This window comes from Caretta caretta, chromosome 8 (genome assembly GCF_965140235.1).
Source record: "Caretta caretta isolate rCarCar2 chromosome 8, rCarCar1.hap1, whole genome shotgun sequence".
Taxonomy (NCBI): domain Eukaryota; kingdom Metazoa; phylum Chordata; order Testudines; family Cheloniidae; genus Caretta; species Caretta caretta.
In genome coordinates this window covers 61,517,122-61,589,210 of record NC_134213.1, presented here as the reverse complement: position 1 = coordinate 61,589,210, position 72,089 = coordinate 61,517,122, and the positions used below count along the sequence as shown (strand labels likewise).

The 72,089-nt window shown below is 44.6% G+C and overlaps 1 protein-coding gene and 2 long non-coding RNA genes across 3 annotated transcripts in view; 1 reads left to right on the top strand and 2 right to left on the bottom strand.

Annotated features, from left to right (window-relative positions):
- Window positions 1–21,421: 21,421 nt before the first annotated feature.
- Window positions 21,422–55,900, top strand: LOC142073011 (uncharacterized). The gene is made up of 4 exons (XR_012669667.1): window positions 21,422–21,541; window positions 33,187–33,240; window positions 53,598–53,702; window positions 54,918–55,900. It is a non-coding gene; the product is annotated as an uncharacterized LOC142073011 (long non-coding RNA).
- On the bottom strand, window positions 34,834–42,203 carry LOC125641068 (uncharacterized). Its single transcript, XR_007357982.2, has 2 exons — window positions 42,024–42,203; window positions 34,834–35,129 (listed from the first exon to the last, which is right to left on the bottom strand). It is a non-coding gene; the product is annotated as an uncharacterized LOC125641068 (long non-coding RNA).
- A 14,156-nt stretch (window positions 55,901–70,056) lies between the features above and the next one.
- RGS13 (regulator of G protein signaling 13) overlaps window positions 70,057–72,089 on the bottom strand; it is a 20,378-nt gene continuing 18,345 nt past the window's right edge. Inside the window, exon 6 of the mRNA XM_048860416.2 lies at window positions 70,057–72,033. Coding sequence (XP_048716373.1) covers window positions 71,860–72,033 — 174 coding nt within the window. The 3' untranslated portion in view covers window positions 70,057–71,859. The remainder of the gene's footprint in view (window positions 72,034–72,089) is intronic.

The window sequence follows — 72,089 nt, the reverse complement described above, 5'->3', positions numbered from 1 at the left end:
CAAAACAGAGTGGCAGGGCCTTGGGGTGTGTCTGGGGCAGGCCTTGTCCTTGCACTGTGTCAGGGTTGGGTACAGCCTCACAGCTGAGTCTGTGTCCCAGGGGGAGCTGCACAGTAATCTCCTACCTCTGTGCAGCCAGTGGCCTGTGCTTCCCAATACTACGCTGGAGCCTCCACATTTGACAAATAAAATTTGCAGAATTTTTAATTTTTTTGGTGCAGAATACCCTCAGGAGTAATTTCTGTTGCAAGAACTGAATGGAGTTACATTGTGATAAGTAACTTATTTTTAAAAAAAAAAAAAGGCCACAGAGAACCTACAACATGAGATTAGTGTGTTAAGACTTTTAAAAAGAGAAATAGTGTCGTTACTTACCATTACACTGTGTTTGTTTCAGACACTGATTTATAATCTAGCTTTCCCAGAGAATTAAGACATTAGGGGCTAGAGTCTCTCCGGCCTGATCAGCTTTGTTGGCTACTCCGGTAATGCAAAGGAAGTGGAAACCACCTGCAGTTCTTCAGCTGGGTTTATCGCAATGTGTTAGAATTGGAAGCAGGCATACAGTTGGCTTCTCTTCTGCCACCCTGGAAAGGGAGCATGTCAGGGCTGGGCAGGGGAGTGGCTGAAGCATGAAAATTTCTGGCAATCCTTAGTGGTTCCAAACTGTACCAAGCCTGGGCTGTAACTGACTCCCTGAGAACTCTCAACCACTGCGCTCAGCATAAGCCAAATGTAGCAGACAATCTGCTTCAATTTATTTAGATTTTTGCAATTAAAAACAAATGAAGAAACACAAACAGCTTCAGGAAAGTCCTTAAGTTTTGCTGTGAGCATTTAGCCAAGTGAAAATTTAGAATTTCACATACATAGGTCTTAGAACAGAGTGCAGATTGGCAGAGTATTATAGGGAAGCTAGCACAGTGCTTTGCTTATATTATGATTGGCTGTTAGGCACTAAGTTTATAGTGAAAAGAGAATAGTCTGACCATCCTCTACTTCAATTTACTTAACATTTCTTTGTGAAGCTGGAGGCAGTATTTTGGTTATGAAACTTCATTAGATCTCTCCATCCAAAAACCAAACAAACAAATTACAAGAGCTCCTGCTGGAAAAATACTTGGAGGGGAAAATAAGTGGAGGCAATCAAAATGCTTACAGAAATGTATACAAGTGCAGTAGTTTTTATTTGTGAGATTATTAAAGTCAGGCCTGCTTTGGATGTGCAGAATCTTGAATCGTATGTAGAAAACACTGAGTGTTCAAATTATACCCCTGCTGTCTCTAGATGAATAGCATATGCCCTCTGTGCCCTGTCATGTTAATGTAGCATCAATGGGAGAAGTTCACACACTCAGGGACTCCTTTGGGTTTAGGCTCCTTCTAGTGCTGAATATTTTCTGGCATTATTGTAGAGCATTGTAGGGATTTGGTTTTATGTAGTTTTGTGCTCCCAACTCCCATAGGGTGTGACTTTCAATGTATCCATTATATGGAGGAACTTTATCTGTGCATAGTCCATCAAGAATCCATGTGCAGATTTTCTGGAATACACACATCTTTTGGGAAATCTAGCTTACAAATGAGTTGAGATGTATGTGTCCTATGGTTGTCTTTTTCTATATACTGTTTCTTGCTAGAAGATGTTCAAGTGGGAGAAGAAATTGATTACTAAGGCCTGGTTTGCAGGATCAAGCATTTAGACTCTTCATCTCTTTGGGGAGAGATTTAGGCCTCAGTCCTGCAAAGACCCAGAACCTAATGAAATCAGTAGCAAAGGGACTACTCACATGCTTAAAATTAAGCACGTGCACAAGCCTTTGCAGGATTGCAAGCCGTCAAGAACACTATCCCTGATAATGTCACAGCTAACCTGGTGGCTGAACTTTGTGACTTTGTCCTTACCCATAACTATTTTACATTTGGGGACAATGCTATGTCACTGCTATGGGTACCCGCATGGCCCCACAGTATGCCAACATTTTTATGGCTGGCTTAGAACAATGCTTCCTCAGCTCTCGTCCCCTAACGCCCCTACTCTACTTGCGCTATATTGATGACATCTTCATCATCTGGACCCATGGAAAAGAAGCCCTTGAGGAATTTCACCATGATTTCAACAATTTCCATCCCACCATCAACCTCAGCCTGGTCCAGTCCACACAAGAGATCCACTTCCTGGACACTACAGTGCTAATAAACGATGGTCACATAAACACCACCCTATACCAGAAACCTACTGACCGCTATTCCTACCTACATGCCTCCAGCTTTCAGTCTGACCACACCACACGATCCATTGTCTACAGCCAAGCTCTGCGATACAACCGCATTTGCTCCAACCCCTCAGACAGGGACAAACACCTACAAGATCTCTATCAAGCATTCTTACAACTACAGTACCCACCTGCGGAAGTGAAGAAACAGATTGATAGAGCCAGAAGAGTTCCCAGAAGTCACCTACTACAGGACAGGCCTAACAAAGAAAATAACAGAACGCCACTAGCCGTCACCTTCAGCCCCCAACTAAAACCCCTCCAACGCATTATTAAGGATCTACAACCTATCCTGAAGGATGACCCAACACTCTCACAAATCTTGGGAGACAGGCCAGTCCTTGCCTACAGACAGCCCCCCAACCTGAAGCAAATACTCACCAGCAACCACATACCACACAACAGAACCACTAACCAGGAACCTATCCTTGCAACAAAGCCCGTTGCCAACTGTGCCCACATATCTATTCAGGGGACACCATCACAGGGCCTAATAACATCAGCCACGCTATCAGAGGCTCGTTCACCTGCACATCCACCAATGTGATATATGCCATCATGTGCCAGCAATGCCCCTCTGCCATGTACATTGGTCAAACTGGACAGTCTCTACTTAAAAGAATAAATGGACACAAATCAGATGTCAAGAAATATAACATTCATAAACCAGTTGGAGAACACTTCAATCTCTCTGGTCACGCGATTACAGACATGAAAGTTGCGATATTACAACAGAAAAACTTCAAATCCAGAGTCCAGCGAGAGACTGTTGAATTGGAATTAATTTGCAAATTGGATACAATTAACTTAGGTTACCTTGCATAATGATTTAGCCACTCCCAGTCTCTATTCAAGCCTATTTCCCCTTGTTTTTTCCTACCCCCTTCCCCCCCCAGACGTTCTTGTTAAACCCTGGATTTGTGCTGGAAATGGCCCAACTTGATTATCATACACATTGTAAGGAGAGTGATCACTTTAGATAAGCTATTACCAGCAGGAGAGTCGGGGTGGGGGGAGAGAAAACCTTTTGTAGTGGTAAACACCCATTTTTTCATGGTTTGTGTGTATAAAAAGATCTTTTGTACTTTCCACAGTATGCATCTGATGAAGTGAGCTGTAGCTCACGAAAGCTTATGCTCAAATAAATTGGTTAGTCTCTAAGGTGCCACAAGTACTCCTTTTCTTTTTGTGAATACAGACTAACACGGCTGTTACTCTGAAACCTGTCCTAGTTAATGGAAGCCATCAAGATCCTAAGCCACCATTAATGGCCCACACTTTGCATAATTACAATAGGACCTCAGAGTAATGCTTCATATTTCTAGTTTTAGATACAAGAATGACACATACATACAAATAGGATGAACACTCAGTAGATTATAAGCTTTACCTTACAAGAGACGTTTTGCCTAAAGCATATTCCAGTTACATCATATTTACACTCATAAGCATATTTCCATAAAACATATGGAGTGCAATGTCACAGGGCCCCTGCTCACCCCTTCCACTTGCAGTTGCCCCTCATCCCCTCCCCCTGCGCTCCTGCCAGGGAATGGGGTTGGAGTGCAGGGGCTTGTCCCACTCTGCCCAGCACTCCTGCTCGGGAGCAGGGTCGGGGCACGGGGGTGCCCATTTTTCTGGGGCCCCCAAATTGGCTGAGCTCCCAGGACATGGGCCCCGTTGGCCCAGTGGCTAATCCGCCACTGTTTGTGCGAATGCAGATACCTTTTTTCATTCAGGGTTTTTCAATGTAAGAAGAATAAACTTGTCGATTTATGCAACTTGTGCAAATTATTTGTAATTCTTGTGATTGTGGTTCACTTGGCAACAAAATTTCCTCAGAATGCAGTAATCTATTTCAGAGTGCTTTACATAACTGATTTTCTACATAGTTTAGTTTAAACAATACTTTGTCTAGGATGTAAAATAACACTTTAATGATATATCACACATGATAATTTGTATAACTGTGTGTATATCTATCTAGAATTACAGAAAAGGCATATTTTATAAAAATATTTAATGTTAGTTCTTAAATTGTGATTAAGCTCTGTAGCTAGTTGCTAGGACTTATTTTACCTCAAATCTACCACTCAGCACCCTAATATCTGGAGGCCATATTGCATCAGAATAATTTGGATTCAAAAGAACCTCTAATGATGAGTCTGCACTATCTCCCTGTATATTAGTATAATTGCTTTTATTATGCTGTTACTAAAAACTGTAAATTTAGAATCTCAAATTACACTGGCGTTTATCTTTTCTAGTTGATTCACATTTTAATTTCTGCTCATGTTCTTAGAGGGTGGAACATCTCCCCATTTGCTGTCGTCTATGCATTTATTAACATGATAGGCTAAAATCATAGGCATAGAAGTAAATTGTGTGTGCACACACCCATAGAGTAATGCCATTTTCTTAGTCACTGCATTTCCAGAAGAAAGTAGAATGTTTTGGAAGATGCCTCTTTGAAAAGAGAGAGGACTGGGACCTGAGTAGCCATTTATACATTTCTTACCTATTTTTGCATGGGTGTGTGTTGTATGCACACAGTCAGACCCAGAAGGGTGTACTCAGAAAATTCAGTGGCAATTGCGACTGATAGATATAGGGTGGTTCTTCCTGGTTGCGGAGACCTTCCCTTCTGGTGGAACCCACAGTCCAGGTCAACTCCTCCGGTATCAAGTAGGCAGTTGGGGGAATGGAGAGATGGGGAGAACCCGGGACCACCCTGTACTCTGGGTTCCAGCCCAGGGCCCTGTGGATTGCAGCTGTCTACAGTGGCTCCTGTAACAGCTGCATGACAGGTACAACTCCCTGGGCTACTTCCAATGGCCTCCTCCCAACACCTTCTTTATTCTCATCACAGGACCTTCCTTCTGATGTCTGATAATGCTTGTATTTCTCAGTCTTCTAGTAATATGCCTTCTCACTCTCAGCTTCTTGCTCCTCGCACACACCACAAACTGAAGTGAGCTCCTTTTTAAACCCAGGTGCCCTGATTAGCCTGCCTTAATTAGCTGCCTTAATAGCAGCTTCTTGATTGGCTGTAGGTGTTCTAATTGCCTGTCTGTCTTAATTGTTTCCAGAAAGTTCCTGATTGTTCTGGAACCTTCTGTGTTCCCTTACCCAGGGAAAAGGGATTTGCTTTACCTGGGATCAAGAGCTCTCCCTTTGATCGCTCTCCTGTAGCCCTCTGGCCTGGAGGGAGAAGGCTGCTGCTCATGCTGCTAGGGCCTGGGCTCTTCCTGCTACTGTTGCTCCCCTGGCTGGGCCAGATACCACCACCTTCTCTGCTACCTGGTTGCTAGCCAGCTGCTGGACCCCCCACCCTCGGGTGCTGCTACTGCTCCAACTGCAGCCCCTGGGGGGGGGGGCTGCTGGCCCTCTCCCTAGAGGGGGGGAGTGAGGGACCCCAGCCCCAGCCGCTGCTGCTGTGGACACCACCACCACCACCACCTGCAAAGGAGTCATTTCTGCCTTCCTAGACCACCACCTGGAGTTCCTGGAGCTGCTGCTGCAGAGTCTGCTGCCTGGAGCTGCTGAAGCCCCGAGCAGGAGAAGAAGAGGACCATCTACCAGTGGGGGAGCACTGAGAAACTTTGCAGACCACCGTGGAGGGGGTCTTAACACTGAGTAACTTTTGAACTGTGCTCTTGTGGTGGGGGTCTTGACTGTGCTTGTAGGGACACAGGGGGTGTGGCGTGGAGCTGTTCCCCCAATCTATCTGTGTGTCCCCCAACCCCCACCACTACCACCACCGCTGCCCCCTCCACTCCCTCCACTGGCTGTTTACCATCTGCCTCAGCTCCTGCCTCTGGACTCAGCTGCTTGCTTGGCTTGCTATGCCCTGATTCCACCATTTGGGCCAGAAGCAGCAGCCAGCCTAAACAGACTTTGTGCAAGCGCACGTGGGCACATGTCCCCCAGCTCCCCGCCCCCGGACTGCCCACCTCACAGCTTTGCCCCTTGTTATCTGCCCCCTTTGCAGCTTTTGCCCCCCCTTTTGCCCCTGCCCCCTCTTACTAACTTCAGTTTGTTTACCTGCCCCTTTCCCCCTGCAACCTTTGTTTGTTTGCCCTGCCACAGCCTCTGAAGCTAGCCCCTTGGTTTCCCTGCCCTAACTCCAGCCCACTCAGCCCCTTGCTCCGTGCGCCTATGCCCCCGCCCATGCGCTTGTGCCACTCCCCTTTTTAGTTTCAAACCTCTTCACTGCACCCCCAATGCTGTTATATCTCCCCCTCCCCTAGTGCAGCTAGAGGAGCCAGAATTCCACCCCGTGTCGGCGACTGACCCCTAACCCCTGTTTTGTCCCCCCGTCCAGCCCACCCTTCTTGGCGCCCTCCTCCCCTGCCTGCAGCCTAGCGGGGAGGAGTGGTTGACCTGCTTCCCCTTTCCCCTCCTCCTTCTGGTGTCTCCCTTTCCCTCCCTGCTCACGATGGCGGGGGACGAGATGGGTGGGGCCCCTCCATCAGCCCCAGCTACCCCTCCCCCCCAAGCCTTTACTTCCGCTGCTGCCGCCGAACCACCCACCACCGCCCCCACTGAGGCACCAGCAACAGCGGGCACCGGGGTGACCTCCACTGCTGCCACGTCCCTCCCCCCCTCAGATTTGGGGGGAGCCCCCCCAGCCGGTGGGAAAGGCCAAGGTAAGAAGAAGGGGAAGGGCCCCGCTAAAAAGACCAGGCCCTCCATGGCAGGGGCTGCCCCCACTGCCGCAGCCCCACCACCAGCGGTGGCATCCCTCCCCGCTGTTCCCTCCATCAGCCCAGGTGGCAGCAGCCCCCCCGCCTGCTGCTACCTCATCTCTCCCGCCCACCGCTTCCGCTACCAGCTATAGCGGCCGGGGCCCCTTTCCCACCATGACCAGGAAGCACGGCATCCGTTGCCTCCTGGTGCCCGCCTCGCCCCACGTGGAGACCTACATGCGGGCGTTGGTGAGGGCGGTGGGGCCCACGGCCATTGTGGCGGCCTCCAAAATGTATGGAAGGTTGTCGTCTTCTTAGCATCAGAGGCCGCCGCCCAGGAGGTGGTGGAGAAGGGCCTGGCAGTTGGGGGGGTGTTCGTCTCCCTGGAGCCACTAGAGGACCTGGGCGTCTGCCTCGTCCTGACCTCCGTCCCTCTCTTTCTTCCTGCCCTGTTACTGCCCTCTCCACCCTGGGGAAACCCATCTCCATTGTCAACCCTCTCCTGTTGGGCTGCAAAGACCCCGCCCTCGGTCACGTCCTCTCGTTCCACCAGCAAGTGCAGCTTCAACTGCCACTGGCGGCACGTGATGGAGAGGCACTCGAGGGGTCCTTCCTGGTTCCCTACCAGGGGGCCCATTACCGTGTGCATTACTCCCCGGGGGAGGCCCGGTGCTACCTCTGCTGGGCGATGATTCCCGTCAGGGCACCGGCCCCATCATCGCCTGTGCCCCTAGCTGCCCGGCCCCTGAAGCCACCCCTCCTCCTTCCCAGTCTACCACTGCTCCCGCTCGGGCACAAGGGGCACCTCTTCCACTGTGCCCAGACGAGCGGGAGAGCCCCGCCCCCGCTACTTGCAATCTGGCAGGGCCTGTGGAGGAGGGTGCGGCAGGGACACCGCCGGGCATGGGAGAGGGCCTGCCCGAGCGGGAATCCTCCCTCCCTCATGCTGCCCCACCGTTACCCCCCCGAGTCCCTGAGCCATCGCCTCCGCCCCCCTGACACGACCCCTGCTAGCCGGCCCCCGGATGATGCCATGGAGGGCTGGACCCTAATACAGGGGAAGTGGGGCAAGCTCTGCTCCTCCCATCTGATGCGGAGGCCCCCCGGAAGACCAGGAAGGGGGGCACCGATGCCAAGCCTTCCGCTTTGCTACGGGTGTATTCCATCCACCAGTGCCGGCTGGGGAAGATGTGGCAGCACTGGAAGGCAGTATCTTCCCTCCACCGCAGTCCCTCCCCTCCGAGACCCCCAAGGGAGCCCCTTCTGCCCTGGTACCATCTGAAGCCTCTGTAAGCCCCAAGGCAACCGTCGCGTCGGGTGCCAGCAGGGAGAACCCCGGGGTGGCAGAAAGTGATCTCCCATCTATATACGAGGAGATCGAGGCCCTGGGTCTGACTCCAGTCACCCAGGGGGAGGACGACCCTACGCCAGCGGGCCTCCATCTGGGCAATCTCACTCCAGCCCCCCTTTTCCCACGCTCCCTTCCCCTAACCATTGCTTCCGCTCCCACCGCCAAGGAGCCCCTGGACTCCTCCATTAACCAGGCTGCAGATAGCACCCCGCTGACGGCCACCGAGCCGGTTCAGGCGACAGCCAGTGCCACGCAGCCGGGACTCGAGCCACCAGGGGCACCCCTCGTTGGTGTGGAGCAATTGACTTCCTTCCCGGGCGGGGGCCCTACAGAAGATAGTCCACCTCCTGATGCTGTGGCTGCCAAACCCACCATAGAGCCTGCGCCCGGCATTGCTGAGAGCCCCCTCCCCACCCCCTCAACCCTTGAGCCTGATCAGGAAGCGCCACCATCCAGCTGCTTGGCTCCCAAAGCCCAGAATCTCGCTGCCCCTGCCCCTGATTCCGGCCCTCCCCTTGATGCTGACCCTGTCCCTATGCCATCCACCTCCCGCGCGGTTATTGCTGCCCCTGGGGCTGTCTCCTTCCCTTTTCCAGGATATGACCCCCAGGGAGCGGCCTTTGTGTTTACCTGTCCTGACCCACTAGGGGCTGCTATCCTCCCTCTGCCGCCCCTTATTGCCCTAAGGTTCAAGGCGGGCCAAATGGCGCCAGTCCATCAGGCGCCCTGTCGGGGGTGGGGGGGTCCACACCATGTCTGCCCATCTCAGTGGGCCACGGGGCTATACTAAGGGCCCCACTGGGAAATAACCAGGAGACCGTAACCCCCTCCCCCCATGCGCTGCGAGAGGAGTTGCGGGAGTTTTTAGAAGATATCCGTGGCTCCTGCAACAAGGTACAGCTTGCTCTCCAGCGATGGGGGGACTTTCATCAAATCCTCCAGGCCATGAGGGTCCTCATGGGGGAGGGTAAAAGGACCGGGAAGCAGGGCGCCGCGGCCTACCAGTGAGTCCGCCTTTTCCGTGACTGCTTACTCACCTATGGGGTAGGTCATGGACTGTTGTGCAGCCCGTTGGGAGCCGCGAACATCCCTGCCGGCGAGAATCCCCCCCAGCCCTCCTCATGGCACCTCTTACCATCGCAACGTTGAACACCCGGGGCTTAGGATGGGTCTCTGCAGGTCCCAGGTGCTCTCCTTCCTTCGAGAGGGGGTACTCTGTGGTTTTCCTGCAGAAAACCCATACGGATCCGACCGCCAAAGACAGCTGGCGGCTGGACTAGGGGGACAGGGTCTACTTTAGCCATCTCACAGTTCGTACAGCTGGAGTGGCGAACCTGTTCTCCCCCGACCTACGGCCCAAGGTGCTGGGGGTCGCCGAAGCTGTGCCGGGCCGCCTGCTGCACCTCCGGGTCCAAATGGAGAGGCTCGTGGTCAACCTCATTAATGTCTATGCCCTGGCATCGAGCCCGGAGCGGCTGCAATTCTATCAGCAGGCGTTCGCCTTCCTTGGCACCTTGGATCCTCATGAGTGCCTGGTCCTGGGAGGGGACTTTAACACCACCCTTGAGGAGCGGGAACACTCGGGGATCGAGCAGATCCCAGCCGCCGCGGATGTCCTCCGGGAGATAGTCGAACACCACTCCCTGGTGGATGTCTGGTATGACCACCACCCGGATGACATTTCCACATTCACCTTTTGTCCGGGTGGAGGCCCAACAGTCGCGCCACTCCTGGTTGGACCACATTTATTTATCACGCTTCCATCTTTCACGAGCCCACTCCTCCAGCATCCGGCCGGCCCTTTTTCTGACCATCATTTAGCCACTGCGATGGCCTCCCTCTGTGTGGAGAGGCCAGGGCCGGCCTATTGGCATTTCAACAACAGCTTGTTGGAGGATGCGGGCTTGTGACGTCCTTCCGGGAGTTCTGGCTGGCCTGGCGAGGGCAGCGGCATGCCTTTCCCTCGGCACGGCAGTGGTGGGACCTGGGGAAGATGCATGCCCGGCTCTTCTGCCATGACTACACCCGGGGCGCCAGCCGACGGAGGGATGTGGCAATAGAGCAGTTGGAACGGGAGGTCTTAGAACTGGAGAGGCATCTGGCCACCAGCCCCGAGGATCCACCCCTCTGCGGAGCGTGCCGGGAGGAGCTCCAAGCCCTTGAGGACCATCGGGCCCGAGGTGCCTTCGTTCGGTCCCACATCCGTCTCCTTCGGGAGATGGATTGCGGCTCCTGCTTCTTCTACACCCTGGAGAAAAGGAGGGGGGCCAAGAAACATGTCATCTGCCTTCTGGCAGAAGACAATACCCCCCTCACGGATCCGGTGGAGATGTGCGGGGGGGCGAGAACCTTCTATGCAAGCCTTTTCTCCCCGGATCCGACTGATCCTAATGCTTGCAGAGTGCTCTGGGAGGAGCTCCCTACTGTCAGCGCGGGCGACCAAGACCGGTTAGAGCTGCCTCTCGCTCTGGCCGAGTTCTCAGAAGCCCTCCGTCGCATGCCCACCAATAAATCTCTGGGCATGGATGGGCTGACCGTGGAGTTCTATCGTGTGTTCTGGGACGTCTTCGGGCCAGACCTAGTCACCGTCTGTGCCAAGTCTTTGCAGAGCGGGGTCCTCCCTCTTTTGTGCAGGCGAGCCGTGCTCGCCTTATTGCCGAAGAAGGGGGACCTCCACGATTTACGAAATTGACGTCCCGTCTTGCTCCTCAGCACGGACTACAAGGTCGTAGCGAAAGCCATCTTGCTGCAGCTAGGGTCCATGCTGGTGGACGTGATCCACCCAGACTAGACCTACACCGTTCCGGGCCGCAGCATCTTTGACAACCTATGTCTGGTCCGGGACCTTTTGGAACTCAGGTGTAGGGATGGTCTGTCGTTCACCCTCGTATCCTTGGATCAGGAGAAGGCGTTCGACAGGGTGGATCACGGGTATCTCCTGAACACTCTGCAAGCACTTGGCTTTGGACTCCAGTTTGTGGGTTTTCTCCGGGTGCTGTATGCCTCCGCAGAGTGTCTGGTCAGGCTCAACTGGACTCTGACTGAACTGGTCAGCTTTGGGCGAGGAGTACGGTGGGGTGCCCCCTCTTGGGCCAGCTGTACGCTCTGGCAATCGAGCCCTTCCTCTGTCTCCTCCAAAGGAGGTTGACCGGGTTGGCGCTGCGGGAGCCAGAGCTGCGGCTGGTCCTGTTGGCGTACGCTGATGACGTGCTCCTCGTGGTCCAGGACCCGGGCGACTTGGCGCGGGTGGAGGCTTGCCAGGCCATCTATTCGGCAGCCTCCTCCGCCCGGGTCAACTGGGTCAAGAGCTCTGGCCTGGTGGTCAGGGACGGCTGGCAGGCAAGCTCCCTCCCACCCGCACTTCAGGCCATCCGGTGGAGCGCGGGTCCACTGCTCTATCTCGGCATTTACCTTTCTGCCATGCATCCCTCTCCACTGGAGAACTGGCAAAATTTAGAGGGCGGGGTGATAGAGTGGCTCCGGAAATGGACAGGACTACTCTGGTGCCTCTCCCTTCGAGGGAGAGCTCTGGTGCTTAATCAACTAATTCTGTCCATGCTCTGGTACCGGCTCAACACCCTGGTCCCGGCCCCGGGTTTCCTGACCAACCTCTGGACATCGATTCTGGAGTTCTTTTGGTCAGGACTGCACTGGGTCCCTGCAGGGGTTCTCCATCTACCCCTGGAGGAGGGAGGGCAGGGCCTGAAATGTCTGGACACTCAGGTCCATGTCTTCTGCCTCCAGGCCCTGCAGAGGCTCCTTTATGGTGCAGGTGCCTTCCTGCGCCGTTTCCGAGGGCTCCGATATGACCAGCAGCTCCTTTATCTCCATCCGAGAAGTCTTCCGCGAGACCTCTCCGGGCTGCCAGTCTTCTACCAGGACCTCCTCCGGACCTGGAAACTGTTTTCAATGACCAGGTCCGTGGCGGCCACCAAGGGGGCAGATCTCCTCGCGGAGTCCTTGCTACACAATCCCCAGCTCCGTGTGCAGGTGGCAGAGTCCCCCTCAGTGTGCCAGAGGTTGGTCCTGGCAGAAATCACAAGAGTCGGAGACCTCCTGGACTACGACCGGGGAGACTGGCTGGATCCCCTGACGCTCACTCAGCGCATGGGGCTCTCCAGACCTCATGCTCCTCGGCGCGTACTTCAGGAGGTGAAGGCCGCTTTGCCGCCCGCTGCTTGGGTTTACCTCGACCGGGTCCTGCACAAGGGCACGCCCCGCTCACCCTCTACCCCAGGCCCACTGGACCTTTTAATTGGGCCCCTGCCTGGTGGACCCAACCGACCCCCTCAGCCCTTCACTGTGAGCCGGCTGCACAAGCAGCAGCCGGTCTGTTTCCAAACTGCACCAAGGAAACATCTATACACGCTCATGCTCCACACCCTACACGCCCTCACCCTGGTGTCCCGGCCCGATACAAAATGGCGGGACCTCCTGCTATCTTTGGAGGGTGAGGAGCCCCGGTGGGCCAGCCTATATTCCACCTTGGTCCCGAGGCCCACCGGGGATATCAGTTGGCGGCTCCTTCACGGAGCCGTGAGCATGGGTGTGTACTTGGCGTGGTTCACACCTATCCTAGACACCTGCCCATTTTGCAGCATGAGGGAAACTCTGGCACATGTATATCTGGAGTGTGCCAGGCTGCAGCCCCTATTCCAGCTCCTCACCAATCTTTTGTTACGGTTTTTGTTGCACTTTTCCCCTCACCTTCTTATTTATACACTCCCTATTCTCGGCCCCACAAAGTCACGGGATCTCCTGGTCAACCTCCTCCTGGCCCTAGTTGAAATGGCCATCTATAAAACCAGAGTGAGGAGGTTGGCCGATGGAGTCTCCTGTGACTGTGGGGCCTATTTCCAATCCTCGGTCCGTTCACGTATCCAGGCAGAGTTCCTCTGGGCAGCATCCACTGGCTCCCTTGACGCCTTTGAGGAGCAGTGGGCACTGTCCAGGGTTCTCTGCTCGGTGTCCCCGTCCAGTTCCCTTCGTTTGACCCTATGACCACACTCCTGTACCTGTTATTTCATTAGTTGTCTCCCAGATTTATTTGGTGTCCAGGTCCTGTGGATCCCCCCCTTAGGCTGCGGGGGGATCTTTTAGCAGTCTTTAGCAGGAGATCTTTTAGCTTCGCCCACCCACTTCCCCGATCCCAATAGGATCCATCTCCTGTAGCCATCTGGCCCGACCCTGTCACAATACCCTGTATGTTCCTGATCTGTGAATAAATAGAACTCCTGCATCTGCCACCTTTGATGAACAGTAGCTTCACCAAAGATAAATATAATTTTAAAAAGCATATTTCTGTCTATACTATTATAAAATACTCCACACTGTTCAGTGCAGACCAGGGATCAGCAACCTTTGGCACGCGGTCCGTCAGGGACATCCCCTGGTGGGCCGGGATGGTTTGTTTATCTGGGGTGTCCGCAGGTTCGGCCCATCACAGCTCCCACTGGCCGTGGTTTGCCGTTCCAGGCCAATGGGGCCTACGGGAAGCGGCGTGGGCCAAGGGATGTGCTGGCAGCCGCTTCCCGCAGCCCCCATTGGCCTGGAACGGCAAACTACGGCCAGTGGGAGCTGTGATCAGCCATACCTGTGGATGCTGCAGGTGAACAAACTGTCTCGACCCACCAGCGGATTTCCCTGATGGGCCGCGTTCCAAAGGTTGCCGATCCCTGGTGTAGACACACTATAAGATTTTAATTTTTTGATTAAGAATATTACATGATCATTTCCAGTTCACGTGCCATGCAGCCTGACCTTTGCAAGGTAACTCCAGGGAGTAACAACACCTAAGAGACATTATGGATGAAATCCCAAGATAACACAGGCCTTAGAATTATACAGTAAGAGAAGACAGCAGGTGCCAACAAAGGCTGATTGAGAGAGGTACTGGGTCAGATACTACCAATGCAAAGAGCGACTCCTACGCTAATTTATACTGAGGAAGGGGAGTCATGTTAGAGCCATTAAAATGTCCCCTCCACCCTAAAAAGAACTTTTGAACATAATTGCATAGCTCTTCTCAAAGGTGCCTGCAGAGTGAAAGCCAATACAGATTTTATTTCGGGAGACAATCCAGAAATGTGCAGGAGTTTTCTTAGTTTGGTTTGCCTTTAAAGGCATGCACTTTCAGTAAATTCAATCAAGAATTGCTAGCCAGCCATCTGGGAATTAGAGATTAAGGGCCAGATTACCAGATAGTTTAAATTGGTGGAAGACACTCCAATGAAGTAAGAGCTATGCAGATTTACACAAGCTGACAGGTCCATTACACTTAATTTGGGGCAGAAGGGAGGCAAGCTTTGCCTAATAAAATGACAGTGAAACTATCTTTCACTACTATTCTTGTTTCTGTTTTCTCTTTCACATGCCTAGCATTGGACAGATCCTGTTTTAACGAATCCCAGACATCATGCCCATCTCAAGACACTGTAAAACAAATAGATTCTACGGTGAGACAGTGTGGTCTTGCTGAGCAAGCACGACTTTGGAGTCAGGAGCTCTTGAATTCTAATTCAGCTCTGCCACTGATTTACTGTGCGATCTTGGGCAAGTCCTGCTACCTCTCTGCCTTCGTTTCCATGTCTGTAAATTGAGGTAATATTTACCTACCTTATGGGGTATTGGGAAAATGAAATACTTTTGAACAGGGAAAATGCAAAATATTAGATGTAGCTATAGCCGCAAAAAAGTTTCATTACAGGGGTTTTTAAATTTCGGCATGTCTTGGTGGTGATTCCAGTACTCCAGCAGAAAGGAGGTCTGCTAAGTAACACCTCCGCTGCTTTACCCTGCTGGAAAGGGGTGGGGTGTGGCTGAAACCAGACCAGTAACATAACATTTCATTCAGCTGCTCTCAGGCTTGTTGAAACAGGGGCCTGTGTGTGAACTCTCTCATGGAAGGTTAAGGAACAGCATGATGAGGTTTTTTTTGGGGGAAAACCAGCTGCACTGGTGTGACTGCAGTACCTATAGTTTCCATCATGGACCACATGGGGGTGGAGGGGGAAGAGGCAGTGGAAGAAATGGTTCCAATGTGGTTCATACACAGCTGTCGTGATTCATGGGTGGGGGAGGGGGATGCCAAGGGGTCTCTATTCTTTCACCTTACCATAAATCAGGAATATGGCCGTTTATTTCCATGAAGTTCTACTGGTAGGGAAACCTGAATAAGTGAAAGGGAATCAGGCCCCAGGTGCCAGGCACTATGTATTGCAAATGCTGGTGATAGCAACACTTTTTTTTCCCCTCTGGTGTCAATGAATATTAAATGAAGTCAACTAATCTATTGGCAAGAGCTCATGAGCTGAGGCGTTCCCATTGGAGGAATATTGTAGATCAGCTTTACTGGGTTAGGTAGGGTTACTATATTTGAACATTCAGAAAAAAGAGGACACTCCCCGGGGGACAGGGTATTTGCTCACACCCCTCTGCTCCAACTCCACCCCGTCCCCGCCCCCATTCCGACCCCTTCCACAAAGTCCCTGCCCCAACTCTGCCCCCTCTCTGCCCCATTAGACCCCTTCCCCAAATCCCCACTCCAGCCCCACCTCCTCCCCTGAGCGTGCCACATTCCCCCTCTTCCCCCCTCCCTCCCAGCTGTGTGAAACAGCTGTTTTGTGGCACAAGTGCTGGGAGCTAGGGGGAAAAAGCGGGCACTCTCTTGAGTGATCAGCATTCACTTTCTTTCTCGAATGATGAACATTCACTCTCTTTCTTAAATGTTCAACTCTTCTTTGGGGAAAAATAATAATGGCAAAATCCTGGACATTTTTAGATATTTAAAAATTCCTCTGGGACGGTGATTTAACAACCAAAAAGTTGGACATGTCCGGGAAAATACGGACATATGGTAACCCTAGGGTTAGATTTAGAAAGGACTCAGAGGAAATCAAAGTAAAAAACACAAATGAATGAATTTAAGGAACAGCATTTCCAAGTTAAACGTAGGCTATTTCAGGGGTCGGCAATCTATGGCACCCGTGCCAAAGAAGGCATGTAAGCTGATTTTTAATGGCATGCTGCTGCCTGCCGAGTCCTAGCCACCAGCCCTGCCCAGCCTGCTGCCGAACCCACGCCGGGACCCCTGCAGGCAGCAGCGTGCCATTAAAAATCTTGCCCGCCCTAGCCTGCTCTTCTCTGCCCCCCCTGCCCCACGTCGGCTGCTGCTGCAGAGCAGGCAAGCTCCCTCTCCCCCGCCTCTTCCCCCAGTGTGCTGGGTTCCTGCCCCTCCTTCTCTCCCTCCCTACTGCCGATCAGCTGATGGCCCCTGCGAGGGAGGGGGAGAAGCTGAGCCGCAGACCGCTCGCTGCTCCGGGGAGGAGGTGGAGAAGAGGTGGGGAAGGGGGGTGGAATCAGAGCATATCCCCTCCAGCCCCTAAACCCTATCCTCCAGCCTGCTCCTTCACCCCCAGCCTTGTGCTCAGTGCACTTCCACCCTCAGCTCAGGCGTAATAATGGCGTAAGATCAGCATTTTAATTTAATTTTAAATGAAGCTTCTTAAACATTTTGAAAACGTTGTTTACTTTACATATGACAATAGTTTAGTTATATAATATATAGACTTATAGAGAACTTCTAAAAACCGTTAAAATGTATTACTGGCACGCGAAACCTTAAATTAAAGTGAATAAATGAAGACTTGGCACACCACTTCTGAAAGGTTGCCGACTCCTGGGCTATGGTCTCCCCAAATTCAAAACACATTGTGGTAGACTACAGCTGAGTCCTGAGGTTTCTACCTGAGCTTTACCACCTCAGAATTCTTGCCTCATAATACAGTAGCCTTCTTCTCCAAGAATCTTCTATAGAAAAACAATAAAACCAATATGCTTCAGTTCCTGCTGACTGAAGATTGCTGTGCTTTTCATGGCCTTAAATCAGCCACAAGTGGGCTGGCTGAAGCCTAACAACCACCATCTTCTCTGAGAGAGAATCTGAAAGTAGTCAGAGTCTGTCTAAAGCAAAATTAGTAAGAAGGAGTAGCCACCCTGCCCTCCTTTAGGTAAGAACCTCTACTTTCATTTTCAGACATCAGTCTCTCCTAACTTTTGTTGAGCTATAGCCACATGGAACTATTCAGTTAATTATCTCCTCAAGTTTGAGTGGAGAAGAAACATTTTGTTTTGCTCTTGGGCAGGGTTGGACGGAGCATGCTGTAGTGATCTAGAGAAAGAGGACAAATAATAGCCAAATACCTTTCACTGTGGGTATTGCATTCTTTCACTTACTCACGCCCTAGAAGTTAAGAACTCTCAAAGGAGAGACTATGCTAAAAACCAGAGGAGGTCATCCTAACAGAGTGTTTTTGAAGAGGGGAAGAAAAGGGGCTGCCACCCTGGCTATTCAAGAGTTTTACTCTCAATGATCCTTAGATAGAAGTGTGTCAATAATCCCACTTTTCTGCGATGCAAAACCTTGAAAGCCTTTCTTCTCTGGATCATAGATGAATCTAAGTGGGGGAACAAAAATATAAAAACTTCAAAAAATTTGTCTACCACAGTTCATACCACCACCAAACCTTCTTAGCCCCTTCGCTAGGGAAGAGGGAGAATGGTAGGAGCTCTTAATGTACAGAGTAGGGGTAGCTCTACTTTCCTTTCCTCAACATACATCCTCAGAATGGCCTGAGATGTGCTTTTCTTTAACTGTGCCTGACTTGGATTAAAGGAAGTGAGAGAAACTTTGCAGCTGGGATCATTGCTACAGAGTCGGACATAGGCTGTTAGGAAACCAGCAAATCTCCTCCCCGCAACATCTATAACAGTAGAAGCTGTGGGAGAGTGCAAATTGTGAGAATACACTCGAACTGTAGGATTTTGTTTGTTGATTTTAAAGGAGAGGGAGCAGGTGCCTCAGAAGTCAAATCTCAGAACTGTTTGCAAACACTTACACTTACACAAAGAAAGTTTTCAATGCCTGAGAATGTAAACATATATATATAGATACACGATTATCCTGGCTATATATTTTGCCTTGAGTGTGGCAGTGTAAATATTAGACACCTTTGGGCTTACTGAAGATTCAAATCTTTGGAGATCTGACACATTTTACCACCTCTGTCACTCTTCCTTAGTTAGCAAGACTGCTAAAGATTCATTGCTTATTCCCCTGTTGTGTTAGTTAAAAAAGGACACAAATAGTAAGGCAACAGTAGCTGATGTGTTGTATACATTTGCCACTTAAAAGTACTTTTGTACTTGTAGCTGGATATCCGGGCTAATGTTTCTCATGGGACAAGCAGCATAGTCTTAAGATTTAGGACGTGAATACATGTCCATAAAGTGACCTGTTGAGAACTGAGCATTCAGAAGAAAGAGAAATAGTATCTTATCTTTTTTTCCAGGGAATTCTCCTCAGGCTCTCTCTTCTTATGTCAGCTTTATGCTTGTGGTTGAAAATTTTGTCTATAATTTTATTTTATTAACTAAAAAGCTATAGGAAGGCTGAGGGAGACTTTTAAGGGATTTATTCTGAATAACGGTACCATAACATTGGAATACTTTAAAGACTAGAAAGGCTACAGTTTGGAAGATCTTTATTACTCTACCACCTGTATTAATTATCCTTAAGTTTTTACTTGAGAAGGACTAGGGATTTCTGGAAGTAAATCAAATGACAGATTAAAGTACTGAGGTAGGAGGTAGAGTACTTTCTAAATTTCTGCGACTACTCTTATTGTGCAGTGTACAACCTCCACTCTAGCAAAGGGCGTATTTCAGTGGGGCTATGCTGCTTACGTACACCAGTTCCACAGTGTTTTCAAAATCTTCAGAATAAAAGGAGTTACATGTGAAATCATCTGTTTATCCAAAATGTAAAGTTAAAAGATCAATATCAGAAATATTTAAAATGATGAAATGGTAAAAACCTGGGTCTTAGCCAAAAACTTCACTGTCCTGCTGTTATCGTAGAGGCCCTGATTCTACAAGCTAACCCTCTCTGGCAAATTGCTATGGCTGCCCAGAGCTCTATTTGGAATCCGTTGGGTTCCATGTGGGAGCAAGGGTCTGTTCTCATTGGGTAACTGCTGGACTGGTACCAGCAGGATTGTTCCTTCACACATTATGGTGCACAGTAGGTCACTTGGATAATACTGTAAGGCTAGAAAGTTCTAGACCCTTCCTACTATTGGAGTTTTTGAACTTTAGAATATTTTTAGATAGTTCTAAAGTTACAAATATTTTCATAAATTAGACATTTAATATATTGAACAATAGATATGTTTAAGCTATCCTAGACTATTATCCTAGTGCTGTTTATCATTTGATGTATCAAGCATGAACAATTCAGATAATGACATTTTTATCATAACAGAGAGATTAATTTGGGGAGCAGTGTGACACAGTTGTTGGGGTAGTGGACCAGGACTCAGGAGAGCTGGGTTCTAGTCCTTGGCTTCTGTCCTGCTGGTGGCCTTGCACAAGTCCCTTTACTGTTATCCTGTGCCTCAGTTTCCCCAGCTGTAAAATGAGAATGTCACCTATCACCTTTGTAAAGTGCTTTGAGAGCTCCAGCTGAAGTATGGCATAAATCAGGGGTGGGCAAACTTTTTGGCCCAAGGGCCACATCTGGGTTTGGAAATTGTATGGTGGGCCATGAATACTCATGAAATTGGGGGTTGGAGTGTAGGAGGGGGTGAGGGCTCCGGCTGGGGGTGTGGGCTCTGGGGTGGGGCCAGAAATGAGGAGTTCAGGGTGTGGGAGGGGGATCAGGGCTGGGTCAGGGGCACTAGAGGGGGGCAGAGGTGAAGGCTCCGGGCAGCTCTTACCTCAAGCACCTCCCAGAAGCAGCGGCATGTCCCCTCTCCAGCTCCTACGCGGAGGCATGGCCAGGCGGCTCTGCACGATGCCCCATCCACAAACACAGCCCCTGCAGCTCCCATTGGCCATGGTTGCTGGCCAATGGGAGATGCAGGGGCAGCATTTGGGGCAGGGGCAGCATGCGGAGCCCCTTGGCTGCCCCTACGCATAGGAGCCAGAGTGGGGGACATGCTGCTGCTTCTGGGAGCCGCGCAGAGCCATGGCATGTGTGGAGCGGGGCAAGCCCTGGACCCTGCTCCCTGACAGGAGCTCGAGGGCCAGATTAAAACATCTGAAGGGCGGAATGCGGCCCCCGGGCCTTAGTTTGCTCACCCCTGGTATAAATTCTAAGTATTATTATTATTTATTGACTAAACAGCTGGCTGGTATTCTTTATTTAAAGTTGTCAGGGCTGATTCCCCACTCTGGCACTTTGAGTGCAGAAGGTGGGGGGGCCTGCAAGGATTTTAAAAATTAATACTGGCCACTCCAGACTTGTACTAAACTCCCAAGGTTACAGCTTCTCTCTGACCTTGGATGGGTAGATGCTGCCACCACCCAAATGCTAAAAAACCCTTTGAACCCAGAAAGGTGCACTTGGGAATTCCTTCCTGTGGGGTACCCTCAAGCCCTTTCACTCCTCCTCAGGGGAAGAGCTGAGAAAGAAAAATAAAGGAAATCAGCTGTTGCCACCAGCTAATTAAACAACATACGCGCAAACCTGTTAGGACACCAAAAATCCAATCCTGTTCTTAAAAAAGGTAAATTTTATTAAAAACAAAAAGAAAGAAAATACATCTGAAACTTAGGCTTTTGCTAGATTTAAAAAACACACTTACAAAAATTAAACAGCAAGAATAACCTTCTTGAGGTCCAGCTTAAAAGTTACAAGCAAAACAAAAAGCAATTGGGGTTAGCACAGAGGAGTCCACAAGTCAATCAGAAATAAACCTAATCGTGTCTTCCTAGACATTCCCTAATTTACTTACATATCTGGGGTTTCAAATCAGCAATCTCTAGGTATGATCTGATGGTTTTTCGTACCTGGCTTTCAGCTTCTCACAGCATAACTGCTTCCTGTTCCCCTCTTTCCCGGAGTACAACAACACACAGACAAAGGGAAGTTTTTTCCCAATTTTAAAAAGTTCTAGCCCTCCCATTGGCTCTTTTGGTCAGGTGCCCACTCCTTTCCTTTTACCTCTGGGCTTGTTAACCCTTTACAGGTAAAGCAAGTAGAGAACAACCACCAAGAGGGATTCCACAGCCAACTGGCTGGCTGACTGCCCACAAAAGGGAGCTATACCCCCTCTCATTTATCACACGCCTCACAAATCACAGATGGTACTGGCCAGCCTGGTTCAAGTCGGGTCCACGCCAGCTGGTATTTCTTCCTGGAGGTTTAGGAAAACAGAGTTAATAAGGTACATGCACCTCTAATTTTACTACTAATTACAAGAAAAACTAAATGGTATTTTTCACATTTTAAGGACTACAATGATTTAGAATACAGGGACATTTTCATCCGGCTGATTCTGGGAAACCTTCCTGGGAGATTTCAGAGTAGCAGCCATGTTAGTCTGTATCTGCAAAAAGAAAAGGAGTACTTGTGGCACTTTAGAGACTAACAAATTTATTTGAGCATAAGCTTTCGTGAGCTATATCTCACTTCATCGGATGCATTGAGCTGTAGCTCACGAAAGCCTATGCTCAAATAAATTTGTTAGTCTCTAAGGTGCCACAGGTACTCCTTTTCTTTCTTCCTGGGAAAGTGCATCAGCCACTTTGTTAGAGGCTTCTGAAATGTGTTGTATTTCAAAATCAAAGTCTTAACGAACTAAATTCCACTGAAGAAGATTTTTGTTAGTCTCTTTAACTGTGTGAAGCCACTTCAGTGCAGCATGATCAGTCTTCAGGTGGAAATGGCGTCCCCAAATGTATGGGCGTAGTTTCTCCAGAGCACACACAATGGCGTAACATTCTTTTTCTGAGACTGACCAGTGGCGTTCCCGCTCAGAAAGTTTTTTACTGAGAAACATGACAGGATGGAATTGTTGATCTGGTCCTTCCTGCATTAAAACTGCTTTTATACCACGCTCGGATGCATCTGTGGTTACGATGAACGCTTGGTCGAAGTCCGGGGCCCTTAGTACAGGATCAGATTAAGAGCCACCTTAAACTGGTTAAAGGCTTTTTGACACTTCTCAGTCCACTGAACTGCATTTGGCTGTTTTTTCCTGATTAGGTCTGTCAGTGGGGTGGCAATTTGGCTGTAGCATGGTACAAATCGTCAGTAATACCCGGCCAAGCCCAAGAAGGATTGGACCTGTTTCTTTAACTTAGAGACAGGCTAATTTTGGATAGCATTTACTTTAGCCTGTAGGGAGTTGATTGTTCCTTGACCCATCTGGTGTCCAAGGTATGTTACCCTGTTTAGGCCTATTTAACATTTTTTGGCCTTAACGATTAATCCTGCCTCCCTTATGCGCTGGAAGACAGCTTGGAGGTGTTCCAAGTGTTCAGCCCATGAATCTGAGAATATAGTCACGTCATCAAGGTAGGAGCACATTAAATTCATACAGCCCTACATGGGTGGTGGAGGCTGACCCTTCCTTGGTGGGGTCATCTAGCAGCACTTACCAGTACCCCTTAGTTAAGTCTAAAGTGGAGATGAACTGGGCACATCCCAGTTTTTCAAATAGCTCATCTGTGTGTGGCATTGGATACTTTTCTGGGCGAGTTACAGCATTTAGTTACAGTAGACTACACAAAAGTGAATTTCCCCATCTGATTTGGGAACCAGATCCACTGGCGAGGCCAATGCACTCTCAGAGGGGCAGATTACACCCATCTTTAACATGTCCTTGATCTCCCTTTCTATTGCGGTTTTGGCTTGTGGAGCCATCCGGTGGGGTTGGGCTCTAATTGGGCGAGCATCACCTGTGTCAATGGGGTGGTACACCCATTCTGTCCGTCCTGCGGTGGCTGAAAACATTGGCGCAAAGCTGGTGCACAGCTCCTGGATTTGCTATCCCTGCTTATGCCCAAAGGTTATGGAAAGGCTCACCTCTTCCATACCACCGTTGCTTTTTCCTTCATAGTAGACTCCTTCAGGCCACTCAGTGTCATCTCTCTCCTGGTTTGTAGACTGGAGAACCTTGATTTCTCGGGAATAAAAGGGCTTTAGAGAATTAACATTACTTTAGGTTTTAGGGTAGGGTCTGGGAACACTATGAGGTAATTAACGGCTCCCAGGCACTCTCAGACTGTACATGGCCTCTCCCATGACGCTTCCATCTTATTGGCCTGGAGTGCTTTCAGGACCATGACTTGGTCACCTACTTTAAAGGAATGCTCTCTGGCATGTTTATCATACCAGGCCTTTTGCTCTTGTTGAGCATCCCGTAGGTTTTCTTGAGCAAGGGCTAGAGAGTCTATGAGGGTGTTTTTCAGGTTGGTTACAAAGTCCAAAACGTTAGTTTCTGGAGAAGATATAACCCCCTCCCATTGCTGCTTCACCAACTGTAATGGCCCCTTAACTTCACGGCCATAAACGAGTTCAAAGGGTGAAAATCACAAACTGGGATGTGGTGCAGCCCTGTAGGCAAACAGCAACTGCTGCAACACTAGGTCCCAATCATTGGAGTGTTCATTTACAAATTTATGTATCATGGCACCCAAAGTCCCATGAAACGTCTCCACTAGGCCACTAGTTTGATGGTGGTAAGGGGTGGCAACCAAGTGGTTCACCCCATGAGCTTCCCAAAGAGGTTTCATGGTCCCTGCCAGGAAGTTAGTTCCCGAATCTGTAAGGATGTTGGATGGCCAACCTACCCTGGCAAAAATGTCTGCCAATGCCTGACTTACACCTTTAGCTCTGGTGTTGCTTAGAGCTACTGCTTCCGCCCTTCGGGTGGTAAAATACATGAAAGTCAGTATGTACAGCTTCCCTCTGGGTGTCTTCATAGGGAAAGGACCCAGAATATCCACAGCCACATGCTGAAATAGAACCTCAATTATGGGGAGTGGCTGGAGAGGGGCCTTGACCTGGTCTTGGGGCTGTCCCAGCCTCTGGCATACCTCACAAGACTGGACATAGGTGGAAATGTCCTTGCCCATTCCCTCCCAGTAAAATTACTTCTCCAAACAGTCTTTGGTCCTGTTCACCCCAACATAGTCACTAGGGTGATCATGGGCTAAGCTCAAGAGCTTTCCTTTATACTTAGTTGGAACTACCAACTGTCTCTGAGGATGCCAGTCCCCCTTGTGCCCACCAGAAAGGGTCTCCTTTTATAAGAGTCCTTCTTCTACAACAAACCTGGACCTATTGGAAGAGCTGAGAGGTGGTGGGTCATTCTGTGCTGCCGTCCAAGCTCCCTTGAGGCTTTCATCTGCTTTCTGCTCTGCCTGGAACTGCTCCCTTGATACTGGAGACATTAGTTCCTCGCTGCATTGTGGACTTGGGCTTGGTCCCACTGGAAGCAATGCAGGTGATGTGGTGTCTCAGTCGATTGTGAACCGCTCTCCATTGGTGCACTAGGTTGTATTTCAGGCTCCGGTTGAGCTTCTTGCTCTGGTTTAGCTGCCGCTGCAGGTGCAGACTTTGTGGCACCCTTTGGTGCTGTCTTCCCTGACTCTGGTGGGGTTGCAACCACGGGCTCTGATTCTGACTGCTCTACCAGTTCTGATCCTTGGGCTGATTCTGGCTGGGTTCCAGGAACTGGATCTACAACTGCTGCCTAAGACTCTGTTTGGGGTCTGGTTTCACCACCTCTGGCTGGGTCCCTGTAGGAGGCTCAAGAATGGAGTTAGGTGTGGAGAGCTGTTTAGCCTGGCTGCGGGTGACTATCCCCACCCATTTTGTTAGCCTCACGTGGTTGGCTAAGTTGTCTCCCAGCCTCATGGGAATGGAATAATCATCATAGACTGCAAAAGTTCATATTTCTGACCAGCCCTTGTACTGGACAGGCAACTTGGCTGTAGGCAAGTTAAAAGAGTTGGCCTTAAAGGGTTGCTCTGTCACTTGGGCCTCTGTTAGGAGGACTGTTAGGGTTACCTGGTGGACCCATCTTAGCTCTTTCCAGCTCTAAGCACTTCAGCTCTATCTCCAGCTCCAAGTGCTTAGCCTGCATTTCCACCTCCAAGCGCTTCTCCTGTCTCCTCTCCTCTGCTTCCACCTCCAAACACTTCGCCTCCGCTTCTGCCTCCAAGCGCTTCATTTCCAAGTGCTTTGCCTCTCTCCTCTTCTCCACTTCTGCCTGCCAGTGCTTCGCCTCTGCTTCCAAGAGCTTCATCTATAGGACGAAATTCCTTTTTGCCTCAGTTAGAACTCGGCCTGAGCTAAGGACATTCCTCCATTCTGTCACCTGGATCTTGATTGGGGGAGGGCTGACCCTTACCTCCTGGGAAGTCCCCATTCCCCCATCCCTTCCCTGCATTTCTGTCATGGAGCTGGATGTCTGGGCTTGATCTGGGTCTGTCTTCTCCATGGTGTGCCACTTTGGGAAGACTGGTTTCTCTAGGGTTTCAGTGCCTGACCTCAACCTCATGCACAGGCTGCCCAACTCCAGCCTAACTATTTCATTTCCACGAAGCTAGAAAAAAACAACCCCTGCTTGTTGGACTCCCTGGCTTGCAGGCTGAACCCTTTGTGTGCCTGTTCCCCCTCAGGCAGCAAAGAGAAGAAAGAAGACCCCCCTGCCCCCACCTCCCTGGGTTTCAAGCAGCCAAAAGGAAAAATGTGTCCTTTTAAAATCCTGAGGTCTGTGTTTCTGGTTCAGAATGATCCCACCGTTCTGTCACCATGTCAAAGCTGATTCCCCACTCTGGCACTTTGAGTGCAGAAGGTGGGGGCCCGCAAGGATTCTACAAATTAGTACTGGCCATTCCAGGCTGGTATTAAACTTCCAGGGTTACAGCTTCTCTCTGACCTTGGATGGGTAGATGCTGCCACCACGCAAATGCAAAAAAACCCCTTCGAGCCCAGGAAGGCGCAGTTGGGTACCCCCACAGGAAGGAATTCCCTCATGCCCCTCCCCTTCCGGGGAGGAGCTGAGAAAGAAAAACAAAGGAAATCCACTGTTGCCACCAGCTAATTAAAACAACGTGCACAAACCTCTTAGGACTCACAAATCCAATCCTGTTGTTAAAAAAAGGTAAATTTTATTAAAAAACAAAAAGAAAGAAAATACATCTGGAACGTAGACTATTGCTAGATTTTAAAAAGAGCAAATATAATAATTAAGCATCAAGAATGGTTTTCTTGAGGTCCAGCTTAAAGGTTACAAGCAAAACAAAAAGCAATTGGGGTAGCACTGAGGAGTCCACAAGCCAATAAGAAATAAACAGAGATAAACCTAATCACGTCTTCCTAGACATTCCCTGATCTATTTACATATCTGGGGTTTCAGATAAGTAGTTTTGTGATATGATTTGATGGTTTTTCGTACCTGGCTTTCAGCTTTTCACAGCAAACTGCTCCCTGTTCCCCCTTTTCCCAGAGTACAACAACACACAGACAAGGGGAAGTTTTTTCCAATTTTAAAAAGTTTTATTCCTCCCATTGGCTCTTTTGGTCAGGGGCCCACTCCTTTCCTTTTACCTGTGGGCTTGTTAACCCTTTACAGGTAAAGCAAGTAGAGAACACCAAGAAGGATTCCACAGCCAACTAGCTGGCTGGATGCTCACAAAAGGGAGCTATTCCCCCTCTCATTTATCACAAATGTCTTATAAATAGTTTAGAAATTAACAATGACAAACTAGTCAGAATACAGCCAGCTTATGGTAGATGAGGATACAGTTTAAACAGACATAATAATTAGTTCCCATAAGATATGACACAAAAATCTATTCCAACAGATGTAATCAAAATACCTAAGGATGAGAACATAACACATTATTAGACAAAACAAAAGAACAGGCTATAAACTAGACATTACCAATCTATTACTCAAAATGAGAGCTGACCCCAGGAATTTGAAGGGGAGGATTTGTTATTGTCCAAAGGGAATAGCTAGATACATAAACTTAAGAAAGTAACTACTACCCTTGTAATTTTAGGGAATATATCAAGAAGTGATTGGTTAAAGAGAATCCAGGCTTCACTTAACAAGAGAATAAAGGATTTTTTTATACCTTTATTTCTTGATCTGAAAATGTATTTAATAAAATATCAAACTCTACTATTACATGCTGCATTCCCAAAACGAACAGGAGAAAGGGCACATTATTTCATTACTGTACTAAAGTATACTAGACCCTCTTTCTGATTTGTCTTTCAGCTCAGGGTAGTGTAAACTGCCTTTGATCATTGCCTTCCGCTGGGTGTGTCATTACAAGTGCCTTCATCGCTCCCCACGTACATTTATAGACGGTCTTTATCACTAGTATCATAAATCTCTCTTCCCTGCTATTTATCATTTTGTAAAATTTAACATGTAAAGTAAGATGGTTTTAAAAACAAATTTTCTTAAAACGAGGAATTCTGGGGGTAATGGAACCTGCCTTATGCTTCTAGGCAGTGCTGTGCACTAGTGTGTGTGAAATCAACAGTGCATGCATGCAATAAAGCATATTAGATCAAATCTAATCTGGTTATCACTAAAGATAAGAGGTCAGTGCATCTGTCAATACAGATGCATGACATCCAGTAGTTAGGGTGAGTAGTCAGCCAGGTGTATTCCTATTTACCTGTGAGGGCAATCTGAAATGCACTTTAGTACTTCTGGAGGATATTATCTTCTGGATTTCTTCAGGAAAGGTAAACATCTGTAAGGAGGGTATTAAAGTGTTGGCAGCTTAAAGAACCGAAAGAAGGTAGTGTGGTGCAGGTTTTTCTTATTTGCCAATGAATATCATTTTTAACATTACAGAAGACTTGAAGACTGAAACACAGCCTCAAAGAACAGCTTTACAGAAATCTAATAAGATAGGGATCAATGGAAAAAACAATTGGTCTGAATAATTTGTGACCGAAGCTACTACAATTTGTTATGGTACCAGTGAATTTTCTATAAAGATTGTTTACTTTTGTTGTAAGGTATAGTTGTACTCTTGTTTCAGTTGTCTGGTGCAGGAAAGCAAGTTTTGATAATCTCATATTAATGTTCAGAGAATGAGTCAAAGGATAGGCTTAATCCACCTAGGATAACATTCACCCTGTTTGTGATTTCATGGCTTTTTCTTGGTAATCTGCATGTAAACATTTGCCATATTTTGGGGATAAGAGCCTTGCACTGTGTGGAATAATATTCTACATCATAGTCCAAAATGTTTGTTTAAGCCTCACGTTACAGGAGCAAGGCAGAATTGGTCTATTTCCTGGGGAAAGCGAGTCAGTTTTTTGTAGTGATTTCCTTTAGTGCATATCTACCAAGCTCAGGGCTGGTTTTCCTAAGAAATCTGTGTACCAAAAATGGGTTTACCACAATTCTGGTTTAAGAATAAAACAGCACTGAAGAGAGAGAGCTGTGTCAGATTACACAGGGCAATGACTTTGCCCACCATGTCCCCTCTTGTTAGTTACTAATGATACACGTGAAGTGTCTGAGAGGTTCTTTCATGTCTTAAAAATGCTGGACACAACTTTTTTCTCTCCATGCATTTAGCTTTTTGCTACATGTCTGTCTTCTCCCAGCTGTCCCAAATGTTATGGAGTTGTAGTTTCCACCCCATAGTTAAAGCAGAAACTAGCTCCCTATTATGTACCTGCCAACATAAAATTTGCATTAATTGTCCTAAACCAAAATTAGTTTAATGAAGAGGGCTAGTGCTTGAGCTTCTCAGTGGGTTGCTTAATGACAGAAGGTAAAAGTCCTACCACAGTAAGTGAGAGGGAACTGGTGGTCCCTGTGTAATGAGCAGGTATTCTTATGAGGATTTATGGAAGAATAATGGGCGTTGCTGGAAGTTGACTCCCATCTCCCATGTCCTCTCCATCACCTTTAATTTTATCTTCCTTCCTATTGTAAAATGAGAAGGAAAGGGAGGGGAAATTGCCAGTGTAAGAGGAAGACAAAGGGGAGGAAGAAAGAGAGAGACTAGAAAGTGTGTAAAGAACAGTCTAGATTTTAAGTGGGAGAAATTAAGAGGGTCAGAGAAGAGACTTCTGTCACCTTTCCCTCATTCTCCCCACCCTAGCAAAACACAAACTGTATCAGTTCTGCCCCTAAGTCATCAGCAATTAATTCCATTACCCCAAAGACTAATCCTATAATTCCCATACACAGGCTTTCCCAATTAATTCGGTACACCTCCTACATGCAAAGGCAGGATCCCCCAATTGACTTGGATCTCCTCCCAGGCACGCAGGTGGCTCAAACTAATTCTGTGATTCTCTCATACTCACATTACTTTAGAACTCAATAACAGTGTGATTTTATCTCCAGGGGCTAGCCCAGGAGTGTCATTATCCACACAGCTCCTCTAATTCTATAATTCCTGAACATACATGCACAGGCTACCTTGGTTAATTTTGCTCTTACATACACACAGGAATCCTCAATTAATCCCACAATTCTGCTAATCAGTTCTGCCACCCCACAGGCTCCCCCCGGTCAGACCTGCCCTCCAACATGCCTTTTCACAGGGGCAGAAATCAAGTGCCACTTCCCTCTCCCTCTCTCCCTTCCCCCCAACTTGAGGAAGGCAGTAGCAACAGGGTCATCTTCTTCACCATCCACCCAGGATGGGGAAGAACAACAGCAATGGAGCCTTTTCTCTTCCCCTTCCCTGCCCTGTTGCCCAGGCCTTGCAGGAAGGGGAGGTGGCATAGCACACCTCCTCCCATCATTCAGGCCTGTCAAGGAGCAGGGCAGCAGCCTCTTTACCCTGCTTTCTAGAGCCCAAACCTTCAGGGATAGGTAGCAGCAACAGGAGGCTCTTCACCCTCCTGCCCACAGGCTCTGGGAAGGTGGTATTAATGGAGGCCTCTTCATCCCCCTCTCACAACCCAGGCCTTGAGGCCAGTAGCGGGGAGGGTGGGGGTGTCTTCACCACCCTTCTCCCAGGCACAGTGTGGGGCAGCAGTGGAGGATGCAGAGCTAGCAGGATCTGCTGGTCTTGGCTTGAATTAGGGAGAGGGTAGCAGCTCTGTCCTTCCCCAGGGGGCTGAGGAATGGGAGTCGAGCAGCCAGTCAGAGGGGTTTTCCTTGAAGAGCTGTAGTGGGTTTGGAAAATCCACAGCCTACAGGGAATATGAGATTTTCACCACCCCTTCCCTGTACCACAGATCCCTCAAAATGAACCAACCCTCCTTGAATCCAGGTTATGTGGGTGATCCGAGCCAAACATATGGGGCTAAGGGGAGAGGGAAAGGTGACACCTATACAGGATGGTCAGGAAATAGTGGGGGAAATACAGAGGAAGGAATTGGCAGGGAGAATAGAGGGGGCAGGGCCCTGAGAGGGCCATGGAATGGGTAGATAATGATTAGGGTCACATGGAGCAGCTGCCTGAACTCATGCTTCCTAACTTTCCAGTGTATAGGGACGGAGGTGGCAAGGGGGAGTAGAGGGAGGCAGGAGGAAAGGAAGCAAGCATCTCCTTTGGCATGACAGGGAACTAAAGGTAAAACATAAACTCTCCATGGTAGGCACAGTTATTTTGTATGGGACCTTGGTCCCCTAGGCACTACTGAAATACAAATAATAATTATTACAATGAAGGGTAAATCTTCCCAAGGTGTAAAAATGGAGTGTAGCTGAAGTGAAGTTTTTATAGGGATGTGGAAAAACGAAAAGTGTCTCTTTTATGGTAGGGAAAAGTAAGATAAGGAACAAGGTGTCTATTAGTGTGTTAAACCAAATAAAATAGTGAGAATTGGATTAACAATGAACTCTTACATAAAATATAAGCAGGACAAAAATACCCAGGAATCTGCTTGATAGGCCTTTTCCTTGTTTTTACATGCCACAGCTAAACTTCTGGTGGCTTCTCTGTCTATAATATATTGTTTTCCCAGAGGAGACTAAACATTGAAATAAATCTGGACAAGATGCAGTGCAAGATGGTATTGGGTTCAGAACCTTTTGAGAAGCAGCCTTATATTTTCTTCCAAAATGGCTCTTTTCCTTAGCTTGATACTAGGATATAGACTACAGTTTGTTTCTTGAGGGCTAAAATAAGATGAAAGGAAAATGTGTTTTAGTCAATAAGAGACAGGAACAGAAAGGAGGGTGGAACAGACAATATACATGGGTGAGCTGCTGTTGCTAGGTGGGAATATTATTCCTTGGACAAAATGTAGTTGTTGCATTTGATAGGCAGCAGATGACAGATGTAGAAAAACATCACACACATGGAATGCAGTAAAGCAGAATGGATTTTAAACTATTTGATTATCAATACTGAGCAACAGACTGTCCATTTTGAGTAAGACAGAAATGCTATTTTAGCTAGGTAGCCCTATTCCTTCAGCAATAGGTTTCTCCTGGCTGAAAGTTTTCTCTGGTTAAATTATGAGATCATTGTGTTAAGTGGACACATGTCCATTAGAAGCGTGAATGAGAGTATAATTTTCATTTGCCTTGTCAATTAATTCTATTTGGAAATAAAGACCATGTTTTTAAAAAACTGAGTTCCTGTTTAGGCTCCTAAATCCATACTTAGCTACTGAACTACTGTAGAACCTCAGAGTTATGAACACCAGAGTTACAAACTGACCAGTCCGTACACATCTCATTTGGAACCAGTTCACAATCAGGAAACAGCAGAGACACCTCGTCTCCCTTCCCCCCTAAAAAAGCAAATACGGTACAGTACTGAGTTAAATGTAAACTACTTTTTTTTAAAAAAAAGGAAACAGCATTTTAATTCTGCATAGTAAAGTTTCAAAGCTGTATTAAGTCAATGTTGAGTTGTAAACTTTTGAAAGAACAACCATAACGTTTTGTTTCGAGTTACAAACATTTCAGAATTACGAACAACCTCCATTCCCCATACGTTCGTAACTCTGAGGTTCTACTGCAAGTGGCCTGATTTTAAGAAAGGGCAGAATTTCCAGTAGGTCCCACTGAAATCATGTTCTGTGCTTAGTCATGATGCCAACTGCTAAACTTAAGTCTGTAGGAACTGCTGGATGATCAGTGCTTCTGAGAATAAGGGCAATTAATTAGGTGCTGGATTTAGGAGCCTTATTTTGGGCACCTATTTTTGAAAATATTGGCCTGCATCTCCACAAATATAAAAAACCAAGCCATTATCACTTGACAGCTGCCTCATTAAAATAGTGCATCATATTTCCAATGTCTTATCCTCTGTTTAGAAAACAAAGATGGGCCTGAGCTGTGGAGTTTTGATCTGGATCTGTACTACCTCGAAATTCAAATGGAGTTAGGTCAGGGTTCTGCTTTGGGATCATCTCTCATTTAGAATTCAGCTACAGTCATTGGCAGGCCCTTTGTTTGTTTTCCATTTTTGATCGGTAGAGAGGCACTGACCTTGTGATTACCAACGTTCAACCACTTAGGGAAATGACAGACAGTTGTTCTCCTACCACAGACATAGAGTATGGACAGAAAAGTTCTCTGTTTAACAAAGCCAATGTGATAGCTTTCAAGTTTTTCGTTTGCTAGCTATAGGGCTATAACTCATGGCTTTTGCAAATGCATGTTCAACAATGCAAAAAGCATTCATTTAAAAAGGGAAGTTGCATTTGCAAATGAAAAAAAAGACATTGTTCTTTTTGACATTGCAGGATTACAAAGACAGCTATGATTACTTCATTACACCCGGTGTGTAGCATGAGCAATATATCAGTCTAAGGAAGTAATAGTTTGTGTTTTCCTTGCTTCAAAAAGGCTTTCAGTAGCTCAGATTTCATAATGAAACTGGAAACTTTCAGAAAAATGTACAAACCTATGAAAACTGCATAATTATGATCTCTAACATTTTTTTTTAAGTGGGTGCACTTTCACTTAACTATAACCCAAAAGAAGGTGCATGTTGTTCATGGTGCAGTGTTTCAGAGAAGAGGAAAAAAAAATACTATTCAGAATAATCAGTAAAATCTGAAGCTTTTTGGTTTCATCAGTGTTGAAATGTAGTCCCTCTCTCTTTTACCATGTAACAGGGTCCCTGCTCCGCCCCCATCTTCTTCCTGCAGAAACTACACAGAGTCCTCCAGGTATGTTCTCATTGAAGCTTTATTTCAAGTCCTCTTCACCAATATCACCACAGTCCCGTATGTTCCCACCTATTTACAGTATTTGCCAAGGTTTAGGCCCTCTCAGCAGGAACTGAGGGGAACAGAGGTCTCCCTACTCTGAGCCCTCTGTGTGACTGTGACTGCCTGCCTGCCTTTATTTTATTTATTTAATCAGCCCTGGGCTGATGAGGCCAATTGAGTTCTTAGGCCAAAGCCTGATTAGACCATTACGCTCAATAAGCTTCTCTTGGGGCACTAATTAGCCTCAAGTGATCAGAGTACAGGCTCACCTACTCGCTCCTTGTACTCTGTCACACACCATCTATATGCAGTCTAACCTTGACTATTAAAATGTGACAGGGCATCCATTTAGATTGTCACGGGGTCTCGTTACGAGAATCACTGGGACTGAGAGCAGGCAGAATTTAGAAATGCTATAGGCTTAAGTGCTTGAGTGTGGAGTTTTCCACATAGGAAAAGTTAATTCAGTGAAACCAAACCTTGGAGGTTTCAGTTAGAGCTGCTTCCCCCTTACTCCCATGAACACTTCATCACATTTGATTCCAAGGTTAGCAGTATAGATAGTATCTTCTTATTGGAATGCAAACCCAGTATTGTTAAAGTCCGACTTTGAAATTTGCAGTGTTGAAATGAGGCAAAATGAATTTTTCCGGCACTAGTTTGAGTGAGGTTCAGTATGCCAGACCTCACAAAACTGGGCCTGACCCATGGAAAGCAAAGCTATTGGTTGCCAGACACGAGGTTGCTCCAAAAATTTATTTTTGATCATGTTTATTTTTCCTCCCCATATTTGTGTTTCACATTATTCTTTGACAGAGGCTTGATTGCAACTTTTTCCATAACTGCTCAAGAAATTAACTAGGGGAGTAGGGAGACACGTTACTAGAGGGACAGAATGTACTGGTTGCTCAGTAATTTATTAAGGCAATAAAGCGCAGCAGGGCTTGTGAAGCTGATCCCTAGAGTGTGACTGGCAAGTTTCCCCAGTGCCATGCAAGAGATTTCATACATGTACTTTCAAAATTCAGTTACTGCTCTTTACCTAAGAAATCCCTTAGCATGAAACTTTTTTTTTTTTAAAGGATGGTAACTTTAGGAAGAGGGGAATACATTCACCTCCCTGTGCTAGCCTTGTTCACTGTGCTGGGGGGTGGGTGGGTATTCATTTGAAAGATGACAGCTCAAGGCATACATTGAACCAGGATATCTTCCCCGCTGGCTCCCAGCTGCCATAGACATGTCCTTTCTCCAGCTGGCACATTTTGAGTTGCACTGGCTGGTGACATGCGCCCCCTCTCTAGGGGTTATGCCATATTCCCTATATGACTCCTGGTGGATCTTAAGTCACATAGTGCAGACTATGGCACAGATGCCATCATAAATGGTGTAAATTTGGCACAAAGATAATAGATTAATATTTTTTTGTATTTTAAAAGCAACAAAAAATAAACTTTCAAAGTCAAAAGATTGTAAAAATTTAAGAGCTCTAAGATGTTGGGCAAGTCCCCCAGTGATGTTTGGAATGTAAATTAGGAAAGTACTCTGCTTAGATGAGTCAGAAATATTTTTTTATTGATTATTAATCAATGAATGTGTGGGGACTATAAAAGAGGTTGGGTTTCTGTGTGCTTCAAATATGGCATGAGCAACGGAGAGGCCTTCATTTTGTCATGTGGACTTGTAACTGGAAAATCTTTTCATATGGTAGGTATCATTTAAGTGTTCATGGCTTTCTTCTAGTAGGAGAAATGTAATAGACATCCACCTGTTGCTTGCACTTGCAGCTCTCTTTTCCAGATTCCACCATCTCCTGCATATGGGTGCTACTTCATATAGTTAATTTGTATCTGAAATAAATAACAAAGAATTGTTTAAATGCCAGCATCAATTTGAAAATCACACATTCTGAAAATGTTGTACTTACTGAGTTTATAACACCTAAGATAACTGGAACAGAAAGTAGTTAGGGTTGTTTTTTGTTGTTTTTGTTTTTTGCTTGTTTACTTTTTGCATTGAAGTGAATACAAAGCAGAAACGGTGAAAGTGTCATACACAAAGTGGTGACAATCAGTTTCTTCCTTGCTGAAAAGATGCTTCTAGGTCTTGGTCTGTTGCCCATTGAAGTCAATAATAAGGCTCCTAATGACTATAAATGTATATTGGATCAGGCCCATAAATTCCAACAGGAGAGTAGAAGCAGTCTAGATGCATTTTTATGAAAGGATTAAAAAAATAAGGCATAGTATTTAAAGAGTGCTTGTGGCACCTTAGAGACTAACAGATTTATTTGAGCATAAGCTTTCATGGGCTACAGCCCACTTCATCAGATGCATAGAATGGAACATATAGTAAGAAGATATATATACATACAGAGAACATGAAAAGGTGGAAGTTGCCATACCAACTCTAAGAGGCTAATTAATTAAGATGAGGTATTATCAGCAGGAAAAAGAAAACTTTTGTAGTGATAATCAAGATGGCCCATTTCAGACAGTTGACAAGAAGGTGTGAGGATACTTAACATAAGGAAATAGATTCATTTTGTGCAATGACCCAGCCACTCCCAGTCTCTAGTCAAGCCCAACTTAATGGTATCTAGTTTGAAATTTAATTCCAGTTCAGCAGTTTCTCACTGGAGTCTGTTTTGAAGCTTTTCTGTTGCAAAATTGCCACCTTTAAGTCTGTTACTGAGTGACCAGAGAGGTTGAAGTGTTCTCCTACTGGTTTTTGAATGTTACGATTCCTTATGTCAGATTTGTGACCATTTATTCTCTACACAAAAGAGAATATATTACAATCTAAAGCATGTACCAATATTGATCTATACGTGTGGTGTACTGTATGTGTTTAGGAAAATGTGCGAAGGAACCATATACTACAAGATCCAATAACCACTCCAGTAATGCATGTTAATCACATAAAACCCCAAAACACAGGGAGTTATCTGTCCTCTGACCTCATTTGATGAAATCTGACCATCTAAATTTATATATAATTTAAAACTTTGTATTCATTGGACCTGCATCACAGAAGATAGTATCTGGAAAGACAGAACAAAAATCAGTGAAGCAGAAAAGTAATGGTTCACTTATAAAGCTGGAAAGTAATTTGAACAATCTGGTCTAAAACAGCTTGCATGCTAGCATTTCTATCTCTGGATGTCAAAGCCGTAGAAAAACTGTAACAAGATTTGTTTGTGAATTAAAGAAAAAAGAAAATAAATCTTTATCGAGATTATGGGCTGGAGTGGAGCCAATGAAACTTTTTTGGTTAAAATCAAGTTAAAATAGGACTAGCTCCAGGAATCCCTGGATGAAGTTGTATGGTCTGTATACAGGACATTGGACTAGAAGGTCCCTTCTGCCCTTAAATCTTTGAATCTATGACAAGCTACAGATCTTTGTAAAGTTATTTTTTCAGAATAAAACATCATCTTTACGTTTCCTCATTTAAAGAATGAGAATAAACATGCTGAATCCAGAAAAAGTCCAGCATGGAGTTAGTCATGGCTGGAAATGGCTTATCTCAAGTTTTGTTTGTTTCTGATCCTACCTCTGAGAGAGGGAGAGAGAGACACACAGAGCTTTCTCTCTTTTATAGTATTTTATTGCACACTATGCATCTCAGAAGACACATTTTGTCCTTGTTATTTTTTCTCTAGAAATTGGAGAAGGCAAAGTCCTGTTTTTAAAACGGCAAATAAAATAAACAGAAAGGGGGGAGGGAAATGGAAATGCTCTACCTCACTTATTTACTACCTATTTGGCTATAATGGGGTGTACTGTGAAGGCCATTCCTGGCTAGTGTGCGAAGGCCATTCCTGGTTAGTGTGTGTGACCATTTCACAATAAGGAAATTTCAAAGTGACTAGAGAAATGATTCGTTCATAGGTACCTCCAACTGGCTATTGTGGAGAAAGTGCAGTTGGCTTTACTTCCTTCCTGGCTTCTTTTGAGCTGAAGGAAGGCAGCTGTATTTTGGATTCTGTCAGCTGTAGCAGGTGGTCCTTGTTATACTGGCCAGGGGCTAGAAACTGGAAACTTTTGGTGGTATAGTATTGTCAGTTAGGGGTATGACATTTTACAATATTTCTATACCAGCAAAGGATCCTAGCGAAGATGCAGTTATACTGGCAAAAAAGGCCTTTTGCCAAGATAGCTTAATTCACTCCGGGAACTTGTATGTTACACTGAAACAAGCGCAGACTTGCTGGTTTAAGCTGTGTCTACAGTAGGACGGTTTTCTGGTACAGCTGAAGTGGTAAGTGTTTTCCAGTGTAGTGTAGGCCTCAAGGAGTAGGAGGAGAAGGAGGGAACAAATGCACAAAGGAAGAAGATGCAGGTTCCACGTGAACAGCTTTCTGAAGAGAGCATGAAGATAATGCTCCTGTTGAAGGCAGATTGATTTTGTTGTGTTCTTCCTAACCAAATTAGGAAGTAGTATGGCTCAGGGACTAGGGTCTTTTTTTATATATATTTTTTAATCTGAGTTATTGAATAAACACAGGGCAATTTTACAAAAGAATGCTGTTTGTGTATGTTTCCCCTTGGTGCCAAACCCTGGATCATTTGCATTGTCCTTTTTATTTGCATTGCAGCCTGTTGTTTTAATCCTGATTAGAACTGCATTGACAAACAAAAGTTACCTTTATGTCACATTTGATATGTGGGTAATGGTTTCAGGTGTTGTAGTTCATACACAGTAAACCCAAGGGGCTAAATTAATTCCTTCTGTAACTCCACTGAAGTTGCACCAGGATGGCTTTGGCCTACGGTCTATTTTTTCTGTCAGGTTTGATGGTGAACTGCATATAGGAGGTTGAGGAAATAATTAAGGTTTTGATTATGAGAAATATCTTTAAATCGATTCCCAAATGAATTGTCATAGGGTTGTTTCATTATTTCAATATGTTGTGTGCCCTCTGATTTTTACCTTTTTTTATTACTGATTTGTTTTATTCTCATTGCGAGAAAGGCAATCATTGGCAATAGGAAAAAGGAGTTGGGATTTAGCACACAGACTTTAAACAGACAGAGAGAAGGAATAGAACATTTCTATCTCAGTGCCAATAGCTGATGAACTTTCAATCCTGTCTCCATGTCTATGATTCAGCTAATAAATTTATGAAACCAATCATCAAAGAAAGCTTGGCTTCCTTACACATTCCTGTTTTCTCGTATAAACAAACCTTAAAAATAAAAGCAAACCTCCACATATGTCACTCCTAACTGCTCTCACTCCTTTTTTAGTGAAAATCTTTGTTCCGTTAAACATTTAAACTTTTTTTAAATCTCCCAGCTATAAACAGTCAATGAATTAGTATCACTTCACTGTCTAATCCTTTTTTTGAAGTCCAGATGTGGCCTGAAGAGGAGATCCAAATTTAAGGCTATTTTCCCCCCTCCAGAATAGGTCCAGAGTTAAAGCCACAAAGAGCTGCACTCAGGTAAGACATTATTTATATGCTAATATGTGCATAGAATTGAATGACTTATCCTGGGGGTCTCAACTTTTTTCATTCCCATCAGCCACTTCCTGTAAAATATCAAATTGTTAAAATGGCTGCTAGTGTATCTACCCTTAGATAGCAATGCCAGAATGAGTACGTACACACATGAATATATTCATGTATTATACCCATAACATACCTTTCTTCTGAGTTATAAGTCTTGAACCACTTACATCTGCACCAAACTGCATATAAAATGCTGTGCCAATAGAAACCATTAAGTGATTATAACATTTACCTGTACATCTACTACATGTCCCTGGTTTTGATCACTCATGTAACTCATGAGTAAGTTTGCTGTTCACCTTCCAGTAGAAGACTTTTTAAAATACAAAGAAATAATTGAAAATGGTGTGATGAAAAGCCATTCCTAGGTTTCTCTCATTTATGGAGATTTTCTTGGTTATGGTGCCTTGTGAGATCACCAGAGTGGCTTGATCCATTCTGCAATGATTTTTTTTTTTTTTTTTGCCCAGGTCCACCATATATAGAATGAAGACTATATAGGGCAGCTTCTTGACATCCGAGGACTGATGACAGAGGTCCTGATTCAGCGAGAACTTAAGCACATGCCTAACTTCAAGCATGTGAGTAGTCCCATTGAGCTTATTGAGAATACTCACATGTGTCATTAGTCCTGTGCATAAATACTTTGTTGAACCAGGGCCTATATTATTCTGAGTAACATATAAGGATTAGTAGCTGTCTGGCTCCTGGGCTGATCACAAATGCTGCCTAATAACTGTTAAGTGACTGCTAATACTTTTGCTTGTATTGTAGAATTTGTGTCAAATCTTTTGCTTGGTCTGTTTGATTCTTTCCTAGTTTGAGCATTGCTGCTGTTTCATCCTCTCAGTGATGGGGCTCGCATAGAATCATAGAATATCAGGGTTGGAAGGGACCTCAGGAGGTCATCTAGTCCAACCCCCTGCTCAAAGCAGGACCGATCCCCAATTAAATCATCCCAGCCAGGGCTTTGTCAAGCCTGACCTTAAAAACTTCTACGGAAGGAGATTCCACCACCTCCCTAGGTTACGCATTCCAGTGCTTCACCACCCTCCTAGTGAAATTTTTTTCCCTAATATCCAACCTAAATCTCCCCCACTGCAACTTGAGACCATTACTCCTTGTTCTGTTATCTGCTACCACTGAGAACAGTCTAGAGCCATCTTCTTTGGAATCCCCTTTCAGGTAGTTGAAAGCAGCTATCAAATCCCCCCTCATTCTTCTCTTCCGTAGACTAAACATCTCCAGTTCCCTCAGCCTCTCCTCATAAGTCATGTGTTCCAGTCCCCTAATCATTTTTGTTGCCCTCCGCTGGACTCCTTCCAATTTTTCCACATCCTTCTTGTAGTGTGGGGCCCAAAACTGGACACAGTACTCCAGATGAGGCCTCACCAATGCCGAATAGAGGGGAACGATCACGTCCCTCGATCTGCTGGCAATGCCCCTACTTATACATCCCAAAATGCCATTGGCCTTCTTGGCAACAAGGGCACACTGTTGATTCATATCCAGCTTCTCGTCCACTGTAACCCCTAGGTCCTTTTCTGCAGAACTGCTGCTTAGCTATTCGGTCCCTAGTCTGTAGCGGTGCATTGGATTCTTCCGTCCTAAGTGCAGGACTCTGCACTTGTCCTTGTTGAACCTCATCAGATTTCTTTTGTCCCAGTCCTCCAATTTGTCTAGGTCCCTCTGTATCCTATCCCTACCCTCCAGCTTATCTACCTCTCCTCCCAGTTTAGTGTCATCTGCAAACTTGCTGAGGGTGCAATCCACACCACCCTCCAGATCATTTATGAAGATACTAATGTTCAAGCTATGATTAAATATGCCTAACAGTTGATTTACCAGAATACCTGTTTTTCTAGCAGTCAGCTGAGCACCTCTGACCTAGGGGATTTTCCTCCTCAGATTATTACACAGGGTATGTTCACATTTTAACTTATTCCAAGACTATCTTGGCATCTAGTGTGTCACTAATTCGCCAAGTGTGAGAAGGCTGAGTTTGTTCAGTGTGTGCCAACACAGGTGAACAGTTGTTGGTTTTTCTTGTTCTGTTCTTTTCAGGTTACTGCAGGCCCATCTGAAGGACAAGGTATAGTGTGTCTGCTTGGTAGTATTCTTGGAATACTATGAAATATAGTTCTGCTCTGAAAAGTTACTGTGTAAACTGGCATCTTTTACTCAGATATTTGCTCCCTGTATTACTGTGTCATGTCAGAAAGACAAGATGGGGGAGGTATATATATAATTTTTTTTTATTGGACCAACTTCTGTTGGTGAGAGAGACAAGTTTTTGAGCTGCACAAGCTAACTTTCCGCCCATTATTTGTGAACAGAATGAGAGCAAAATTTTGTTGGTGTAAATGTTTGTAGAATGGAAACTTTATAAAGTGTTTCATTACAAAATTAAATGTGACTTTGGTTGGCAGTAGTTTATCTAACTTCTACAATCAGGACCACAAAATATGCCATTTATGGCGGAAGCTCCCTTTTTTAGTAGTTAGTTCCAAGCTCTCACCTCTTGCCTTTGGGTGGAAAAACAAGCTACAGTCTTTGGACGATAGGGATTCACCCCACCCTCACTCCAACATCTTTATCAGCAAATGAACAGTCCGTGTTCCACCATTAGTTCCTTAGTCATGGTGGATCAGGGTAGCCTCCTTCCTTTTGGGGTCTGGATGATTCTCACATGCAGCGGGTTGCAGTTTCCCAGGGGCCACACAGATGGGGTGCTCCCAGTCCTGAGCTCTGGGTCTCATGTGGCTGTGTCTCTGCAGCAGCAGTTTGTGCCCTCCTACAGTCTGCACAGTCTCATTCTGGAATGGCACGTCCATCCTCCAATCGGTGGATAGCTGCAGCATGAAGCAGGGGTTGGATTTCTTGTCACTTTACCAGCCACCTAAGGTTCTGGAAGCAGAGGGCTCTTTCACATTGTTATGGTGACTAGATGTCCCGATTTTATAGGGACAGTCCCAATTTTTGGGTCTTTTTCTTATATAGGTGTTACCTGGGGTTCTTTCAACCCAAAGCTCTTAGTAACTTTTACTCTGTGCGAGGTGGTGTCAGGAAATAAATTGGGGAGACACGGCCGTCCGACCGATAGACGGCTGGCACAAACAGGACAACACAAGAGTGCTTTCACTTAAAGCTAAACTTTACTTAGTCTCAAGCACTTACACATGTGTTACTACAGGTTAGTAAAACACCCCCAACCCTCGATAATTACCGAAGCTGAGTGTGGCTCTCGAGTAGCACAGCGGCAGCCTGTCTGCTGGTGGGAAACACAAGATGCATCCAGAGGGAGAGTCCAGTCCCGAAGAGTCCCACTACCTCAAACTTTTCCCCCTTATTTATATATTAGTCACAGAATGACATGTCCCTTAAAGAAAACTTGTTAAGCAAGCAGTTCCAATGGGCAAGCAAGAGGCTCCTTCTGATTATTGATTAGCCAGGTGTGGGTTTTTCCAGAGTTTGCAGCCTTGAGGGCCCAATAGACATTCCTGGGGCATATCCTGCTCCTCTAAAATGCATGTATCAGCAATTTCAACACAATTCTTATCAGGAAGGATGCTGGGTCAAGCTGCCCTTTCTGTGGCACTCAAAACCTCCTCCCCTCCTGCCTTGGTCAAGCTGAGTTTGCTACATGGCCACTTTATGGCTTGCTGACTTGGCTGCTTTTAGCAACAAGCCATAGTGGTTTCAGGCACTTTATTGGTTTGCTGACATCGCCCCATACATAGGTTCCTATTATCCCCCAACCCCCGTCCTGATTTTTCACACTTGCTGTCTGATCACCCTACACTTTGTTGATCTGTGGAGTGGGAGCTCCCCACCATGTGACTTATGTGACAATCATACAGCTCTAATATCAGAGCATAACAGTGAATAGATGATCTGTGAGCCACCGGCATGCTGAAATTTGGTAATATTGAATGTCTGAAAAGGAACGAATTTTAAAACTTGCAGTCTGCAGACAGGGCACAAGTGTGTGAGAGCTAAATTCACTAAACAAATTATCCATTGTGAATTGTTTACTCACCCTCAGCAGCTAAAGTAGATTATGATTGTTCCCCTTTTCAAGGATAGAATAAAGGGCAGAAACTCAGGAATATAGGGTTCTAGCCACTGCATGGATAGTAGCTCACTGTGTGACCAGGGGCAAGTCCTTCAGGCCAAAATTTTCAAACCTATGTGCATGAAATTAGGCAGCTAAATATACATGAAAGTATCTAAATAAGTGGTTTGATTTCCCCTCTCCCTCCCCTCCCTCCCCCGCGAGGTGCTGGGCACCCATAGTGCCCACTGAAGTGCTCATCATTAGCAATGATATTTATAAATATGGGGAAGGACTCTAGCAGCATCAAGAGCTCAAGGGCCAGAATTTTGGTGGAGGTGGTAGATCTAGAATGGCCAGCTGAGGGACTTTTTTATTTTCCAATTTGCAATGAAAACTAAGCAACTGGCTTTCAGATTGGCCAGTAGGACCAGGTGCAACATAACCAAATCACATCATACCTAAAATGACAGTGTCCATGTGAGGGTAATTTTAAAAATCTGTATGCACGGGGTTTGTCTAATTTTGAAAATTGGATTCAAGATGTGTGTATTGAAATCATGGCCTTTTGGGTTCAACTCTAGAAGCACATAACTTCCTTCACATATGGGATGCTAAATTGGCTGTCATGAATTAGCTTGCTTGGGAGTTCAATTCATTCTTACACACTACTTGTACATTGTAACACACTTGATTTAAAATCTACGAACATTCCGTGGAGAGTCAGAATGCTAATTAAAGATATTTATAGAGTACTTTCAAGTCAGTATCTAAGCGTAACAAATACTAGTAGGATTATTTTAAAATTATTTTGCTTACAACTGCCTCAGTTGAAAGAAAAAATAAGAGTTTGACTTTTGACTTTTTAAAAAGGTATAAAACTAACTATTCACTTATATACATAGTAATATATAATAATTCGTGACCCATCTCCAGGATTTCTGAGTCTCTAAAGGAATGCTAAATAAAGCTGCATTGTTCACAGTAGCTGGAAGGCAAAAATAAGTTCCGCCTCTGGCAGCACCAGCTTTTTAAAGATTTACTAAAAGGGAACACTAGTGACTCATCACAGTGCTTCCTCATGAATATTTATCAAATGGCTAGAAGATCACGAGCAACTTGATTGGCACTGCATGTTCTGCCAGCTGCACGTACGCATTGCAACTGCAGAGGTTGTAATTTATTAGCCATATCACCTTTCTTCGTATCAAATACAGGCATGCTAAGAGAGAAAACTGAATGTGAATTTTACTGCATATAGCTGTTCAAGCTGAGCTACACCCAACTAAGAAATTATACGAAATGTGACGAGATCAAGGAGAAATGCATTGTTTAAAAAGCCTTCAAATTTGGTCTGATGTGGGAAAAGTAGCTTTAAAGTAGCTTTATTCCCCTTCTCTCATCCCCTAGAACTATATATGGATATAGATCAGTATTTAGGTTTAACACAGCAGCTCTTTCAAGATGGAGCTGTATAAATGTGTGGCAGAAAATGTGATGCATATGATTTTTGAGGTCTTCCAGGGTCCCTTGGTTTCTTTTTGTTTGTTTGTTTTTTAAGCTTCTGGTGTACGTGCTGGGCTACGCATGAAAGCCTGTCAAAGTGACTCTGCATCAGTTAAAGTAGAAGTCACTCACCTCACAGAATGTGAACATGTTTCCACCTCTTTCCCGGTCTCTTCTAGTCTGGGGTAGCAAGAAATCATGTCTGGTCCCAAACTCAGGTCACATACTAGGCAGGCCACCTCCCACTCATGAGTGTCTTATTGCAAGCAGAAAAGTCCCACAGCCCTCACTCAATGTCTATCAAAACTTTGGTGGAGATCATATTGTCTGAGCCTTCATCAGGAACCTCTGAGGTGAGCACAATGGTCTTAGCTGTAGGAATAGTGCAAGGCTGAGTCCTGCTATCATCCTCCAAGGCTTCCAGAATCTTTCTTTGAAACACTGCCTGGAGATTATAGGTACTTTGAGGAGGAAAATATATTGACTCTGGTCCAATTTGAGAGTTATATCTCTAGATCTTACAATACTACATAGAGTGCAGCAGAAGGGAAATGTTGTCATGTCCTAAGACCAAATGGACCCATAAGGGTCTGACCCGGTTGAGCTCATCACCAGCTGGCCAAGTATTGTTAAATTGACCCTCTGACAGGGCAAGGTCCCATCCCTGTCTTTTCTCTGTCTACACAAACTATTTGGAAACCTTCAGTTGTTAAACATCACTGTGTAGTTTATTTACATTGGTCTTCCCACCACTACACTGATCCATACACCAAACCATTTACAGCATTAGTTTCTCCTCACCCTCTACAAGGAACGGGAAGAGATCTTTCCACCTAGAGATTCTTCTTGGTTCTGGCTTTCCTAGTCTGTTTGCCTCTTCCCCTTCAGCATGTCCTTCCTGTGCTTTTCTCAACCCTCTGTTAATGGGATTAATAGCTTGTTAGTTAATCAGGCACAGTCAGAGAGCTTGCTCAGTTGTTTGTTCCCAGCACTCTGTCACAAATGCATACTAGCTCTGTGCTCTAACTCATTGAGTCCTTCCTCTTGTATTCGCTAGCTCTACATGAGAAGATTTGGAGACTCTAAGAACCGTGCCTGTTCTCAGGAGTGATATTTCTAAGGTCCTCCTTATCTCCAGCTCATTGAAGCACTATCTTTTCAGCCCCCCAAATCTGGCAGTGTCAGTTTTGCAGCCACCTATAGTTGTGTGTCTGAGTAAGGACCTCCAAGTTAGAGTGCAAGAGCCCACAGTCTTGTAAAGAACTGTATTCCAACAAGATAAATGTTATCCTGGAAATATACCAATTTCTCCACCTCTACAACCACAATCTATGTGGAAGTAGTCCCTCTCTTACCACATTGATCCTATTGAGGTGAAGTGGGAATCGTTAATCTGGTTCCTAGTAGTAGTTATACCTATCAGTTTTGGATTAATGATTTTAAGACTTGTTTGTCTATTTTGATGTTTCTTGTTAGAGGTCACTTAGTGCAGTGATTCTCAAACTAGGGCCGCCGCTTGTTCAGGGAAAGCCCCTGGCGGGCCAGGCTGGTTTGTTTATGTGCCGCATCTGCAGGTTTGGCCAATCGCTGCTCCAACTGGCCGCGGTTCACCGCTCCAGGCCAATGGGGGCTGGAGGAAGGGCAGCCAGCACATCCCTCGGCCCGTGCCACTTCCCGCAGCCCCCATTGGCCTGGAGCAGCAAACTGTGGCCAGTGAGAGCCACGATCTGCCGAACCTTCGGACGCGGTAAACAAACCGGCCCGGCCCTCCAGGGGCTTTTGCTGAACAAAAAAAGCGGTGGCCCTAGTTTGAGAACCACTGACTTAGCGGATAGTGGAGAACATGACCTGGTCAAATCTACTGACACATGCATTAGGTTTTGGGGAGATGCCCACATAACTGTCTTCAATTGAGAGGATCATTGGAGTGCTGTTTAGCGCCCTACCAAATTCATGGTCCATTTTTGCAAATGTCATGATCATAGCATTTTTAAAACCTTGAATTTCATGGTTTCAGATATTTAAATCTTAAATTTCAGTGTGGAACAAAGCATGAATATGTATTTAAAAATGGCAAAATATAAACACGTAAAACCTGTAAGTTAGTGTTTCTGAAACTGGGGGTCCTGACCCAAAAGGGGGCTGCAGGGTGTGTGTGCCACAAGGCAATTGTAGGGGGGTCACGATATTGCCATCCTTACTTCTGTGCTGCCTTCAGAGCTAGGTGGTTGGAGAGTGGCGGCTGCTGGCCAGGAACCCAACTCTGAAGGCAGCATCACTGCCACCAGCAGTGCAGAAGTAAAGGTGACGGTGGCAATACCATACCATACGACCCTTACTTCAGAGCTGGGCACCTGGCTAGCTGCCACTGCTCTCCCACCGCCCAGCTCTGAAGGTAGCGCAGAACTAAGGGTAGCAATATTGTGACCCCCCTACAATAGATTTGAAACCCCTTTTGGGTCAGGACCCCCAATTTGAGAAATGCTGGTCTCCCCCATGAAATCTGTATAGTGTCGGGTAAAAGCATCCAAAAGACACGACTTCATGGGGAAGACCAGATTTCACGGTCCATGACACATTTTTCATGGCCATAAATTTGGTAAGGCCCTCGCCATGGTATATCAGCCCTTTTTTTCTGCAGTACTTGGAGGGAAGAATTAAAGGCACATCAGTTGCTAGGCCTCCATATGTTCTAGCACCTGGTGGGTCCAAATAAGCATTCCTACAAATGGCTCAAATTAAGAGATGTTTTATTAGGGTTGGAGAAAAAAAATCACAAGTACTGTAGGCTTACCAATTTAAATGGTTGCAATTTTTAAAAATAATTGTTTCTAGTTTGGGCACCAGGGAGTATCCGAAGATGGGCAGGGTTTCCCCCTTTTAGCCCATTCCTCCAGTAGAGGTCATTGGGTGTCCCTGCAGATCCTGCGTGCCTGCCAGGATTCAGTTCTGTGAATTGTTCTGCCAGGTTGCTACATGGCTCTTACCAGCATGCTGCTCCACCTTCTCTCAGAACTTGTCTATACTACCTATTCCGACAGGAGGGGTTCTCCTGTTGGTGTAGGTAATCCACCTTCCTGAGAGGTGGTAGCTAGGTCAATGGAACAGTTCTTCAGCTGTCTGTACAGGGACTTAGGTCATCTTAACTATGCCACTCAGGGAGTGGATTTTTCACACCCCTGACCAATGTCGTTAAACTAACCTAATTTTCTAGTGTAGACCGTGCCTTAGCTAGATGTCCAGCTAAAGTCAGGTCTAGTGTAGCTGTTCTAGCATCTCACATGGCAGCCTTCACAACCCAAACACTACCTGATTTCTGAGTCCCAAAGACATTCTGTCTTGCTCCCTCACTCTTGGCCAATCATCCTCCCAACTGCCCCTTGTGTTGACTGATGGCCTCTGGAGGTAATCAGCACATTTGTCACACATACAACCTTGCAATCCAATAGGTTATCCCAGTGAATGACACCTGAGTTGAGGAGGTTGAGACAGGTAACCAGCAGGGTTGGTTTCACTGTGCTTGTGGTCCAAATGGAATGTGTATGATTGGCCTTAAATTATCCAAAGTTTGATGTGTGTCTTAGATTTAAGGTTATTAAATGTGTTCAAGTGTCTTATGGTCTTCCCTGAATCTCCTCTATTGACCGGCCAGCCCCAAATCCATCTGTGTTCCTCCTCATTACCCAGACCAAAACCCCCCATCCCTGCAACATCCCACATCGTCCATCTCCTGCCCTACAAACTACAGAAGCAACTCAACTCCAGAAGAATACTAGTCTGGACAAAGTACTATGCACTGTAAAGCATTTCTCACTTTATTTTTGGCTGGAGTAGCCTTTCTCAAACCAAATGGCAAGATTTCCCCAATGTCATTTCTAATAAAACAACTATCCCTCAAATCCTTCTAATAAAACAACTATCCTCAAATCCTGCTTTTAACAATCCATCAGAAAAAATCCTTCCAAGCTCTCTCCATGCTGTGGGAATAGTAATGTCTGATCCTCAGTAGCAACTGTTAGGGCCTGAAACTTCCAGCTAGAGTTGAACTGGGGTTGGTCTAATTGGTGGCATGGGGGGAGGCATCTCCAAAGCCAAGTGCAGATGGGGGATGAAGCATTGGTCCTCCATCTTGTTCCCTCTGGAGGATTTGCACCTCCAGGAACATTAGCACGGATGAGCCTTGTTGCTCGCCTGAGTGTGTCTTTCCACCAAACAGTCATTTTTCTGTAATCTTATTTGTCAGCACTGAAGAGGTTAATCGGGTCTGTTACTGTTACTTGAGACACCAGGAGATGGTGCTGAGTGATAGAATGATTTAGGTTCAAAGAAGCAGGCCTGGAATGCTGGGATCAGAAGGTTCCTGGGTGGTTGGAAATGGTAGGTTCCTGCTGGCTGCTGTGGTGTCAGGGAGTGGCAGAAAAACTGTTGCTGTTTGCTTATCAAGCAGTAAGAAATAGTGTGCTGACTCAGTGTCTCACAATCAGTGGTGGGAAGTTTAATTTATTTCTTGTCCTTTCTTTGGGATAGTTTTGATAACAGTGAGGGAGACGGACTGGGGGGAGGCTAAGATTATTGCTAAACTGTTAATTATCTCCAAGGAGAGAAAATGTCTTTCATAGTTGCGAATGTGTGAATTAACTGCTGGTGACGGCAGACCTGAGGGAGAAGTTCCCAGAGCACATGTAGCCTCCAGATGTCCATCCCTACAGAAGTCCAGTCCCCAGCCTTCCTTTTGCTTGTCTCCTCGAAATGTATAATCCATTGAACTTCAGACCCACCCAGACTGAGCCTGATGTTCAAGGTCTGATGCATTAGTACCTTAGCCTTTGCTCACTGAGCTAGGAATTATTAGTCATTATCTAAGATCCTTATATAACCCACATCACCACAGTATCTCAGCACCTCACATTGATTAGTATATTTCTCTTCACAGTTCCTTTGGGATGAGGTATAAAGAGACTAAGTGACTTGCCCTAGGTAACACAGGATGTCTATGGCAAAGCAGAAATTGAACCCAAGTTGCCAGAGTCCCAGTCCACAACCTTAATCATAAGACCATCTTTCCTCTCTCCAAGGTGAATGGCAAATTGACCATCAATGCTACCATGGTTGGGTCCTTACTTGATTTGTTTATAAAATATCCAGTGAAGTTATGTGAGATGCTGTACAATTAAGGCAGTAATTAAAATAAAACTGGACCTAATGGCCCAAGAACCAAACAAAAAGAAAATTCCATATAACCTACAAACAAAAACAGATTGTTGATATTTACTATAGATGGCGTTATTTTATTAGGAAGATATTAAGGTAAAAATAAGTGTGGGCAATATTTTTATAGTATTTATAGTCTGGTGAACTGCAGGCTTGTTAAGCACCTTAACAAGCTTGTCTCATTTTCATGAGCTACTATTCTAACTTCTCTGCTTCCTAAATGTGGTATTTTCAGTGGTTTCTTAAAAATTTAATATTTGCCTAAACCTATCCCATGAGCGCTGATTCCTGACAGAGAATTATGTGGATGGGCCCCTGAACCCACATGGAGCTTTGTTGACTTTAGGGGTCCACCTGTGCAATTCCCATGGCAGGATTGGGGCCATGGTTACAACAAGTATTTCCTAATTTTAATTTGGCTGGCAGTGGAGGGAGCATTGTGTCTCAGTGTATGGTAAGTGTTGTCAAATGCTGACTTTTTACCAGTGACCAGAGTCTGGGAGGTTTGTTTACAACACCACCATTATCCCATCAGCAGAGGCAGCAGGTTTGTATAATTTTTGGTGGTGCCCAGAATGGGTCCAAGTCTTCCCCCACCACCTGCCTAAGCTCTGGGAGGGAATTTGGGTGCGGGAGGGGGTTTGGGGTGCAGGCTCTGGGAGGAAGTTTGGGTGCTGGGTGTGGGCTCTGGGCTGGGACAGGGGGCTGGGGTGCAGGAGGGGATGCGGGCTCTGGGAGGGAGTTTGGGTGCAGGAGGGGGTTTGGGGTGCAGCTCTCGGACAGAGTTTGGGTGCAGGAGGGGTGCAGGCTCTGGGAGGGAGTTTGGGTGCTGGGTGATAGCTCTGGGGTGGGACGGGGGTTGGGGTGCAGGAGGAGGTTTGGGGTGCTGGGTGTGGGCTCTGGGCTGGGACAGAGGGTTGGGGTGTGGGAGGGGGTGCAGGGTGTGGGGCTGGGCCAGGGATGAGGAATTTGGGTGCAGCAGGCAGGCTGCCCTGGAGCTGGGGCAGGGGGCCAGAGTGGAATCCCCCCATCTCCAGCCCTCCCCCCGCTGGCAGCAGCGAGCTCCAGGGGAGGGGAGAGGGGACCCCCCGGCATGACACTCACCCAAGCCCCCCCGGCTGCTGCTCAGGAAGTCCAGCCAGGATAAGCCCTCACCTTAGAGCCTTGGAGTTGCTTGCCGGGGAGGGGACTGCCATGCGCCTCCTCCCCTCCTCCCTCTGCAGGCACAGCAACTGCCTCAGCCTGCCCCAGCACCGCTTCCTTGTAGCTGGCAGCTGCTGGTGAGGGAGTGCAGTGCAAGCTGCAGGGGGCGGCCTTCCACTGTCCAGGGCAGGCAGGGATGCCTGGGGGTGGCAGGTGGGGCCAGAGACCCAGCCCCAAATATTGGTGGAACCAGGCCTCTGGGGCCTGAATTTTCTGGAGCCTGGGCACCACGGGCCCATACAACTCACCACCCCTGCCCATCAGACCTTTTGCCAACTAAGTTTTGGAATGGAAGAAAATAGGATAAAAGAAATGAGAAATGTACCTATTAATTTATCCTCTTGTAGCTGCAGGGTATATTGTCATCTGAAAGAGAAACCATGTGAGTTTTGGGTTTTATTTTTCTTAAACCTAAATTTAACAACAGCTGCAATCATGTAATATCAGCTAAAAACATGTAAAATTGGAGGTGGGGAGACTTCCAGGATTTATTTAAAAATTGGAAATTCTTTAGGAAAAGTTGGTTAAAAATACTCCAGTGAGCTAACCTAGACCATCTGATCTATTTCCTGTTAACATTACATCATGTAGTTTCATTGTGTTTACATACCTTTTAATGGAACAATATTTATGCATGTGGAGAAGGGGGGAAGTTGATAGTGGTAAGTGTACAAGAGGCTTTACTGTAATAGAAGTGAGCAGCAGTGAATGCTTATGAAGAACTTTATTTGAAACTAGGTAGTTTCAGATGGGAACCAGCATTGAAAAGGTGAGCCACTCCCCTGCCAAGTGGTTCATGGTGAACTGTCATCAAAAAACATTGTGGACAAAATGGCAGCAAAGCGCACAAGAACACTTTTTAAAAAATATCTGGGGTGAAATCCAATTTTGTCATTGATTTCAGTGGAGCCAGAATTTCACCCTTGGGCTTTTCGACTTTGGCCCTAATTTTGAAATTTTGGATTTGTATGTGTACAGCTCTGTCTTTATGTGTGAGGTGGGAAAGGGGTAGAATTACCCCTAAAATTGGATCCTCTTCTGGTACAGGATCCTAAAGTGATTCTCTGTACTACCCACTGGATATGCAATGAACCCCACAAATCTTCAAATCTACCAATGTTAGATATAGGGGCAGAATACCATTTAATGATGCTTCCAGAGCATTTTATCAAACCAATAAAGTGTTTTTCTTGCATGTCTATCTTGAAAAAATACAAACTGTAGTAGAATAGAACAGGTGCAAATATATTATAAATAGAGTGCTCCAGTCCAGCTAATTATGACTAACCACCTTTATTAACAGATTTTAGGTATGCAATTAATTTCCCATTATTTATACATTCATTCTAGAGTAATACATGACCAGTTTACAGGATGTTGGAGGCGTTGTTAAGAAATGCTAAATAAAGCTGCATTGCTCATAACAGCTGGAAGGCAGAAATAATTTGTACCTCTAGCAGCCCCAGCTTTTTAAAGATTTACTAAGAAGAACACCACTGCCAGCAGGACAGTGGGGTGGGAGGAGGTATTGTTTCATATTCTCTGTGTGTATATAAAGTCTGCTGCAGTTTCCACGGTATGCATCTGATGAAGTGAGCTGTAGCTCACGAAAGCTCATGCTCAAATAAATTGGTTAGTCTCTAAGGTGCCACAAGTACTCCTTTTCTTGATGCAGCTCAGTGATTCTCACTGAATATTTATCAGGCAGACAAGAGTGCAAGTAACCTGACTGGTTGATCAGTATTCTGCCAATCAAATACACAAATGGAGAAAACTAAATAAGTTTAAAGAGAATAACCACATAAGTCTGAGCTACAAGAAAATCATCTGAAATTTGAGCATGTCAAGCAACTGTGTTGTTTTAAGTTTTCAAAGGTGGGTCTGAGACAGGGAAATAATACGGCTTTAGAAAACAACAGGAGATGAGAAAAATATGACCACCATTGCCCCCTGACTGAGAACCAGGATGTTGTTAGTCATAAAAACAATTACGTCACAAGTAGTGTCTGATAGTGAACTTTGAGAATTCATCCAACTGAGGAGGAGCTCTCTCTAGTATACATAGTAGGGTTGCCCAGCATCCAGGATTGTCCTGGAGTCTCCAGGAATTAAAGATTGATCTTTAATTAAAGATCACATCATGTGATGAAACCTCCAGGAATACAGCCAACCAAAATTGATAACCCTAACCCTATAGGTTCTCTGCACACAAGGTTTGTGGAACTGCTGATGGGGGTCTCTGCAAAGCTGTGTGCTGTGAAGGAGGGCTCTGCATTGGTTTTGAATAGGCCAGAATGGAAGGAGTTAATGGGGGTGAGCTAGGGAAGGAAATCCTGGATCTACGCTTACATGGATCCAGTGGTCCCAACATGGGGTATGTCTGGAGTAGGAAAAAGGTGTTAGCTAAAATGTTTGTTTTTAAAGAATACCTTTTATCTTAATTTAGACAAGCCCTTAGGGAGAATGAAGGGGCAGCCTTTGGTGTTCAGCTCCATATGCTGTGCCCTGCATTCTGCATGTAAGCTACGACTGGCATTTCATTCCCTGTTCCCTGTGGATTTCTCACCTTCTTGTGGTTTTGCACTACTGTCAATCACACCGTATCGGAAATCTACACCATACTTGGTTCTGGCTATGTGCATGGAGGTTGAATTTCATCCAAACTACATAAAATATCTAAAATCCATTGGATCGTTTTGGATTTATTGCCTACCCAAATGGTTATAATGGAAGTGATGGAAAGCAAAGGAGATTATGGAATAAAGAAAACCAAGACAGTAAAGTTAACAGTTTAAACTAAGGAATTTTTGTCTTTCTGTTTCACAGACTGTAGTGATTGTACCTGTCATTATGGATACTGCAACTTCAAGCGCTAAAAGTGCTTTGGTATCTTCTATTACCCAGATGTGATCGGTTTATCTTAACACTTTGGTATGTCACACGCAATCACTGCTGATTTTAATTTTTGACCTAAACCCTTGTATTTCACCCATGATTCTGAACAGGAAATGCTATTCAGTGTTTCTTAATATAACCTGTAGTGTACAAGTATATTATTCCAGGAAGAAAGTATTACAAAAGCTGCATACCTTATGTCTTTCATCTAAACATTACCAAAAAGCGTAGGGGAATACGGTTCCCTCACTGAATGTGTAGCTTCCATTGATGAGAATTCTGCCTCCTCCAAAGAAAGCCATTCGTACCCACAACCCCATTAAACTGATCTTAATCAGATTTTGTGCCCAACTTGGATTAAGAGTAAGTGGATGAAACTCATGGAAGTCAGTTCCCCAAGGACAGGATTGCTGTAAACGGTGGTTTAAATTACACATCAGTGTAACTGTTAAAATAGAGTAACTTTGTTCTCCTGCCACACACACTGATGCAACTTCCCTGAGAGGCTAGAAGGGAGATGTAACATGAAAACCATCTAGCAGGATGATATGGGATGAAGCCTAGGACATCGGTCTCTCCCTCCAGCTTCCACACCACTCTCTCCCATATTCTTAATACCTTTTGTTACTATTCTACCGTCTATATCTCCCTTCCACCACCTCAGGAAATTTCTCTTTTGACATACCCACTGAATGCTTCGGGGCTACTTTCTAGCCAATTTACAATAGATGTTTAACTTACATCAATGCCAAACACTTCCTAATTTGGTGCTCTGAATATAAAATGCCATGTGTACCTCTGGTTCTAATATGGACCAAATTTCGTCCTGATTGACACTCTACATAACTCCATCCAAGTCAATGGGACTGCAAATGGTGCAAGCCAGGGCCCTGTATTTTGTCACTTCTTCATTAATAATGTTAATACATTTTGGTGTAAATTCTGCTCAGGATGACATGGTTGCAACCCCTATTGCCTTATACAGGATCTATGCTAGTGTAACCGAGTTCCATTGTTTTTCGCCTCCATGTGCTTTTTAAAGTATCAGTGACGATTCTTAAGATATCCCACTCATTAGCGTACAGGAATCAGCTGCAGAGCTTATAAAAGAACAAGGCATTTTCTGATGCACACAATATCAGAAATAGCTCTCATAGCTGAATATAAATGACTAGCTGAATATAACTAGCTGAATATAAATCACTAGCAGACTTGGTGTTGCCACTTCTTGATAGTGTCCTTCAATAACAGGCACTGAAGAAACTGGTTGCTTGGTTAGTGAATCTCTGTGCTGACGGCTGCTGTGAGGGCTTTGTCTCCTACATGCTCTGTCATGCCTGTCCTTCCAAGTGGTGCCATTGTTGGCACATCTTCTGGTAAAGCTGTTTGGCCGAAGGGTGCAGGATGGAGTGTCAAACAAAGGAAAAATAACTGCAGTGCAAGCCTCTCCACTTCTTCATCAAGCACTAAAGGAGTATGGAGTTTCTACACTGATGCTTCCCATGGGATCAAAATCGGTCCCTTTACAGTACTGATCATAAGTATTCTTTTTATTGCTTTTGTAATAATATTACACATCTGGGCCAAGTATACTCGTTCCTAGACTCAGTTGTATCCATGTAGTCTTTTCTACTTGCATTAATGGACAGTATGAGTTGGGATGGGCAGAGAAATGGGGAAGCACCTGTCCCAAAACTGTAGTGGATTTTAAATTGTTTGTGAAATGTTTGAAAGCTTTCTGTTTAGACTAAAAGGGGAATCAGATTTTTTTTAAAAATGGTGAGGATTCCCTTCTCTCTTTTATTTGACTCTTGTTGTTTTTGATCTTTAAAAATGTGTTTATACTTAATATCTCTGGTTCCTAAAGTTTGTCAGTCATGGGACTATCCACCTGTAAAAATGTGTGTTAGAACACATTTTAAATGCCTAAAACAAGGCACTGAGAATGACGTCTTATGCAAGTTTGAAACAACAGTCTTCTGGAATGAGTGATCTACTGGAAGTTTAATTCTGATATATGTTTAGAGGAGTTAGTGTTGCGGTTGCCTTATCTAATTATTTATATGTATGCATAAATAAACTTTGATTACATTTGATATGATTTTAGACAACATACCGTACAGATTAAAAAGTACATAAACTATGCTCTGATATAGGAAGATACAGATTGTAGCATCTATAGCAAAAAGGCATGGTGTGACATAGCTTGCCAGAGTGTTATGGTTATTTTGGATATGTTTTTATTTTGAAAGTTGGGGTTCTCCCAATCTCTTCACTTATTAAATATTTAAATAAATGTTTCATCCTCTGTGTGAGTGTTTTTCTTTGATTATTCAGCATAAGTAGTTGGGAATAATAGAAAAAACTCACCGGTAACTTGCCTATATATTTCAATATATCCCATCCATCTCTGGGGTTAGAGTGTGCCATTCAATTTCTGCTAACCAGTGGGTGCATGGTATGCAAAGGAGGAGCCCCAGTTCTCCTGAATCATTCTTTCCCTCCCCAAAGCCTGTAGAACCTTCTCTGGAGGACTGATACTCTGCTGGATTTTGTGGGTAAAGCCTGGGGCACAAAAGAGATGGGACAGAGGACCAGCCACTCTTCCTGTTGTTGTCTCAGGCTTACTCCATGGATAACACCAGAAGAAGTCCAAGCTGTGAAGTGTTCCCATTATTGCTGTATTGAAATTGGCTAATGGCACAAGGATCCTTCAGAAGGTAAAGGGGCATTTGTCTGCATCTACATGTTGGGGGCTATCTATTGCCAAGGATCCTAGGATGTCCTTGTCTCCTCCATACACTTCACAACCCCTTCCCTTTTGAGAATGTGATTCCCTGGAAATTTTGCAAGGTAAGTCTCTAGTTGAATTTCCAGCCCCCTCTGTTCCTCTTCTATGGGTTTTTCTAGAGCCGGACACAATGGAGCCCCAATCATTGATGAGGGACTTTAAGCATTACTACAATGCAAATTAATAATAATGGTGGAGATCAGCTACAATGATGTCCCTAACCAGGAACGCTTTCTAAATGATAGCTATGCATGGATTGTGAGGCCTTCTACCTTAGTCTCAGAAGATCTGCCCTTATTAAACACAGGGAGTTAACAGTAAACCTTTGTGTGCTAGATGGAAAAGTCATTAACAGACAAATGGGCTGCTAGGAACCAGAAAGAACTGGAGATTAACTGAATTATTAAAGTACATATTTACACTATTCTGGGAAAAAATAACTACAGTATTTAAGATACTGTGTTACGTTTGCTTGGTGTATTACTGGATAACAATCAGTCAAACCAGGTTAAACTGCTAGGGGGCAAATAACAAGTGTGCTCTATTAAACTGTTTTGTCCTTTCAGCTACCAGGGTAGATAATTTGATTTTTATATATCATCTTCACTGTTTGATCTGGCCTCTGATTAGACCAGGTTCTACAAACCCTCAAATCTTTTATAACATTATACTTAGGCAAGTTTATCAGTGAAGCAATGCTAGAATTAATGTAATTATTTCACCAATTGTTCTGATTTTTATGGCAAATTAAGCTTTATTTATTACTGAGTCTAGAGATGAAGATTGCCTAGTCTGCAATGTTTAGCAATGTAAAGTAGCTGTTTTGTAAATATCAATGATATATTTATGTATGATAACACAACAGCATAGTCTTCTGTGGTCTATCATGCTTATGTTAATTGAGTGAAACTATAATTTGATACCAGAATTCATGTTGCTAGCAATTACTTCCCAGCATCTGTGATACTATAGCCTAATTTTAGGTAGAATAGCCCCCACTATAATATAGTCTGTGGAATGTTTGCTGGATTCAGGGTTTTGTGTTCTGGAATTGTGTTTTGTGTTTACATGATAGCATGGTATTTTGGGCCTCGATCCTGCAATAGGATCTGTGTGAGTGGACCCTGGTGCCTATGCATAGTCCCACCGAAGAAACTGGGTCTTCAAATAGGTTCAAAGGGTCCACCTGAGCAGATCAGATGAGAGGAGTGGGGTCTTACTTTGTATTGTGTCCATACAAATAAATCCCCAAACACTTTACAGACTTAAATATGCATTTAGAGTTCAGTGGCAGAGGGGAAGAGGAAAAGGGAGAAGAAATTGGCAAGCTCATCAGGAAGAGAGAGATGGGATGTGTTCTAGATATAGGAGCAGGATCATGCACTAACAAAATGGAGAGAAAGGCCAGTGCTAAATCAGAAAGAAAGAGGAAAAGGAGGGGGAAGCAGTGAAGAAAGCAAGTCAGGGAGAAAACTCGGAGCACGACAATGAACATTTGAAAAAGAAAGGTAGCTTTGAACTTACTTGGGAAATAATGATCTTGTTTGATGAAGGGGCAGTATATTCTCCTTTGCTCATGTGAGATAGTGGGCCGAAACCTTCTTCATGTGCTGGAATCTGAAGAACTAAGATTTGGGGACCTTTTAAAGAAGAGAGCTGCAATAACCAAGAGGAGAAGATCTTGTATGAGGATTTTAGCAAAAGGTAGAATTGAGGCTGTGTCTTGCACAGGAGTAATGTGAACAATAATTTATATGAAAATGTATTGGACACTGTGATGCAGATTCTACCCCCACACCAGGCCTGGAGGGGTTAAAGTGGCTAGCATGGCCAATTAACTCTCCTGGCTGCACCTGGAGGAGGAGCCAGGGAGCAGTATTGATTAGATGTGGCTCAGCTGGATGGGAACAGGAGGGGCCTGTATCTGAGAGCAGCTGGGGTCTACAGAGAAGTAGTCTAAAATTATTCCCTGGGAGGAGGGAGTTTGGGCTTGCAAATCCAGAGAGGGAGGGAGAGTGAGCCAGAAATGTAGGAAAGGCCTGGGGGAAAAACAGCAAGATATGCGCTAGGGCAGACTAAGGCTGCTGATGAGAGGGCCCTTGAGCTGGAATCCCGAGTGGAGGCTGGGCTTCAGTTCACCTACCAGCCACTGGGGAAGTGGTACAGACCAGGCAGTGAAGAGTGGACTACCCAGGACAGTTTACCCCCAAAGGACTTTGATACCCTGGAAGGAGGAAACACACATAGTGACCTGGTTGGAGGGCCAAGTTGCAAAGAAAGAGCACCTGGAGTTGCAGAGAGACTCCCAGAGGTAGGCTCAGTACCTGGAAAGAGCTAATTCCCAGAGCTGCTGGGAGGAGGCACCCTAGCTGTGGCGAGTGGACTGATCACAAATTTCTTGACTTAATTATTTGAAATTATTCACAAATTTCTTCAAGTATTTTCTGGTCCATTGGTGCAAAATAGTCATTTGCAAGTGTGATGTTTTTCACTGTTGGAAGTTACATTTGCTAACATGGTATTGGATAAGTGGTCACTAACTAGCCCAGCGCATCTTGTGAATGGCAAATCAGTCAGACAATTTGAAATGTGCTTTCAGTGAATGTTTGTCCTTAAAGTTCCTTCTTTGAGTATTTCTCTTAGTAAATCTGAAGTGCTGTAATACTTGCTGTAAGTGTGTGTCAGGGTCATGAATACAATACAACTGAAGTTGACTTATAAATCAAAATGAATTTTCAGAGGAAAACTTCCTATGCACTACTCATTTACCTCTAATTGCTGGGGGGTGATTCAGATCTCCATTTTCAGAGAAAGAACTGAGGGAGAGGATGAATCCAAACTTGTGGATGATCGTATAAGTTGTGACAGCAGAAGCAATGGTACTTCTTGATGAAACATAATGAGATGCTATGTAGGTGAGCACACCAGAGGCGGACAAGACAGGAAGCAAAGCAGGAGTAACAAAAGCTAACAAAAGCCTTTATCTTCCATTGGTCTTATGGAGTTTTCCTTCAGCACCAGGCAAATACTCCTTCATGTTTCTGACTGAAACTTGTCAGCCCTGATTAGCTGGCACTTGTAATGTTTTTAAAATTCTTAGTTTTGGGCCTTGTGGTGTCATGTTGCACCTGAAGCCTGTTAGCTAGTACAGCAGAGCTTATGCCTTGAGTTACACAAAAGCAGCACAGATTTTATAAATGATGTATGTGTGTATTGCGCATGCAGACACACTTCTAAGTAAATATCTCTCTTCTATGTGTTGGCTTGTTTATTTCGGGTAGCCACTTCAAGGACCAAATTGCTGCTCTCTATCCTTGTACAGGACTTAAATCCATCTTCAGATCATGATAATTACTGAATACCCCATGTCTGCCATGTTGCAACTCTTTATAGTAATATTTCCCTTTTCTGCATTACACCCCCACACCAGGAAAAACTCAGGAAAAAAAATTAAAAAAACCTGCTACCATCATTAATGCTAGGTTAGGACTGAGAAATCAAGCTCCCAAAAGGCAAGCTCTGCTTTACATTTGCCCCTGTACTGATGCATTCAACTATGGTTTCCTTTTATATCATGAATTATGTAATATCAATTGGATTTTTTAAATAAAATCTTTTGGAAGGTAGGTTACAGCTTATGCAGTCATGGAGTTTGGCTTGACTTTTAAGAATCCTGTATAGATTCTCTGTGGCTTGCCTTCACCTGGGCAGTGAACCTTCATGCACCTGCCTTTTCAAGTCACATGTCCTCGAAGGCATGTCCCTGGAAGCCAGGATTAGCCCCCAACTATTTACAGTGCTGTCTAACTGTATGGTACAATTGTGCAGTGTCCCAAGTGCATTGGTGGAGAAGTGAGAAAGGAACTTTATAAATATCCTCTTCCTCCTCTTCAACAGGATGTTTGTTTGTGATATAAGAGGTTGGGGTGCCATGGCCTCGCACATGTTAGTTTTCCCCTCACTTAAAAAAAAATTAACAAATGTTGTCCATGGTTGACTTTTTTTTTTTTTTTTAAGGTGGGGAAGGTCCTGGAGATGGTCAGGTGTCACTATATTTATTGATGAACATTTATTTGAAAATCTCACTTTCTAGATCACTGCCCATCCATCAGCAAAGCCTTCCATTGGATCAAGCCCCTAACCAATCACCATCACACCCCCACTAAACATTCTTAAAAAAAGAGTAAAGGACAGAATACATAAGCCTAAAGGACAGAATACACAAGCCTATCTGTGATGGCTTAGCCCTTGTAGCTCATGGGGTGAGACCGGATAATTCACAAATTCTGTAACACTCATGATTTATCTGGGGCACCACTCTCTAGAAGATAAATGGCTGAAAAGAAATCAGCCACAAAATACTCAGCTGTACTATAATCTGTCCCAATTTGTAACTTGCAATTTACAAAGGAATGTATAAAACACCAAAATAGCAACCCATATGGGTTATACTTTGTGTAAAATTGTTTTCCTGTACGTTCGTTTTGTCTGTTCCTTGTTTATTACAGAGCTGTATTCCAGAATCAGTGGCAATTTGGAAGGAGTCACTTAAGGTTAAAGAGGCACAGTCTCGTTACTAACTTTCCTTTTTTGTTGGTGCTGATTAATCTGAGGTTAACATGAGTTTTGTATTCATAAAGATGTATTTATCTAAGCATTTCTAATGCATCCATCCCACATGTGATAACCAACATATTTATGTAAAGTAGACAGTCACTGGATGTAGTCTAATCTCCAGAAAACTAATTTACATGTGTTTTGTGGCTTGCATATGCCTTAGCATATCAGTACCAGATACACTCACTAAAATTCCATTTAGACCTGGTTCCACGATAGCCCACTCAGTCCTCTCCACATTCCTTTCTGTAGGGGGACCAGATGGGTGAGCCCCATTTCTATGAAGAGGAAGTCTTCTCAATATGAGGCTCTAGTGGTAATAATCCAACTATGTACAAGGATTACAGAATTTGGCCTAATGAAAAGAGGCTTCCTTGCAGTAGGTTGTATATTCCTTTTTGGCCCTGACTAAAACCATGCATGGAGAACAAATTTTTCTTTCCTTAAAAAGTCAAGTAGCTTTTTATTGGCAGGTGTACAGCAAGATTTCCAGTGGGAAGCCACTGGGTTATCATAACGGGGGTTAGCTGTCATGTGCCAGCTTAATCTGGGACCACCAGAAGTAGCATGAGCAGATATTCTGATTTTATAGGGACAGTCCTGATATTTGGGGCTTTTTCTTATATAGGCACTATTACACCTCACCCCCTCCCAATTTTTCAGACTTGCTATTTGGGCACTCTAACCAGAAGGAACATTCTGACTGCACTTCCTGTCCTTATCTACATAGGCCTCATATTCCCCCCTCCTTGTTTTGCGTGTCTGTAAACTGGGTAGCAGCCAAACTTTGGCAGAAGGAGAACCACAAGGCAGTCCTGGTTCCAAAACAACCAGCAGCAATGCATATGGGCACAAAAAGGAACCCTGAGCTTTTTCTTCCCCCATGATCTTCAGCTTTCAGAACAGAATTGCTGTGGAAGAAGGAATGATAAGAGGGCTGCAGAGCCATTCAGGTGCTGGTCTGAAGAATGCTGGGGGTGGGAAGGATGCCAAAAAGGGAAAGGAGAGGAGTTACAGCTGTCCCAGTAGAATGCCAGAGGAAGAGAGGCAGGGAGGAGATGAAAAATGGAGTCCCCGTTCAGGCAGCCAAAGGAAGGGGCCGTCTGCTGACCCCCATTTGTGCATGTTTTTTTTCCAGGTTAAATTTTCAGCTTGCAACATACTCCAACCCAAAATATGAGGAGAGTGTGGCTGTCAAGGCTAATTCCCCACACTGGCACTTCAAGTGCAGCAGGTGGGGGCTCTCAAGGATGCTAAAAATTAATACTTGCCACTCCAGGCTTGTATTAAACTCCCAAGGTTACAACTTTTCTCGGACCTTGGATTGGTAGATGCTACCACCACACAAGTGCAAAACCTCTTTGAGAACCCAGGAAGGTGCACTTGGGAATTCCTTCCTGTGGGGTACCCTCAAGCCCTTTCACTCTCCCCCCCCATCCGGGGAAGAGCTGAGAAAGAAGAAAAAAGGAGGGAAATCAGTTGTTGTCACCAGCTAATTAAACAACGTGCACAAAACTCTTAAGGCACACAAATCCAATTCTGTTCTTAAAGGTAAATGTTATTAATAAAAAAAGAAAATACATCTGGAGACTTAGACTTTTTTGCTAGATTTTAAAAAAAGGACAACTACAAGGATTAAGCATCAAGAATAGCTCTCTTGAGATCCAGTTTAAAGGTTACAAGCAAAACAAAAGCACCTGGGGTTAGCACAGAGGAATCTACAAGCCATAAAGAAATAAAAGGGTTAAACCTAATTGCGTCTTCCTAGGCGTTTCCTGATCTACTTACATATCTGGGGTTTTAGATGAGTAGTTTCTAGGTATGATACTGATGATTTTTATACCTGGCCCAAGCTTCTCACAGCATAACTGCTCCCTGTCTGTCTCTCCCCGAGAACAACAACAGAAGGACAAAAGGGAAGTCATGTTTCAATTTTAAAAATCTCTAGCCTTCCCATTGGCTCTTTTGGCCAGGTGCCCACTCACTGCCTTTTACCTACGCATAGCAGTGAGACTTTTTAACTCTTTGCAGGTAGAGCAATAAGAGAACAGCTACTAAGAGGGATTTTATAGTTGCTGGCTGGCTGGGTGTCCATAAAAGAGAGCTACCAAGCCCCTTCATTTATCACAGTGGCTTTCCCCTTAAAGGAATAATCAGTAGGTAAAGAGAACCCCCCTAATCTATATGGTTTAATTTTTCCATGCACAACTTTATGGGTTTTCTTATGATTTGTTTTGACCTGTGTTATGATTTTTGCATGCTTGAGGCTGGCAATGCTGCTTTAATTTTTGAGTGTTCAAGTTTTCCTTCTGCTGGAGAGAGAGAAGAGATTTCTTTTGGATGGTAAAGATGGAAAATCAAACCAAGCAAAATAGGTAAAAGCACCACAGATAGGGGTAGCACAGTTGTGTAAAAAACCAAAATAATCCTAGGGTAGGGGGCATGTCTGCACATCACTCTGGGCCTTGAAAATCCTGGCTGCACATGCACTTTCTATGGCTAAAATGGTAGCTTTGGCAGCCCTGCTTTATAATCTTACAACTTGATCTGAATTGTTCCATTTCTCCTCTGGGTCAGCTCATGAGTATTGGTACTGAATAGTCAACTACTATTTTAAAGTGCCTTTAACTAGTCAAGTTAATTATGCATGGATGTTTTGATAGTATCATTGGGGATGCATGAATGGATCAACTATTTTTAGCTATTTTACTAAATATTTCCCTTAAAATGGAGACACAAACCATTACTGTATATGCTACAAAATGTTCTAAATGAAGTAGCCAAAAATTATAAATGTCTTGTGTGTGTATATATAGCATTCTTGGCAATATGCCAGAAGTCGTCGTTTCCCCCCCGTCACAGGTTTAACAAAATGTCTGGTTTAACAAAGAAGCTATGAGAAAATAGTGCACTATCAGTTTTATGTTTCTGATTGTAAAGAATGCTGGGAGACAGTAGTTAATCATTGCTTATCATGGTGAGATATTAGGAGTTTCTGGAGTTTAGTTATGGCACTCGGGGGATTATTTTGCTTAGCTGAGGGAAATAGCCACATAGTCTAATAATCAATATCTTACAGTAACATTTACATACTCCAAATATGGGTTGAAGTTATGTTTGGCAATCTGAACTTTTGTAGAATGAACTACATCACTTTCTTCTGCCCCCCCCCTCTCCCCCCCGATGACATGAGCTGTTTTCCCCCACAGCTTTGTGCCATGCATTCCTAGGAATTGTCGTTTTTAGATTTTTAATCTTGGGCATCTAGGCCATAAATTCTCTAGTGTTAAAAAAAAATCTTTAAAAGCTTCCTATGAATTTTAAAGGGATCATCAGTTTTGGCTTTTTGTTGTTCTGACGTTTGAATGATGAATTTACTACTTTGGAGCTTGAAGCCCAAGACTTAAAATTCAGAAGCTCTGCTTTAAGAAGAAGAAATACTGATTTATTGCAATGCCAGCTTTTCTGAATCAAGTGTTTTTTCTCCGTTCCCATCCTGATTTGTAGTAGTTTCAAACATCTACTAATAGAACCACCCTATTTGAGAAACATTTAATTTCATGGATTGCTTAGGCTCCTGCAAGGTTAAAGGTGTGTGTGTATGTTTCGGATTCTTGTCAGCAATGTTGATAGTACATAGGATAATTCTGATGACAATTGATCACCGGGCAGCTTCTGTTGTGCTTGGCTCAAATGTAGAGTCTCTGTAAACATACACAGTCAGCAAGAGTTCTGTTACTTTTTGCTCTGGTCCCCCAATGCATTTCCCTTTACACTGGTGACATCCATCCCAGTCTTCTCTGATTGATGGATTTCTCATCCTCTCAGGGAAGCAGGGAGTTCATTTCAGTCCCAAATGTGATCAAAACATATGCTTCTGGTTGGAGCTAAGGAATACACCAAGAGCTGACAGTTTAATCAGTGGAATGTGGGAGGAATGTCCTGGAATTGAGAGCTTCAGTATTAAGTGGGTGGGCCATAATACCTTTCTTGCGCCATGTTGTTCAAGTGCTCATAGATAACAGAACAGCCATGTATTACATTTTTTTTTTAAAGTTGCTTGCTTCTAAAATCTCTGTGGGGATGCATGGCTCAATGAGACTGGTGCCTACCTCATAAAGTGCATTCCATTACTCTGTATCTGCCAGGTGAGTGGAGGACTTCAGTTGCAGTCTACAGGAAAACATGAGTGGTTCTTGAAATAGATCATAACTGATCTGCTGTTCAAATAATGGGCCCATTCACAACCATTTTGACAAACAGCAATGCAAACTGTCCCCAGTTCTGCTCCACAGCAAGTATGGATTGAGACTTGACCACAGATACTTTCAATTTGGATGGATGTAAGGGATTTTTTGTTTCTTCATTGAGTCTATGGATGTTTTTAGATATAGGTCTAGTGTGTGTGTGAGACACAACATGACAGAGCCTGGATCATATTGCTTGCTCCAACATGGATCAGGCAGTGCTGGTATACAAATCTCTTGGACCTATCTACTGCTGGCATCATTAGCTCTGCTAACTCAGGAAGACTGTTTGAGTCCACATCCCAAGCCGCATCACAGGGTAATGATATACTACTCTCTCCGCTTGGCCACTAGATCTGATATTCACTTTGGGAGGGTAGTTCTGAAATTCTAGTTTAATTAAACCGCCTTAGCTCCCCTTCTCTGGGGTTATATTGCTTGCTAGGCTTATTTTTTTTAAAAAAATTATGTAACCTTTCTGCTGGGAGATGTTGGAGTGAGAAGGGCCAGGTTCAATATCAAGGGGTTCCTCTTAACATCACAAAACAGAAATGGCTCAGACCCAACCTAGTAATCTGGGAAAACTGACCTCCACCCTGGGAGCCTCTAGGAAGCAATCCTTCCCCACGCCCAAGCACTGAGAAGAAAACAAGCATTAATTTGGGAAAACCCTGAAGCAATGATCTGAAAGTACACAACCAATAAGTAAAATACCCACCCCATCGTATTCTGGGCAGTGTCCTTTGCTTCTGTTTCCTACCTAGTGGTGTGAAAGTTCAAGGGACAAATAGCTCTTTAACATGACACCCCTTCCCTTTCCCTCTGCTGCACCCCACTTTGTTGTATGAGGAAGCAACATTCTAGAGAGCTGGGATGCCTTCAGGTGAGTTCTCCTTCTGCCCCTGAAAGGTGGTAATGGTTAAGTGAAGACTTTGCCTTTGCTCGTTGCTATCTCTTTGGTTTCTGCTGCATTCATTCCCATTGCTTGCTGCTGCTGCCTCTGCTCCCCACTGCCACCCTCACTGCTGTCTCTAGAAGTGATGCTGTGCTCTGAGGTTCTATCACTTAGTCCAGTTCTTAGTGACTTCAGCCTTTTAGTGATTTCACTGGCTAGTGGGGAACCTCTCTTTTGCTACCTCTTCTTCTGTGTTGTTCTTTCATCACAGTACTGTCTCCATACCAGGCCTTAGATCAGCTTATCCAGGATTTCCACCTTTGTGATCACTGAGAGAGAACCAGGACTCTAAACTGAGTCTAGTGAGCTCTCTTGTTACACACTAGAAGAGGAGGATCAAATGGATTCTAGGATCCTTTAAACCAAGTCCCTGCTACCAGGAACACCTGTTTGGCATCACTACCATCTGGTTAGTGAGTGAGGCTCAAAGTAGGGAGACCTCCTCAATTAGGGCAGTAAGGATAAAATTTTTTGACCCCTGCATTCAACAGTAAAGTGAAGTTCTACCTAAAACAGCAAATTGATCCCTTTGGCAAAGCAGGTCTGTCTGCTGGTCACCTATGCAGAGTAGCTGTGTCTATGCAAATACGTTCTGCTCCTGAGATTGTTTCCCCAATTCATCACTAGATGTCGGGGAGAACTCCTTCACATCCTGCTTACACTTAACAATAGTGATGTGTGCTTTGAGAATGGTGTTCTCCTGTATATTTACACTGTCCACTAGCCTCCCTTCTTCCTCTGAGTTCTACTCTCATAGGCCACCTGAGTTTAGCAGAAAGAACTGAGGCATCTGGGACTACATGGCCCTTCTGTAATCCTGCAGAATTATAGACAGACATTCAGTGCTTTGAGTGAACACTTGCAGTGCCCAGCGTGGATCACACTTTTCAGAACTATCCCAAAGTGCAGTAGAACAAGAGGGTTTATTCCACAAGGTGAATCTGCAGAGGCCACACTCAAAAATTCAAGTGACTATCATGAGTCAGGCCATCTTTAACTATTAATTATTATATATTAAGGGGATCCCGGATTGAGATTCCATTGTGCTTGGCTGTATACAAACACACAGGATGATGCAGTCTGTGCCTGGATGAGACCAAAATCCACAGCCTGTTGAAGATGTGGCTGAAGTAGGGCAACAAAATTTTCTCTTCTGGTTGTCAGAGACTTCACCCAGTTCCTTTTTTCCTGTGTCTGTTCAGCACTCAACCAAATATGATGCAGCTGTGACACTTCAAAGGACATCCACAATTGCTGTGTGACAGTACTATATCCCTAGCGCTACAGGGAATGATACAACGGTTTTCCTGCACTCCAAGGCTGTGGATTCCAAAATGTTCCTGTCTGTCTAGTTAATTACAGAACAGCTCTGTCCATAATATTTATTCAAATGTATAAAGCCTCTGTCTAGGGCATTAAGTGCAGCATAATCATTTCTTACTGACCCTAGTAATAAACTGATCACAGTGTCCTGGACTTCAAAAAGAAGAACTAAATATTCACAGTTAATATGAAAATATAAACCTATTTGGAAATACATGAGAGAAAAGGCTGTTTGTTCTGTGAAGGCTTTTGATGTTCCAGAAGCATATTAGAAAGAACTGCTAGTTTCTACTTTATCATCCGTTAGCACTGTTTTTTAAAATCTGTCTGTACTAGCCTTGCAAGTGTGTTCTTGCCAACTTCAGCTACTGCTCTAAGCAATTCTTTATTTGGCATCTCTTTGACCTGTGTTGCCATCTGTTTGCTACCCCCCATTTATCAGCACCTAGTCACCTACTGTGAATACAGAGCTGATGAAAACTGCATGCAATATTAAAGGGATGATCAGTATTTTATCTCTGCTTCTTTCTTTTCTTCCCAGTGTCTGTATTTTGCCAGTTGAAATTATTAATTTCATTTTGGGTTTGTTTGTTCTTTTCCAGTGATTGTTTCTCTGAAGAGGAGGAAAGAGGCCTAAACTAAAGACGTCACTTTAAAGAGGAGGAATAAGTGATAGAATTTTCATTTAGGCCTGAAAGTTAGGTTAATGATGAGATTTCCCCAAATGGAAATGTTCTCATTATTTTTAAAAAAGAAAATAGCTACGGTATATTTAACATTGCTCTGTGAGGGTGGCACTGTGTTAATGAACTGTACTGCTTAATGTATGGTAGGTCAGCGAGAAACAATCAACACCTAATTAACTGCATGATCAGCTTGCTGCGTCTGTGCCTGCTAAGGCTTCATAGACTTGCTCAATAACATTCTACATTGGAGAGGAGCACAAAATGGTGGCTATGTCACAGTTGCCCTTGCAACAGACAGGGAAACTGTTCTCTATTTAAGGGTGAACACTCAGAAAACAGGACGACAGCTCTTTTCAGCTGCCTGGCAAAAAGTGCCACCTAAATAAGGAGGATAAATGTCAACTTGATTGTTAATGCTTTTAGTTTAGCATTTACTAATTTTCTGTGTTAACTGGTATCAGAGAGAAGGATTTTTCAACTATTTAATCTTGACAGCATCCATTTAGCTGGTTGGGTGACCTGAATTTAACTTGACATACTTATTAATCTCTTACATTGTGTTTGAATATTTTCCATATTTATCACTTCAAATCTTTTACTTTTGTTCTTACCTGTTAAGTAAACAGTTGAAGAATAAAGAGGGAGAATTGACTACTAAGGTTACAGGTTTTTAGATTTCATTTTCTTTCTTAACAGTAGTCCTTAAACTGATAATGACTAATGTGGACATACACTTCTGAATGCTGTACGCAAACGGAAAGTACATCTAAACTAGCTATTCAAGTGCTATTACTGACAATGATAAATGCATGAGATCAGTGGTTTGTTCTTGCTACCATTAGTTACTGTTGTTATGAACCATATGACCTGATGAAAAGCATTGTGATTATTCATCCACTAATGAGGAAAGGGAATCCAGAGAGAAATCAATTGCCATGTTTCCAGTTAATAGGACTAAGCTGTTTAATAGAGAAAAGAAACAAACTCTGAAACCTTTAGTCGTTTCTCGACAGACAGAAGAGTCTCTGCACTCGAATATTAAATAGACAAACCCTAAAGTTTCATTCTAGAAAGAGGAATTTTAAATGTATCTTGAGTAAAATAACCATAAGATGAACATGTTTTAGGCCAAAAAATAATGCTGATTATTAACTGAAATTTGTCATAGTCCTCCCTATGGACCATTTTCTTTCCTAAGTGTGGGGAATGTTGCATTGTGAATGGCCCCAGCCTCACTGCACTACTGTAAGCAACCCCACTATGGGTATCAGTTATGGTACATTAAGCCCTTTCAGAAACTTGGTAGTGTGCTCCTTGTACCATAAACTTGGAGGCAATCAATGTAGGTGATCTCCCTAAAACGTAAACTGGTCCATACCCACTTCAAACCAAAAGCGATACCTAAGATCAGCAAGTCCTCCCTCTTGGAGCATGGTTTTATTAACAAAAAGATAGTTTCAGACTAACCCACAAGAAGGAGAGGGCTAGGGAGCTACTGAAAGCCATCTGCTGTAGAGGAAGCTCTCACAGTCACTAAAAACCAGCCTGAGCAGAGGCCAAAAGGAGCTGGACTAGCAGCAGCTGAGGACACATGGCAGATACAGAGTAATTTCTAACAGTGAAAAGGAAGCAGACAGGCTCTCTCAATAAAATGCTGAGCAGGGCCTCTGATTTACAGATATCAAAGATGGAGTTGGGGAAGCAGGGGAAGTATCCAGAGAATGACAGACCTATGATAATGGCTATGGGCTATTAAGTATGGAATACCCAATACAGTGAAGGCAGGATGGATCTTACAGCATGTCATACAGGAGGAGAAACAGTCAAGTAGAAGAGACAGCTAAGAGATAACACGGAAGATGTGCCACTGCAACCACTATGCACCACCCGGACACAAGGGGGGTGGTAATGCCACACCTATTTGCATGAGAATGTGTGTAGGCTGAAAGTAATTTACCAACACTGGAATTTGTCCAGGAGACACACTTATCATTCCTGTTCGTGCAGTGCATGTCTTGGGATCTCTACAAAGCCTTTGCAAACTAAGGGGGTTACATTTGCTCTGAATGCTGGGACCTCAACAACACAATATGCCTCAATACAGTGCTGGGGCATTAGGTCGGTACTGATGGAGAAGGACACCTACAACATCAGCAACTCTCCCTGTAGCACTGGGCTTCTGTTGGAGATCTCCCAAATGCATACAGATCACCAGTGCTTAGTTTGTCAGATTGGACATGATCACAGCCTGATGTTTTATATTGGAAAATATTGATTTAAAAGAGACTCGAAAAGCTTTAGTTATACAACAGAATCACTTATGATTTAGTGTGTGTGTGAGAGCTTATAATTAGTTTAAACATTAGAACGTGTTACACTCCGCTGAAAACTCGTATCTTATTTTATAATTGGGGGTAGCGCAACTTCTCACTAATCCAATCCATTACCCAAGAGAAGGATTTTTATTCTGTTTATCCAAACTAACAGCATGCCCTAGTCCTTTAATGGACAGTTCACAGAAGTCCATTGTTTCCCCTCTAGACTTTATATATGAAAGATTTGCAAGAAACGTTTTTCATTTGGATACGTTTGTTTACGTCACCATCAGGCCCTCACACAACAATCTAATTATGAAGGGGCAAAAGCTACACTTTCAACAGTGCAGTGAACAGGCAGACCAGGTGAATCTGCCAAAATGTGAGTGGCATGAAATATAGGGCTATCCATAATAAATGTCGTATGGTGCTGTGAAAACACAAGTCATGCAGAACTAATCTAGGTGTTTATTTTCTACCATCTGCACCTGGCTAGCCAGATTTATGAAGCTGTTACCAACATGACTTAGAAAACAAAAGCATTCCATATCTCTCCTTTAAGGTTTAACAAGCTGCGTTGTATCTCACTTTATTAATCCAAGCGCATTTGGGCACCAAATGCACAGTTGCTTAAATACACCTGGATACAATTACAACTATCCTTGGAGCCTTCTGCAAACTAATGTATTTTTTGTGTAATATGCATGTGTTTCTCTTTACACTTGAGACTGTTTAGTTGATTAACTGGGCAATGCGCTGAATTTTAGCTTGTGAATTACAGAGTTTACAATACGGTGCAGTAACTACCATTCCAAACCTCAGCATTTTTATTTCTAACATGGATGGTGGCTTCTCTTGGATAGTGGTGGATGTTGAGGGTGTGGAAATAGTCTTCCCCGACTGGTAGGAGAAGGACAAGAGGCTAATTTTCCCATGGATTGTGATAAGTGAGTGGGGTCATAGGTTCTTTCCCGTAATGACTTTTTAAATTCCAGACAGACTGCGGTGAACTAAAAGTGGCTTTCAATTTTTTGACAAAGCTGAAATTTTCCACCAGGGCGGAAGGTGGAAAGTATTTTCTGTTCAGCTCTAATATCCGCATAAGAACAAACTACCATTCTTTGTAAGGCAAATTCATCCATTGGCTGATTTCTTCTGTTCTTCTTCTTTTACCATTTGAAAACATTAATAAACCAGAAGGAAGTCTCTTCTGCTAAATCCTTAGTGTCTCTCTTTAATGTATTAATGAGTCATTGCTGTCAATCTGAAGGCCTGTGTTTCAGTTTCTGATAGATTTCTGATCCAAGAAATCTGGGATATGAATCCCTTTCCATGTGCATGTATACTATTTTCTGAGCTTCGTCAAAACAGGACTGAGTTGGATCTTGAATATTCCTGATAATAGCTTCCCTTGCAGGACTATCAATGTTAATCTGAAAAATAAAACAACATTAAAGAAAGTTACAACAAAAATACAGAGTACAAAAAT